At 47.7% G+C, this 72,089-nt stretch overlaps 2 protein-coding genes across 6 annotated transcripts; both read left to right on the forward strand.

Annotated features, from left to right (window-relative positions):
- Positions 1–13,031: 13,031 nt before the first annotated feature.
- On the forward strand, positions 13,032–24,865 carry WAS (WASP actin nucleation promoting factor). The gene is made up of 13 exons (XM_029241195.1): positions 13,032–13,052; positions 18,078–18,243; positions 18,613–18,753; positions 19,726–19,812; positions 19,915–20,017; positions 20,130–20,171; positions 20,265–20,318; positions 20,978–21,152; positions 22,151–22,193; positions 22,397–22,550; positions 22,760–23,166; positions 23,408–23,522; positions 24,563–24,865. Exons 2-13 carry the CDS (start codon positions 18,112–18,114, stop codon positions 24,616–24,618), a joined length of 1,509 nt encoding a protein of 502 aa, XP_029097028.1. The 5' UTR covers positions 13,032–13,052; positions 18,078–18,111; the 3' UTR covers positions 24,619–24,865.
- A 5,069-nt stretch (positions 24,866–29,934) lies between these two features.
- SUV39H1 (suppressor of variegation 3-9 homolog 1) lies at positions 29,935–41,969 on the forward strand. Of its 5 annotated transcripts, XM_029241091.1 has the most exons (6): positions 29,935–30,003; positions 32,128–32,273; positions 33,566–34,228; positions 39,320–39,466; positions 39,549–39,678; positions 40,420–41,969. In XM_029241091.1, exons 1-6 carry the CDS (start codon positions 29,985–29,987, stop codon positions 40,551–40,553), a joined length of 1,239 nt encoding a protein of 412 aa, XP_029096924.1. In that variant the 5' UTR covers positions 29,935–29,984; the 3' UTR covers positions 40,554–41,969. The 5 variants fall into 5 exon arrangements, with proteins under 5 accessions (XP_029096924.1, XP_029096922.1, XP_029096923.1 ...); XM_029241089.1 differs by having other exon boundaries at positions 29,974–30,003; positions 39,549–40,594; XM_029241090.1 differs by lacking the exon at positions 29,935–30,003 and having other exon boundaries at positions 31,523–32,273.
- Positions 41,970–72,089: the final 30,120 nt, after the last annotated feature.

A 72,089-nucleotide genomic window follows, 5' to 3' on the forward strand; every position in this document is an offset into this window, starting at 1 on the left:
GTAATGTGTGTTTAAGGTTCCTCCGTGTCTTTTCATGGCTTGATAACTCTTTTCCTTTGACCACTGAATAATGTTCCATTGTCTGGATGTATCACAGTTTACTTATTCACCCACTGAAGGACATTTTGGTTGCTTCCAAGTTTTGGCAATTATGAATAAAGCTGCTGTAAACATCCACGTGCAGGTTTTTGTGTGGACATAAGTTTTCAGCTCCTTTGGGTAAATACCAAGGAGCGCAATTGCTGGACTGTATGGTAAAAGTATGTTTACTTTTTTAAGAAACTGCCCAACTGTCTTTCAAAGTGGCTGTACCATTTTGCATTTCCACTAGCAATGAATGAGAGTTCCTGTTGCTCCACATCCTCACCAGCGTTTGGTGTCGTCAGTGTTCTGGATTTTGGCCATTCTAATAGGTCTGTAGTGGTATCTTATTGTCGTTTTAATTTGCATTTCCCTGATGATATATGGTGTGGAGCATCTTTTCATATGCTTATTTGCCATCTGTATATTTTCTTGGGTGAGGTGTCTGCTCAGGTCTTTGGCCCATTTTTTTAAAAAATAAATTTATTTATTTATTTTTGGCTGCCTTGGGTCTTCGTTGCTGTGTGCAGGCTTTCCCTAGTTGCAGCGAGCAGGGGCTACTCTTCGTTGCAGTGTGCGGGCTTCTCATTGTGGTGGCTTCTCTTGTTTGTTGCAGAGCATGGGCTCTAGGCTTTCAGGCTTCAGTAGTTGTGGCTCGCGGGCTCTAGAGCGCAGGCTCAGTAGTTGTGGCACTGATCTTCTCAGACCAGGGATCGAACCCATGTCCCCTGCATTGGCAGGCGGATTCTTAGCCACTGTGCCACCAGGGAAGTCCCTGGCCCATTTTTTGATCAGGTTGTTCGTTTCCTTTTTTTAAAAAATGTTTATTATTTTTAAATTGAGATATAATTAACATATACCTCTGTATTAGTTTTAGGTGTGCAACATAATGATTTGATATATGTGTATATTGTGAAATGATTACCACATTATCATGTTTTTTTTTTTGTCTGCTGCACTGTCACCTCTTTGCCTCAGATCCGAGGGGTAGAGATGGCTTCTCCTATTCTAGGCAACCCTTTCCCTGGGCTCTGACCCCCATTGCCTCCTACCTCCTCAGCAATCTTTCTCTCAGCTATCCTCTCTTGTGTTCCTACTAGACTTTTACCTTCTGCAAATAAAATGGCTCCCATGAAACCTGAAGCACTATATATATTTTTAAGGTTAATTGATTTAATTTTATTTAGTTATTTATTTTTTGGCCATGCCACATGGCTTGCAGGATCTTAGTTCCCTGACCAGGGATTGAACCCAGACCCTTGGCAGTGAAAGCATGGAGTCCTAACCACTGGACTGCCAGGGAATTCCCTTTTTACATTAAAAAAATTTTTATTGGAGTATAGTTAACTTACAATATTGTGTTAGTTTCTGCTGTACAACACCTTCTTACATTTATTATTTATACTTTTTTACATTCAATATGTATGTCTTTCACATTCCTTGCCTATAATTGTCACCAGCCTATATACACTAACCTGAGCATTTTAGAACTATTGACAGTAGGTACATAATATCTATAAATCCTAAGAATTTTATAACAACAGATGAAAAGGGAATTTTCTCCCTTTCTCTTGTAATTTGGTGCTCGAGTTGCAGTGTTGAAGCAATGTGCTCAAATTGCTTTTATTTTCCTTAATTAAAGGCACAATATTATCTATTCTTATCTGCAAAGAAAAAAAAGATGCATTACAGAAGGAAAAGTAAAACAAAAAAGCGATAGTCCTTTTCCTTTCAGGATGACAAAAAGAACATACAGAATAAATTCCAGGGACTTCCCTGGAGGTCCAGTAGTTAAGACTTCGCACTTCCAATGCAGGGGGTGCAGGCTCAATCCCTGGTCGGGGAACTAAGATCCCACATGCCGAGGGGCAACTAAGCCCATGCCGCAACTACTGAGCCCGTGCACTGCAACTAAGACCCGACCCAGCCAAATAAATAAATATTTTTTAAAAAAAGAATAAAGTCCACTCCCTCCGGCTCATCCAGCTGCCCTCAGGCTGGCCAGTGAATGATGAGAGGAGAGCTATTTGGCTTTGGGCTGAAATTAGCGTGTGCTTCAAGCAGAGGCAAACCTCTGATGCTTGCAGGAGTGAAATCACAAACTATTAGACCAGGAAACTCTGAATCACAGTCTGATAGACAGATTGCTCTAAACATTTTTAAGGAAGTAATAAATTCTCTATCACACACATATAGTGTACCTTTCTCTATCTTTCGGCCTGCTCTAACCCAGGCACTGTGGAGGGAACACAGGAATATGAGGCACGCACTATTCTTGTCCTCAGACTGCCATCAGCCTCAGAGCACAGCTCAGCCCAGGCCCGTGCTGCCCCAAAATGGAACCAGCAGAGCCGGCGTGGCTGAGCAAGGACTGGGTGAAGTCCAGAGGGAAGGCAACGCATGACCGTGACCAAGGAGGGCAGGTTCTATGGAAGACTAGGGCTTGAGAAGGTGAGAGCAGGGAGAAGGGGACAAGTGGCATGCAAAATGCCCCGGAATTACTGACAAATATTACATCACTTGTAATAATACCTACTTGTAGATAATACATCACTCACAGGTAAGAGTGCATTTAGCCTATCCATCCGCATCTGACTATGAAGGTATCAGGCTTGATTCCCCAGTTCATAATTTATATTCATGTGATTGTTCTCATATTTGGATCGAGAAACTAATTTGGATGAACCAAACTTTATTTGTCTCCTCGCCAATGACATCAGTTGATCTTCCTGCCTCAGTTGCTCTCCATCCACCGCACCCTCTCCTCTAGCTCAGAGGACACTGCATTACCAATCATTGTTTTCTGGATTGTCTCTTCAACTAGCAAAGAAACCACAAGGGCGGGACTCATTCATTTTTGTTCCCCACCCCAGAGGGCTCAGCGCTGGGCTTACTGTGGGTTATGGGAGACTATGAGGTTTTGTGGAAACCTGGGGAGTGCACCGTTCATGCATTCATTTATTTACTCATCCCAAAGCTATTTCTTGAACATCTCCTGCACGCTTGAAACTGTAAAGTCAAGCCACAAGTCTCTTGGCCACTTACGGGTTACAGAGGAGGGATGATGGGGCAAGTCCAGGGGCCACAGGAGCCCACAGGAGAGGCACAGAACCTGAGCTAGGGGTGTCAGGGAAGGAGTCCTGTGGAAAGAGGTGCCTCAGCTAAAATCCGAAGGATGAATAGGAGTTTGATAGATGAGTGAGGTGAGGGGATAGGGGAACAGGGGACCGAATTTTAGAAGACACCACTCAGCTTTATTTGTGCTGGTTGTGTGGCCTTGAACAAACAGGTCACCTAAATTCTCTGAATTTCAGTTTCCTCCTTAGTAAAATGCAGACAAAAGTAGCTACCTTGTGGACTGGTTGTGATGGTTAAAGGAGAGAATGTATGTAAAGCCTCTGGCAGAACACCTTGAACAGTAGATATTCAAGAGACCTCTCAGGGAGTAGAGATGCCTGAGTAATTCATCAGGTCAATCCCCTGTATTAAAGCAGGGACAGAGCTTTTGTCTGGGGGCAAGGATTCAGTTTGAGATCCAATTCACTTTGGCTCTGAAAACTCGAGTCAACTAAGGGTGAACCAAGAAGACGTCAAGAGTTCAGCTATCAATGACAACAGACCAAACCAGTAGGTGGTTACTACAGTTGCAGGCCATCAGACGCCAAATAATTTTGTTTTGAAAATGATGTATTAGGCCAAAAAGGAAATTGATCCTGAAAGTTCCAATTCATGGCTGCAGGGGCACACTCAAGAAATTTCTACACTGAGGCCGGGGAAAGGGCAGCTGATGGTGCTCTGGTTGGCTTAGTTGTCACCTCCCATCATTGGCAGCAGCTTCATGTTCTAATAAAAGGGCAGATTTGGTGTTTAGGGTCCTAAATTTCCCTGTGTGGAAGTGAGAAGATCAGATTTACTCAAGCAGGGAAATGTTCAGTTCTGTGTCCAAAATAGAACCAAGTTATTGAGACTGAGAAATCCCTCATTTTTGCTGAGTTAGCCGAGTTTGGGAAACATAGTTAACTGGATTTTAAAAGACACAATGCTGTAATGATGTCTTTAGAATGAGATAGTGGTTGCTAGGGGCTGGGGGGGGAGGGGGCATTGGGAAAAATGGGGAGATGTTGATCAAAGGGTACAAACATCCAGTTATGAGATGAATAAGTTCTAGAGATCTAATGTACAGTGTGGTGACTATAGTAACAATACTGTATTGTACACTTGAAATTTGCTAAGAGAGTAGATTTTAAGTGTTCTCACCACACACACATACACACAAACAGTAACTCTGTGAGGTGATGAGTGTGTTAACTAACTTGATCATGGTATAAAAACAGACACATAGATCGATGGAACAGAATAGAGAGCCCAGAAATAAACCCATGCATATATGGTCAATTAATTCATGACAAAGGAGCCAAGAATATATAATGGGGTAAGGACAGTCTTTTCAATACATTGTGTTGGGAAAACTGGACTGCCACATGTAAAAGATGAAACTAGACCAATATCTAACACCACACACAAAAATTAACTCAAAATGGATTGAAGACTTGAATGTAAGATCTGAAACCATAAAACTCCTAGAAGAAAACAAAGACAGTAAGTCCTTGATATCAGTCCTGGAGATGATTTTTTGGATCTGACTCCAAAAGCAAAAATAAACAAGTGGGACTACATCAAACTAAAAAGCTTCTGCACAATAAAGAAAACCATCAACAAATGAAAAATCAACCTATGGAATGGGAGAAAATATTTGCAAATTATATATCCAATAAAGGGTTAATATCCAAATATATAAAGAATTCATACAACTCCATAGCAAAATTCCAAACAATCCAATTAAAAAATGGGCAGAGGATCTGAATAGACATTTATTTTTATTTTTATTTATTTTTGGCTGCATTGGGTGTTTGTTGCTGTGCACTGGCTTTCTCTAGTTGTGGTGAGCGGGGGCTACTCCTCGTTGTAGTGCATGGGCTTCTCATTGCGGTGGCTTCTCTTGTTGCGGAGCATGGGCTCCAGGCATGCAGGCCTCAGCAGCTGTGGCACGTGGGCCCAGTAGTTGTGGCTTGCAGGCTCCAGAGAGCAGACTCAGTTGTGGTGCATGGGCTTAGCTGCTCCACGGCATGTGGGATCTTCCCGGACCAGGGTTCAAACCCGTGTCCCCTGCATTGGCTGGCGGATTCTTAACCACTGAGCCACCAGGGAAGCCCAACAGACATTTTTCTAAAGAAGACATACAGATGGCCAACAGGCACATGAAAAGACGCTCAACATCACTAATCATCAGGGAAATGCAAATCAAAACCACAATGAGATACCACCTCACTCACATCTGTCAGAATGGCCATCATCAAAAAGACAAGAAAGAGGGACTTCCCTGGCTGTCCAGTGGTTAAGACTCTGTGCTTCCACTGCAGGGTGCGGGGATTTGATCCCTGGTCGGGGAACTAAGATCCTGCATGCTGCATGGCCAGCCAAAAATAAATAAATAAATAATTAAAGAAAAAAAAATACGAGAAGAAAGAACACGTGTTGGTGAGGATGTGGAGAAAAGGGAACCCTTGTGCACTGTTGGTGGGAATGTAAATTGGTGCAGCCACTATGGAAAATAGTATAGAGGTTTCTCAAAAATTAAAAATAGAACTACCATGTGATCCAGCAGTTCCACTTTTGGGTATTTATCCAAAAAATTCGAAAACACTGATTTGAAAAGATATATGCACCCCTATGTTCACTGCAGCATTGTTTGCAATAGCCAAGACATGGAAACAATCTAGGTGTCCATCTATGGATGAATGGATAAAGAAGTTGTGGTATATATACACAATGGAATATTACTCAGCCATAAAAATGAATGAAATTTTGCCATTTGCAACAACATGGATGGACCTTAAGGGTATTATGCTAAGTGAAAAAAGTCAGACAGAGAAAGACAAATATTGTATGATTTCCCTTATATGTGGAATCTGAAAAACAAAACGAACAACCAAATCAAACTAAACTAAACTCACAGATACAGAGAACAGATTGGTGGTTGCCAGAGGGACTGGGGGTTGGGAAGGTGGATGAAGGAGGTCAAGAGGTATAAACTTCCAGTTATAAAATAAATAAGTCATGGGGATGTAATGTACAGAATGGTGACTAAAATCAATAATATTGTATTGCATATTTGAAAGTTGCTAGAAGTTAAATCTTAAAAGTTCTCATCACAAGAAAAAACATTTTGTAATTTTATGTGGTGACAGATGGTAACTAGACTTATTGTGGTTATCATTTTGCAATGTATACAAATAACCAATAATTATGTTGTACACCTGAAAATAATATCATGTTATATGTCAATTATACCTCAATAAAAATGTTTGTTGAGTAAATGAATTTTGATTAGGCAGATCTAATACATTCTATAAATTTTACAGGTGTTCCTCTCCTGCCTAAGATCGAATCCCAAACTCTTGTGTGAAAACCTCACTGAATTATTTTAAAAGAATAACTGGCTCTCTAGGGTGGGGTGTTGCCTACCAAATTACTTTGATCAGTCCACATAATTAGGCTTTTCACCTTGAGGCCCCTGACCAATCTGTGGTTTTAACAGTCCTCACAAGCACGCATGCACTTGTCTGTGTGAGTGTTCATATAAAGTATATACACATGTGTTTGTCTGAAGAAGGGCCATATAAAGGTCACATAGCTTGTCAGAAGCCTTTTCAGCTCATTAGCTGAGTTTCTGGAGATTTCTCAGCCTTGTGGTTAAGCTTTCCCTCTGCCAAGTGGGGATGTGTTTCAGTTTCCTATTTCAATGAAGGTTTAGAAGGATTGCTGTGATACCACTTTCCTGAATGAAAAATGTCACTTGACCACAGGGAATAACTTTGAGGAAACTAAAGGCTGGAAGTTGAGAGCTAATATCTCAAGGCAGTATTGTTAGCATGTAAGCCTTTATGTTGATCAAAAACAAACCTATTCAAAGCTTAATCAAAATATGAGATAGAGGGGACTTCCCTGGTGGCACAGTGATTAAGAATCCACTTGCCAATGCAGAGGACATGGGTTCGATCCCTGGTCTGGGAAGATTCCACATGCCACAGAGCAACTAAGCCAACGTGCCACAACTACTGAGCCTGTGCCCTAGAGCCCCTGATCTGCAACAAGAGAAGCCACCACAATGAGAAGCCCGCACACCGCAACGAAGAGTAGCCCCCGCTCAAGGAAGCCCGCGCATAGCAACGAAGACCAAACGCAGCCAAAAAATTTAAAAATAAATAAAATAAAATAAAAAGTGACATAAATATAGATATAAACCTTGCAGTGACACTTCTTTGGTTGAAGGCTCATAATTGCTTTAAAAAAAAACTTTTTCTTTTTTGAATTTCCAGTAGTTATTACCACAATTTCAAAGACAGCAAAGGCTACGGACTCTGAATCTGGGGAAAGAGAATTGAAGTGGACAAGTGTTGAGTGTCATAATGGGGCTCCCAGACATGGGGCTGGAGTGTCTTCTCTACCTCCGTGTGGGAGTTCCCTGGCTTATGGACAAGAATTGGTCCTTCGCGCAGACATAGAGAATGGACCTGAGGACACAGGACGTGAAGGGGAAGCTGGGATGAAGTGAGAGAGTAGCATTGACATATATACACTGCCAAATGTAAAATGGGTGGCTAGTGGGAAGCAGCCGCATAGCACAGGGAGATCAGCTCGGTGCTTTGTGACCACTTAGAGGGGTGGGATAGGGAGGGTGGGAGCGAGGCTCAAGAGGGAGTGGATATGGGGATATATGCATACATACAGCTGATTCACTTTGTTGTACAGCAGAAATTAACAAAACATTGTAAAGCAATTATACTCCAATAAAGATATTTTTTTAAAAAAAGAGGGCTTCCCTGGTGGCACAGTGGTTGAGAGTCCGCCTGCTGTTGCAGGGGACACGGGTTTGTGCCCTGGTCCGGGAGGATCCCACATGCCGCGGAGCGGCTAGGCCCGTGAGCCATGGTCGCTGAGCCTGCACGTCCCGAGCCTGTGCTCCGCAACGGGAGAGGCCACAACAGTAAGAGGCCCATGTACCGCAAAAAAAAAAAAGAAAGAAAGGAAAAGAATTGGTCCTTTGGCTGCCCAAAAAACGTTTTCCCTTTAGGAATATGTTCAGGTTCACTCAGCGCTAGGCAGGGAGAGAAGAATGCTGTGTCAGCTTAGTTACTGCTGCAAAGCAAAGGACTGCAAAACTTAGTGACTTAGAATTACAACAGTGTATTTGCCCACAATCCTGTAGGTAGGCAGTCTGAGCTGGGATCAGCTGGTGGTTCCACTCTTGGATATCTCTCTGCTCAATCATGTGGCTACAGTCAACTGAAGGATCGTCTGGGCTGGAAGTTCCAATGGCCTTGCTCACATGTGTGGCAGTTGGTGCCACTGTCAGCAGGGGTGCTTTGGTTCTCTTTCACACTCCCTCTCATCCTCCCGACCAGCTTCCTTGCATGGAGGGCTCAGGGCAGCACTGTACTAGGGCCCAGGCAGAAGCTGCAAGGTCTCTTGAGGCCTAGGCTCTAGATTTCACATAATGGGAGTTCTGTTGCATCCTGTTGGCCAAAGCAAGTCACAAAGCCAGCCCAGGTTCAAGGGGTGAGGAAATAGACTCCACCTCTGGATGGGGAGCTGCAAAGTCACATTGCCAGGGGACTCAGCTACAGACAGGGGAGGAACGTTTGCGGCCATCTGTATTAATCTGTTCGGGCTATCCTAATGGAGTACCACGGACTATTGGGCTTAAACAACAGAAATGTATTTTTTCAGTTGAGGTTGGAAGTCCAAGATTAAGATGTTGGCAGGTTTGGTTCCTGAGGCCCCCCTCCTTGGTTGAAAGTTGGTTGCCTCCTCATTGTGTCCTCATGTGGACTTTTCTCTGTGCGCATGCATCTCTGGTGTCTCTTCCTCTTCTTATAAAAACACCAGTTATATTGGATTAGGGTCCATCCTTATGACCTCATTTAACCTTAATTACCTCTTTAAAGGCCCCATCTCCAAATACAGTCACACTAGGGGTTAGGACTTCAATATATGAATTTTGGAGGGACACAATTGGGTCCATAACATCATCTTTGCAAACAATCTACGCAATGCATTTAGTTATAAACACATTACAAGATATTTTACTCCATTTACTTGTTTTGATTTGAGTACAAGGTTTATTTCTTTTGGGAGAATAAATCTTTGGGATGAGGCTCAGAAGCTGTCTAGCCACTAACTGCACTGTAGCCTGGCATCTACTGTTACCCTTTATGAAATCCAAACCATTAGGACCTTCAGGGATATCACAAGCAGGTATTCAGAGATTTGGGGAGGGAGGAGAGATTCTGTTTGGTAACTGGCCTCACTCATTGCCGAATACCCGGCACTGCTATAATTTTTTTATAATCAAAATTTTACATAAGGAGTTCATCTGTCCTTGATAAGACTGTTACTAATTATCAGGGGAAAAAAGCTTGGAAAGGATGAATATTTTTCTCTTTTTTTAATCCCTGCTCCCCAGAATGTCCTGGGCCTGCGTCTTGCTGCCCCATTCCATCGTGTAGCTTGCCCCCCCCAGCTGCCTAAATACTCTTAAACATTGACAAAATAACTTTCAGTCATAAATCAAAGAAAATCAAAAAGTTTCATTTCTTTAAAAGATTTTGTGGGAACTTCCCTGGCAGTCCAGTAGTTAAGACTCTGCGCTTCCACTGCAGGGGGGTACAGATTCGATCCCTGGTCGGGGAACTAAGATCTCGAACGACGTGCACAGCGGCCAAAAAAAAAAAAAAAAGATTTTACTTTGATTTCAAAAGACCATTGTTGGCAACAAAGAAGTTTTTACTATATATATATATATTTTTTAAAGATTTATTTTTGGCTGTGTCTGGTCTTAGTTGTGGCATGCGGGCTCTTCATGGTGGTGTGCAGGCTTCTTTCTAGTTGTGGCGTGAGGATTTTCTCTTCTCTAGTTGTGGCGCGCAGGCTCCAGGGCATGTGGGCTCTGTAGTTTGCAGCACGTGGGCTGTCGTCCAGGCGCTCGAGCTCAGTAGTTGTGGCGCGCGGGCTTAGTTGCCCCGCGGCATGTGGGATCTTAGTTCCCTGACCAGGGATGGAACCTGCGTCTCCTGCATTGTAAGGCGGATTCTTTACCACTGGATCACCAGGGAAGTCCCTCAAAGAAGTTTTTAAAGCTTCCTGTCCAACTTGTAGCACTCACACAAGCTATGCTAACACTATGCATATGTACATCTTTATCACCCAATTTTCTGAAAGCTCTAGTGATTATAAGATTATAAACACACACAGTGGGTTCTCCCATAATTGCCAAACTTAGCAGATTAAAAAAAATTCTTTTTCTCTTCAAGTTGCCTGTAATCAGGGTATAAACAAGTTGATGATGATGAAATCTGTATAATTTAAAGGGCTCCAGACATACAGTGCAAGCCATATTTTTGGAGGTTTTTTTAAAAAAGCATTTTATTTTATTCAATAGGCTCATCTTTTTATTCATAAGCTAAAGATCTTCTTCTGTTTCCCTCTGTCTTCTTTAATTGTATCACTTCGGGGTATATTTCTGTAATAGAGACTATATAGCTTATTGCATGTTGGGTTATACCATACTATAACCATTAGGGCAAGATCCCAAACAAAAACAATTCACCCCTCTCTATCTATGGCCCCTGAGTGGAGATACTAAATTGAAGTATGTATGTTACAAATACAGCCACCATCAGAAAGAAACATTCAGTAATGACCAAGGGCCTACACTTTAACCAACCCTTTGATTTGTTCTACCCAGCACCCCAAGTGCCCATGTACACACTTAAAATAACAATCTGCCTAGGATCACAGCTGATACAAAGGCCAGCTTGTGTTTTCAGCAGTGGAGGCAGTGCTGGGCATAGACTTGGAATTTCCAAGCGAATTAAGGGAAACTTGTCCTATCTGGTGAAAGCAGGGGACTCAGGGATCAGCCTTCCTAAAATTTGGGGCACTGTGTTAAATTATCAGCAGTCTCCTCCAGGGAATTCCCCGGCGGTCCAATGGTTAGGACTCCACACTTTCACTGCGGATGGCCCGGGTTCAATCCCTGGTCGGGCACTAAGATCCCACAAGTGCCGCGGCACGGCAAAAAATAATAATAAATTTAAAAAACCCCAAAAAACGGTCCCCTCCCTTTCAGCATGTGACCGACTCAGGGCAGTGAACAGGGGCCCCACTGCTCCATCTATATCATCTATATCTATATCCCTATGACTCATGTATTTATTCATATTTTTTATAATTCATGTAATCTATATTTGTATTTTAATTTACATATATAATGTAAAAGTTGCAGACTTTAAAATCGGTAACTGGCTATATTGCCTATGATGTATATTAAATAACACATGTCAATCATAGCAATCCTGTCCCATCTGAGCAGGCCTAATGCTCCAAAACCATCACTTTGCACATTGAATACTGGGTAAAGTGTTTATTCTCTTAAACACGTTTTGTCAAAGGCCTCGCCAGTTAGGGCTTTTAACTGCTGTAAGCTTTGTACCTGTTTTGTCAGTAAAATTAATAATTTTAGTACATCGTATTTGAAGACCACAAGATGTTCACTCTGCGATTTATGGTCTTGGGAGAGCCAGACACCCCACGGTGCCTGTCCTACTGTGGCAGGATTTAATTTTATTAAAGTAACTTCTGAGGGGCTTCCCTGGTGGCACAGTGGTTAAGAATCCGCCTGCCAATGCAGGGGATACGGGTTTGAGCCCTGGTCCAGGAAGATCCCACATATGACGGAGCAACTAAGCCCGTGCGCCACAACTACTGAGCCCGTGAGCCACAACTACTGAGCCCGTGAGCCACAACTACTGAGCCGGTGCACCTAGAGACCGTGCTCCGCAATAAGAGAAGCCACTGCAATGAGAAGCCCGTGCACTGCAACGAAGAGTAGCTCACTGCAACTAGAGAAAGCCTGCACGCGGCAACAAAGACCCAATGCAGCCAAAAACAAATAAATAAAATAAATTTATTTAAAAATTAAAAAAAATTTTAATTAAAAAAATAAAGTAACTTTTGAGAGTTTTCCTAAAACCCTAACTCAAAGAACGCTTTTTATTTTGAGTAAACTATAGAATAAATGAACGAAGAACCACGGCACAGGCATGAAAACCCTAGCGGGTGAGTTACAGAGTTTACGATTGTTAATGCCCAGTGCACGAGGCGCCTCGCCCTGATGTATGATCTTAGTAAACCCCAACAGCAAACTCCACCTTCTGCCCCTCCTACACTTGAACAATCTGAACTTCTGAGGCTGTATTCAAAACCACCACCCGAAATCCCCAAAGCCCGGCTTAATTGGCCCAGAACACTGGACTGGCATCTACTGCGCATGCCTCGAACCCATGACCAATGGGAGCCCGGAGCAAGGGAGCGGAGGCGGGACTATGTTATTCTCCAAACTCGCGTAGCTTCAAAGAACAACAAGGACGAGAACTCGGTCATCGACCAATCAGAGGCCACGGCGGTCTCCTGCTTTCCCCACCTGTGAGCCAATTGCCGGCTTCGGTGCGTCGCGAGCTGCTTCGAAATTAAGGAATCGAGGGGGTGGTGAAAGTGGTTAAGATGGCAGATGTGAGAAGGCTGAGGGTGAGACCACAGAGTGAGGCTCGCCCGAAGCAGGTGGGAATCATCTTGGGACAAGCAGAATTTGACACTCCCCTCTCCATTAGGGAATGAGGCAGCCGTCGTATCCCTCCCCCACAAACAAAATGGTATGTTGCAAGATGGCCACCCCCTCCGCAGTGGTATGATCCTGGGCGACAGTTCCATTTTGCGTTCCTCCCCACGCCCGGAGTGGTCCATTCCAGACTGCCCAGTTAACAGTCTTGGGCTCACACAGTCAAGGAAGTGGGCGGCCCTTGGGACCCACTGACCGGAAAGTTGAAACTCTTAGAGTCACACACATTCGGGTGTGTATCCTTCTGGTGTTACAGACTGGGAAGTAGACACTTGGGGTCACAGATCGGGGTAGGGGGTAGGGAGTACCCATTTAGGGAAAGTTGGTGATGACTTTGAGGTTGTGAGCAGTGTAGGGACCAGGAGGGGACCTTTAGCTCCCCGGCTGGTCCGAGGTTAGCAGCACAAACCTAGAAGGGAAGGAGAGAGCTGGCTGGCACAGTGTTTTCCCGTGCAGGTGGGAGGAGTAGGGCAGGAAACATGTGGTGGGTGGGACGTCCGAGGTTGGCAGGGAGGTCTCCAGGAACATGTCACGGCCCTGGAAGAGTCTAGCTGGGCCCACACAATGGATCTCTGAGATGGACTTTGCAGCAAGGAAAAGTAGAGAAAGGGCAGTGGGAAGGTGGCCGTGTTCAGTCTCTGACCATCCACCAATGGTGGTGGGACCTGAACGTCTGATGGAGGAGGGGGAGGAGAGGATTGGTGCAGGAGTGGGGAGAATGCTAGACTGAGGGAAGGATAGTTAATTCATCCAAGTTACTCAGCTATTCCATGAAAACAAACAACAATGCAAAATTATAACGTGTTAAGCTCTGCCCTCATCACATGAATTATCTCATTTAATCTTCCCAACAGTCACTACTATTATTATCTCCACTTTATGGGTGAGAGAACTGAGGCACTGAGGGGTTACAAGACTTTAAACAGCTGGTAAGTGCCAGAGCCAGAGCCAGGCTGTAGGGCTCCAGAATCTGGTTCTAGCCACTGAGCAATTCTTATCTCTACAGTCGTCTCTGCTTTTCTGTGCCCACCCTGTCCTCACTCCATCCTGACCAGGACTAGAAATCAGCCCCTCTCCTGAGGGCCCCTAAAGCACCCATTTGCCCATAGCATCAGTGAACAGTGTAGACATCTCTGTGGGAGGGGCTGGCCCCTGCACACTCTGAGCTGTTTTTCTTCCCTCTTTCCCCATGCAGGGAGCTGAAGAGAGGACAGGGGAGCCCAGTGGGAAGAGGGCAGTAAATCACAGCATAGATATCTAGACCGTACAACGATTATTCAACAAATATTGATTGAGCTTTTGCATGCAGGGTCTTATGCTAGGTGGTGGAGGTATGGCAATGAACAAGGCAGACGAGGGTCCAGTTCCTGCCTGCCCTGGAAGTGTGTTTGGGGAATTCCTGGTAGGCAGACTTTGGTTATCACAATGATGGAGGTGCTTTGGCATTGAATAGGCAGGGGCCTGAGTTGCTGGGGGACAGCTCCACACCACCAAGACTCGTAACATCCACGATTGTCATTCCTGGATGGTAAAAAGAGGCCTCCCAAAATGTTTCTTATGAAAAGGGAGCATTGGGTCCAAGGGTTGGGAACTGCTGTTTCCTTAGGCCTGTCCCCAGGAAGCACCCCTCAGTCAGGGGTAGGGAGGACCACGAGGGGCAGGAAGGAAGGGGGAGGAGAAGGATGGCATGGCAAAGGAAATTTTGCCACCTTGGCCTCAGTTTGGCCTTTGAGGACAGCGGTAGTGAAACAGGAGGGAAAGGAGCAGGACATAACTTTTAAAAGAATGGCATAGCCATAGGACATGACAAAAACTGAGTAGAACCGACTAGGTGCAAGATGGTGGAAGATTCAACTTCCAGTAGACCTTGAGCCTCATTATATGCTCATTGTAATACGTTAGCATACACTAAATGACACATCCATCAGCGCCATGACAGTTCCAAAGCTGACCATAAAAGGTCAAAAATGGGTGGTGGCCCAATTCCTGGAAATCCCCGCCCCTTCCCCCAAACAGTTGGAATAATCCTCCCACTCATTAGCCTATGAAATCACCCAGCCCATAAAAACTAACCACGCTGTATTTTGGGGCCTCTCGCCTTCTGAGATGGCCCACACTCTGTGGAGTGCTTCTCCTAAGGCCGTTCCTGCCTTTTGAGATGGACCGCATTCTGTCTGTGGAGTGTGTTTCTCTCTAAATAAATCCACTTCTTACCTATCACTTTGTCTCTCACTGAATTCTTTCTGTAAGGAGACATCAAGAACCTAAGCTTCATTAAGTTCTGAGACCAGGTGTGTGATCTCAATTAAAAGACAGTGGGTTCAAGTCCCAATCTGGGTTTTGGCTGGGTTCGAGTCCCAGCCTGTGGGTTCAAGTCCCAATCTCAGTTGTGCGCAATTTCAGCAGGACCCTGCCCATTCCTATATCTCCTCCGTGGGTTCAATCGCGTGGCAGTGACTGGGGTGTGGAAGACATGTCTTATAACCGACAATGTCTTATTACCTACTCAGGACTTGAGGCATGGCAGTCAGAATCTTGTAAGCAATATCCCCTCAAAATAAAGCAAAATAAGCACAAGATATAAACAGGAAATGACTCTCTGTCTGGTGATCCCTGGGGGTTGGCAGAGAGAGGTGATGGGGGAGCATCAGGTGGGTGTAAGTTATTAGGCATATCCTGGTTCTTGGGGGTTCCTGGGTATTCACTGGATTACTAAGAAGTACGTTAAAACTTTTGCTCCCCTCTGTGGTGGGCTGACTTGTAAGTATTCAATCCACTCTCCTGCTGAGAACAACCGGAAAAGCTAGATTAGGGTTTTTGTTCTTTTTTAATCTATTTGAAGGCCCAGGAGAGCAAATTACCTTTGAGGTCATCACCTCACCAAATACTGTCATCCAGTACAGAAAAGCAAGAGTTGATGGGAACAAATAAAAGTAAAATAAACCAGCTCCAAATTATTAGTGCAGGTCACCAGAGCAATTCAATAATCTGCATAAGATGAAAAATGATTGTAAAATGATGAATAAATCACTGTTTTCCAGGGTGGGGAAACTCATTCTATTAGGGACTAAAATAATAAAAATCTACTTTAGGTTTTTCATTTGGAGAAAAATATAAGTTTTAAACCTGTCTGCTCCTTAGAAGTAAGAACAGGAAATATACAACTTTTAAATGTTAATTTACAAAATAACCAGCAAATGTAGCAGAGGTTTAAAGCCCCCTGATGTAGACTTAAAGGGGACAGATCTAGGAGCGGAGAAAGAAGGAGAACAAAAGACAGAAAAGGAGCAGAAGAATTTTATCTGGGGCCCCATGTGGCATTTAACAGTTTAGGAACCATTTCTCACATAATTGGCCTCAGTTCCACCACTCACAAGCTGTGTGACCTCAGGCAAGTTAGCTAAGCTTCTCTGGGCCTCAGCTTCCCTATCAGTAAAATGTAGATAGCTGGAGTGCTTACCTCAGGGGGTCGTCTGTGCCCATGAAATGAGTACATAAGTGTGAGGCACTTAGATAAAGATCAGAAAACACTAAATCAAATTAGACATTAATCCCTCATTCATTCCTTCAAGAAACATTTATTGAGTGTCTAGTTAGTGCCAGATACTGGAGAGACACCTGGCACACAGTGAGAGCTCAATGAACAGTGTCAACGTGAATGAATGCAGTGGCTTCTTAAGGAAAAAGCAGGACCTTGCCCTAATGAACAGGCTAGAAGGGGCTCCAGGCCGGGAGGTATGAAATCACCTGGTAAGTTGGGAGCACCATTCGCTGGGTTGTGAACAGAGGAAGGAGGGAGGGAGGTTGGAATTGCCACACCAGAAGGAGCCTTGAGCCTAGGCTTAGGAGAGAAGCTTGGCACCTGCAGGTGTGGGAGCCATACAGGTTTCCAGGTAGGACTGTGGGTCCTGCCTTGAGATGTACTGTTTCCCTTCAGGTACCTGGGAATGCCAGGCACACCCCAGACATGCTCAGCTCCCCCAAGCTGCTGTATGTGTACCTGAGAACTTCACGTCTCCAAACAGGCAACAGGCCCAGAGAGGAGTGGGGACCGAGCTGGCATTCACTTGGGGAAACAGTCTGTCAAAGTTAGAAATACGCAAACCCTACAACGCCCCAATTCCCCTCCTGAGTGTGCATGCCTACGTGGACCAGGAGATGCATACAGGAGGGAACACAGCAGCCTTGCTGCCAACCACAAAAGCCAGAAACAGCTCAGATGTCTGTTAACAGGAGAATATGAACAAATTGTACAGTAACACAATAGAATACTATATAGCAGTAACAGGAAAATATGAATCTTAGTAACAGAGCAGGCGTGGAGCATCCTGACGAAAAGTGCACACTCTGTACCCAGCCTGCCTGGCATGCAATCTGGGCTCTACCACTTGCTAGCTAGGAGCTACTGGGGAAATCATTTAACCACTCTGTGCCTCAGTTTCCCTCCATCAAATGGGCACAGTAAAAATTGTGTGTGTCCCCCGGGCTGATGTGAGGATTTCAATGAGTCAGTATTTAAATGAGTCAGTATTTCAGAACAGTGCCTGGCACACACGTTCAGTGCTACATGAATGTTTGTTAGATAAAAATAGAATGTTGAGTGGGGAGAAAGACAAGTCTCCAAATATCACATACTTTCAAAAGTTCAAAGGCAACAGCAACTAAACAAAATGTTGTTTAGGCATTTATATATGCTATAAAATCCGTTTCTTACAAAAAGGGGATGATAAGCAGCAAGTAATTTGGGAGCTGCAGGGAGGCAGGGGTAGGGATGGGGAAGATGAGCTGGGTGCGAGCAAGTTGTTGGGGTCTCAGGAGAGGGGTGGGATCCCAGGCGCTCGCTGTGTAATTAAAGGAAAAGCTTTAGCACAGCAACCCTTTAGCGCTAGGGGCCTTGGACCTCGGGCCCAGACTAACTAGATGCTTTGGGGAGGAAGGAGGCCGCCCAGCCCATGACTGCTCCCCGCCACACTGCAAAAATGCTGCAGTGGCCTAGCTCTTGCTGCCAGCCAACCAGGGGGAGGAGGGCCCGAGCTAGTTAGAGGGAGATGGGCCCCAGACAGTAAGAAAAAAGGAGGACATGAGCTGGTCCAAAACATGGGTCTAACCAGTCAAATGGAGGAGGGCCCCAGTCTAAGGGAGGAGGAGGAGGCCAGGCCCACCGAGGGGCCCCTGGAGGACTTGTTTCCCTTGTGGTTTTTTGCACTTCCTGTTCCCCTGCTCGCTGCGAAAGTTCCTCTTCTTACCCTGCACTCAGAGCCTAGCCGGAGAGGACAAGGGCAGGAGGCACCATGAGTGGGGGCCCTTCGGGAGGCAGGCCTGGGGGCCGTGGAGGACCCGGGGTTCAGCAGAACATACCCTCCACCCTCCTCCAGGACCATGAGAACCAGCGACTCTTTGAGATGCTCGGACGGAAATGCTGGGTGAGCTTGGGATCTCCTGGCCCTCCCTGTCTCCCTTTCCTCTTCTTCCTCTCCTCCTCCTCTTCCGCCTCTTCATCTTCCCCATCCTCCCCCCTCCTCCTTTCCCCTCCTTCCTCTCTCCTCATCTTCCCCATCCTCCTCTCTTTCTCTTTCTTCCCCTCCTCCTCTTCCTCTCCATCATCTCTCCTAGAATCCACTTACCCCCATTCACCAATCCCAGGAAGATCTTGATGTTCATTCAGTTTCCCTCTGGCTGCAGCTCTTCCTTCAGAGCCATGACAGCCATGGGCAAGGAAGGACCAGGTCTGGTTCCCAGACCCTCTGGCTGCCCCTGACCAGATTCCACTGAGTCCTGCTCTCCCCTCCCAGACGCTGGCCACCGCGGTTGTTCAGCTGTACCTGGCACTGCCCCGTGGAGCCGAGCACTGGACCAAGGAACATTGTGGGGCTGTGTGCTTCGTGAAGGATAACCCCCAGAAGTCTTACTTCATTCGCCTTTACAGCCTTCAGGTGACCCCCGCCCCCCACTGGACAGACAACCCAGTTTTCAGCCGACAAACCCGGAGCTGTGTCCATAGCCCTGAGCCCTCAGGCAGATCAATGAACCCCTGAGCCCCAGAACCAAAGACTTCATCCAAATGTCAACCTCTGGTTTCTCTTTCTAAGTCCGCGATGACTGACCCCAGAGTCTTCATGTCAAGATCTATAACCCCCAATATTAGTATACCTCCTAAGTCTGATCTGTTCCACAAACTCCAAAAAAATGAGTACTGTATTTTTACCTGAACCTCCAATCTGTTCGAAACTCAACATTTTGGGTCTCAGAAATCGCCCATCAAAACTCCTGAACTCCAGAATTCTGCCTAGCTCCTAAGTCATAAATCTGTTCCACAACTCCTCAACCTAAACTCTCTAAGCATAAACCCCAAATTCATCCTTCTAAACCATAAAGGTAGATCCAGTAGGACCACATCAAGATCCCAGGGCCATAAAATATTGACCAAACCCCTAAGCCATAACTCTGCTCCACAAACCTCAAATTGCACATACGTTGGCTAAACCCGCCTCCAAAAAAACCTCCCAAGTCTATATGTCTGAACCTCAAATCTCAACCCCAACTCCTAATACTGGAGCCCTACCTGCCCAAATGAAGGCCCCCATAAAAGGGGGGATTTGGGATGATTCTACGAATGGGCTCAGTTTCCTAGGACTAGAGTCCAAAATCCTCAAATTCAAGCCCCCAAGTTCCACATCTAGGGCCCTGGACCCCAAATCCAAATCTCTCACTGAAGTGTCTGATTCCCATACTGTACCCCAACCCTCCACATCTGACACCTAGACCCCCAACTCTCCGATGCAGAGCTGGAAATCTCCAAATCAGACCCCTGGGCCCCAAGTTTGTATACCATGTTCCCTGTCCAGAAAACAGAGGCCTGCCACCCAGGGCACGCCTCAGTGCCAGTGTGTTCCCCACTTCTCCAGGCTGGCCGGCTGCTCTGGGAACAGGAGCTGTACTCACAGCTGGTCTACTCCACTCCCACCCCCTTTTTCCACACCTTCGCTGGAGATGTAAGTGACCACCTAACCCCTGGGCCTCAGTTGGGGTGCAGGGAGGAGATGGGAAATGTGTGGGGGGCCTGGAAGGCCTCTGACCCCCCCACACACGTGCAGGACTGCCAAGCGGGGCTGAACTTCGCAGATGAGGGTGAGGCCCAGGCCTTCCGGACCCTGGTGCAGGAGAAGATACAAAAACGAAATCAGAGGCAAAGTGGAGGTGAGGAGGCCTTGGGGGAGGAAAAGAGGTTGAGCAGAAGAGAGCGCAAGAGTAGGGAGCTGGAAAAGCCCCTCTCATGGTTCTGGTTCCAAGTCCACCTGTCTCTCCACAGACAGGCGCCAGCTCCCCCCTCCACCAGTGCCAGCCAATGAAGGTGAGTCCTCTAGTGCAAGGAAGAGTAAGAAGGGGCTAGCCCAGGAGCCTGTGGCAGGGTTGCGATAGCTCTCTACCCATTCCGTCTTCCCAGAGAGAAGAGGAGGGCTCCCACCCCTGCCCCCACACCCAGGTGGAGACCAAGGGGGTGAGTGCTATTCTTTCCTGTGTCTCTACATGGGCAGGTGGTGGTGGGGTGAATGGATACACAGGTGGGGAGTGGGTGGATGGATGAGTAGGTGGGTGGGTGCAGCGATAAGTGGGTGAATGTGTGGGTGGATGGATTGGTGGTGGAAAGATGGTTGAACGGGGGCATGAATTGATGGAAGGATGAAAATATAGATAGATGTATAAGTGGGTGTAGAGATGTATAGGTGAGTGGGTATGTGGATAAATGGATGAATAGGTGGATGGATGATTGAGTAAATTAATTAATGAATGAGTGATTGAATGAATTCGGCAGTGAATAAATGAATAAGTGACATAACATTTCAATCGGTGAAGAAAGTAACTATTGAATGAGTGAACAAATAATTTAACAAATTAGTCAATGAGCCAGTGAATAAATGAGTCAGTACTTAAGTGATAAGCATGAGTAAATAAATTAATTAATTAATCAGTGAATGTATGGATGGTTTGTGGCACCCACCCAGCCGCTTCTCCATAAACCCTATCTGGACCCCTCATCCACTCCCTCCATGACCATCAAACACACAGATTCCCTCAACCATCTTCCTGTCTCTTGCTCCTATGCTCTGGTTGGTAGGTAAATGGGTCAGTGGCCCAGTCACCCATTTTTCCCCACAGGCCCAGCAGCTGGCTCACTGTCCCTGGGGCTGGTGACAGTGGACATCCAGAACCCAGACATCACGAATTCACGATACCGTGGGCTCCCTGCACCTGGGCCTGGTCCAGGTGATAAGAAACGCTCAGGGAAGAAAAAGATCAGCAAGGCTGATATTGGTGCACCCAGTGGATTCAAGTGAGAGTCTCTCCCCAGTGGGCCCACGGATCCTGGGGGTGGGGGAGCAGATGAGCAGGTGGATAGGAGGATAGTTGAGTGGATGGAAGGATGGGAAAATGGATGGATGGGTGGGGGAGTAGGTAGATGAGTGGATGGGTAGGTGGGTGGGTTCAAAGCCGGGGACTAGGGAGAGGCACCAAAGGCACCAAGGTTCCCAACTTTTACAGAGGCAGTCACTCTCCGGGCCATGCAACTACAATTCATGACTCAGAGAGTGAGTGCCTCCTGAAATTTTGCTCCTCACTCACCTCAAGCTAGTCCCACCCTAGTCCCACCCTGGGTGGGCTGGTGGGTGAGTGGATCGGTGGGTAGATGGATAATTGGATGAATGAATGAATGGGTGGATTGGAGAATGAATGGATGGGTAAATGGGAAATGGGTAGGTAGATGGATGGGTGAGTGGATGAGTATGTGGTCTGATGGGTATATAGGCTGATTTGTTCACAGACAAGGTGGATGGGGATGGATAGGTGGCCAGATATGTGGATGAATGGACAGTTCAATGGGTAAATGGACAGAAGTGTGTGGTCGAATGGGTAGTCAAGTGAGTGAATGGATGGAAAGATGGGCACATGGGTAGATGGATGGGTGGATGAACAAGTGTGGGTTAGGACAGATTGGTGGACAAATGGGTAAATAGATGTGTGTGGACAGATGAGTGGGGAGACAAATGTATATAGATCAATGGTCCAACAGGTGAATGTGAATGGCTACGTGGGCAAATAGATGGGTGGATGGATGGTGGAAAGAGGGCTGGGCGGACAGATGGGTACCACAAACTATGGACCCCTTCTAGTTCCATAACTACTGCTCTCACTCCTTCATTCACTTAAGACTCATACATTAATTCTGGCCCCTCAGAGTCCCTCTGGGCAGGAGAGGGCAAGAGGGCTTCACTAGGAAGAGAGGGAAGGAAGGGCCGTGGGGCTTCACTGGGGTCTCCTCACCTCCCCCAGACATGTCAGCCACGTGGGGTGGGACCCCCAGAATGGATTTGACGTGAGTAACTCCAAAGTCCCCTGGACCCCACTCAACTCCCACCTACCTTTCCATAGTCCACTGCTCCAGACCTACTCCCCAGACCCCACCCTTCCCACACCCCTCTTAGATCCCTCTCTGGGGTGGACCCCATGATAATCTGTGCCCCTTCCCTCTCCACCTTATTCTCACACCCCTGCCCCGGCCTTTTACCTCCTGGGCAGGTGAACAATCTGGACCCAGATCTGCGGAGCCTGTTCTCCAGGGCTGGAATCAGTGAGGCCCAGCTCACTGACGCGGAGACCTCCAAATTTATCTATGACTTCATTGAGAACCAGGGTGGGCTGGAGGCTGTGCGGAAGGAGATGAGGCGCCAGGGTGAGCCCCCTTCTTTCTGGACACCCCCTTCTTCTCCAACCCTGGTAGCTGATCTCTAAGAGATACATTGCAGGCACTCAGTCCTCATGGAAACCCCTATACCGCTCAAATTGGGAGTTGGTCGGTTAGGGTACCCATTTTACAAATGAGCAAAACTGAGGCTCTAAAGAAAACTATAATAATAGCTCTGTGTTATCTTTCCCCCTCAGAGCCGCTTCCACCGCCCCCACCGCCATCCCGAGGAGGGAACCAGCCCCCCCGGCCCCCAGCTGTGGGGAGTAACAAGGGTCGCTCTGGCCCACTACCCCCTGTACCTTCGGGAGGTGCTCCTCCCCCGCCAACTCCCCGGGGACCCCCACCCCCGGGCCGAGGGGGCCCTCCGCCACCACCCCCTCCAGCCACTGGACGCTCTGTACCACCGCCCCCTCCCCCCCCTGGAGCTGGGGGGCCGCCCCTGCCTCCGCCACCACCACCACCACCGCCACCACCCAGCTCTGGGGTCGGACCGATCGCTCCCCCACCCCCTCCTTCTCTGGGGCTTGTGGGGGGCCTGGCCCCTGGTGGGGGTCGGGGGGCGCTTTTGGATCAAATCCGGCAGGGAATTCAGCTGAACAAGGTGAGGGCCGGCGTGATGGAGGATTGGGGGACTGGGACTCTGGGGTGTGCTGCACAAGTCAGGATATTAGGGGGCCAGGGCCGAGACTGATGGGGGTCCCAGGATTTGGGGGTTGAGTGATAGGGTTGGGAGGTTGGTGGGGAGACTGGAGTGTGTGGGAGGAGAAAGGATGATGAGGGGCGGGGAGAAGCGCTTCTCTCACAGGCCCTGAGCCTTGTGTGCTGGACCCTGCTTGCTGCAGACCCCTGGGGCCCCAGAGAGCTCAGCGCTGCAACCGCCACCTCAGAGCTCCGAGGGGCTGGTGGGGGCCCTGATGCACGTGATGCAGAAAAGAAGCAGAGCCATCCACTCCTCGGGTGAGAGCCCCCCCTCCCCTGCGAGCCTGCCATTCGGAGCCCATCCTGCCAGGACCCCGACCCTGGTTCCCAGCTAGTGTCAGCCTAAAAACACCCCTAACAGCCACCATCAATAGTAACATTAGCCCATATGTTGATGAGAGCATGAACATGAATCTTTTATCAGTCTCTTTTTCTACAATGTTAACTGTCATTATGTAACAGTAATATGATTAACTCTATCTATCTTTGACAATAGTATTAACATTAATCCCATATGTTCAATAGTATTAACATTAGCCGCTATGTGATGATAATAAGGAGCCCCCATCTTTGACCATCATATTGACTCTAACTCCATGTGTCAACAGATTAACCTTAACACATTATGTGATAATATTATAACCAACCCAATCTTTTACAATAATGTTGACATTAATCCCTTAATGTGTCAACAATATTGTCATTATATGACAATTATATGAGGATAATATTAACCTCAACCTATTATGTGACAATAATATAATTAACTCCAACTTTGACAATAATACTAACATCAACCCCAGAGTCTGTTCACAAGATAAACATGAATCCATTACATGACAATATCATAACGAACCTCATCTTTTGACCATGACATCATCATTAACCCCATTCCGTGTCAACAGGGTTAACCTTAACCCATTATGAAACCATAATACTGTAATTTCCTCCACCTTTGCTAATATTTAAATCCACCCCATTAAGTGATAAGTCTGTTAAAATCAACCCTTTGTATGACAATAATATCCCAACTAACCACACATTTTTGACAATAATATTAACCTCGACTCCAACTAGAACCCAGACCCCAGCTATAGTCCCTACCTTGCCCCTAAATCTCCCTCCTCTGAGGGGGTCCCTTCTTCATCCAACACACAGGCCCCAGATCTAATTTCCAAGCATGAGATCTCAGTCCCCCAGGGTCCTGAGCCCCAACCTCCCAGGCCCTAGTAACCCCCCTCCCTAGGGCTTTTGAACCCTCCTGCCCATCCTGAGTTCCACTCTCTCTCTCCCTCTAGACGAAGGGGAGGACCAGGCTGGCGATGACGATGAGGATGATGAATGGGACGACTGAGTCACCACCACCCCCACTGTTCTGTGCTCGCTCCCTTGGCAGCCCTGCTCGCCACCCTCCACTCTCAGCTTCCAGGCCCCTAAGCCCTGTTTCTTCTCCACCCACCCCTTCAATGCTGTTATCTCTGACTGCCCCCCCCAACACTCACCCTAGCAATAGTAGGGGACCTTTTTATACAAAATTTCTCAGTTCTCCTCACTCAAGGATTTTTAAACAAAAATAAAATAACTGTCATTTTGTTTCTTTAAATCTTACTTCCTTTATATTCCAAATGTGGGAATTTGGGGTCCTTTTTCCCCAAAGTCCCTTTTATTCCCATTTCATTTATTTAACCTTATAGGTATACATTCATTTATTCCCTCGGTCATTTAGCCTGTACTTCTTTGTTTCCTTCTGCCCTTCTTTCTTTCCACAGATACTTATTGCCAGGAACTACTTTAGGGGCTAGGGATAGGGCAGTGGGGAAAAAACAACAAAAATTCTTGGTCTTGTGAGGTCAACATTCTAGGGCAGAAGACACACAAGAAACAAGGAATTAAATCGAAACAAAAGATAATTATAGGACTTCCCTGGTGGTGCAGTGGTTAAGAATCCGCCGGCCAATGCAGGGGACACGGGTTCGAGCCCTGGTCCAGGAAGATCCCACATGCCGCGGAGCAACTAAACCCGTGCTCCACAACTATTGGGCCTGCACTCTAGAGCCCACGAGCCACAACTACTGAGCCCACGTGCCACAACTACTGAGCCCGCGTGCCACAACTACTGAAGCCCGCGCACCTAGAGCCCGTGCTCCTCAACAAGAGAAGCCACCACAATGAGAAGTCTGCGCATGGCAACGAAGAGTAGCCCCCACTCGCCCCAACAAGAGAAAGCCTGCATGCAGCAACAAAGACCCAACACAGCCAAAAAATAAAATTAATTAATTTTTTAAAAAGATAGTTATAGATCATGATAAGTGCTATGATGTGCTGAGGGGAAGTGACATTAAGATGGAATGTTCAAGGAAAGCCACTTGAAGGAGGTGACCGTTATTCTGGATCTAAAGAGAGAGGAATCAACCATGTGAATATTTGGGGAGAAGGGCATTCCAGGCAGAGGGAACAGCCAGTGCAAAGGCCCTGAGGTGGGAAAAAGCTTGGTGTGAGGCTGAGTGTGGTGAATGAGTGAGAGAGTTATTTGTTCAATCACTTACTTATTTTTTAAAAAAAAAAGTTCAATCAACATAATATTAGATCAAGAGAGTACTCAATGGTCAGACTTCCCCATTCTCCATGCACACAACTCACACACTACGATCCTGATGGGCAGGATCTCCCTCTCAATTTTAAAATTTGGTTCTGCCCAGTTCCCAGTGCAAACCAAGTCCTGGCCAATGGCAATGGAAGAAGCAAAGACTTAATAATCAGATAGATCTGCTCTAGAACCCGGGCAAGATGTCTCACCTCTGAGCCTCAGTTTCCTCATCTATACAATGGGGGCAACAATATGTAACCTTTTCCAACTGGGATCCCACTGGGTCACCCTCGTCCTCTAGAACTTTCTCTCCAGGAAAAAAAAAAAAAAAAGCACAACTCAAAACTGTCCGTGGTGTTTAAAGCTGTTTCCAAGGGAGTAATTAGAAACTCTTGTACATCAAAGCCTAGAATAGAGGTGCCTACTCCTTCCCATTTCTGAAACCTGGTGGATTCAAGATCTCAGATTTCCTACCTTTAGAGGAAGAAGAAAGCAGGGAGGAAGATAAAGGTGAGGAGGAATTCAAAGAGGGCAGACTTCTTCCATCTGCAAGACTAGTGGAAGAATTTCTGAACCATCCAAGGGCAGCTTGAGGGTTTAGGGGAGGGCAGAGGTGTGGGGAGTGGAGCTGGCTTTGCCCCTTAAGAATTCTCCCGCAGCCGTGGAAGCTGGAGAAGGGGGAGCCTCAGGTTCCCTTTAATTCTTTCATTACTCTTCATCCCCTACTCCACTACCCACCCAACCCTGGTCGGTTCCCGTGGCGAGCACTGAGTCTAGGAAGGGCCTATCATATCACTTCTCCCCCACCTCCCCTCGCCAAACCCAGAGTTCTGTAACCCCTTGGGCGGGCTTTGTCCTGGAAAAGACCTTACATCACACAACCTCTGAAGCCCCAGGAGCACAGGCTAGAGCAAGCACAGACCTGTGGTAAAAGAGTTGACTGTGGGTGAGTTGCTTGACCTCCCTGGGACTCAGTTTCCTCAGCCCTTAAAATGAAAAATTAAAGTAGATGGTGTCTGCAAAGTTCCTGCCTCCTTGTAGGCATCTATAAGCATCAGATGCTGCTACTGCTGTTGTTACTGTTGTTATTACTGGGTGTCCCTGATCTTGAGTCACCATTGATTACAAAATGCATCGTTATTCTATGTATCGCTAAGAAAGACAAAAAAGTACTGCCAATTAAATTATGACCCATCAGCGCTTGTAAGACACAGCCTGATTCCAGAGATGTTAAAAAATTAAATGCTTCTGGAGCCCTGGCTGGTGATGTTGTTCCTTAACCTGCATTCTGGCTCCACATGTATGTTCACTTGTGAAACTCATGACATGGGTCACCCATGGTCTATGAGCTTTTCTGTATGTGTGGTACAGTCCATATGAGGTTTACATTAAAAGCAGGTCAAACTTGTGCAGCTTGGAATGGATAAAACCTTGTATTGGCCTCACACTGGGAGATGAAGTATACACAGTTAGGCACTAAATTAATCCTGAATGAACAGACCAGTGGCTGGGAGTAGGACACAGTAATAACAGGGTAGCCTCTTACTTTGAGGTCTCTTGAAAAGGTGCTAGTCCGAAAGATTCATTTTCTCTTTTTTTTATAAATTTGTTTATTGTATTTATTTTATTTTTGGCTGTGTTGGGTCTTTGTTGCTTTGCGTGGGCTTTCTCTAGTTGCGGCGAGCAGGGGCTACTCTTCATTGCAGTGCACAGGCTTCTCATTGCAGTGGCTTCTCTTGTTGCAGAGCACAGGCTCTAGGCACGCGGGCTTCAGTAGTTGTGGCACGTGGGCTCAGTAGTTGTGGCACGTGGGCTCAGTAGTTGTGGCTCACGGGCTCTAGAGCGCAGGCTCAGTAGTTGTGGGACACGGGTTTAGTTGCTCCACGGCATGTGGGATCTTCCCAGACCAGGGCTCAAACCTGTGTCCTCTGCACTGGCAGGCGGATTCTTAACCTCTGCGCCACCAGGGAAGCCCCAGAAAGATTCATTTTCTAGATGAGTAGGAGATGCCCACCCAAGGTCATTCATCCGAGGTTTTACAGATGCAGAAACTGCCTAAGGTCACACACTTTAGTAAATGGTGGAGCTGGGATTGAACCCAGGTACTTGGGCTCTAGAATCCAAGCCTTTACCCACTACACTGTACTGTTTGGGGAAGACCAAGGGATGCTTCCCAATACCCATAAACCTCTACATTTTCCCCCAGATTCAGGCAGAAAGAGGTCGTGCCTTAAACCACTTTCATGGGTTGGACAAGCCTCCTGGACTCCTGGGATTGGGAGGGTCCTGCCTGCCGGGGGAGACTGGGGGCATGTGAGGACCAGCATCGGACTCTGTTCTAGAAGGAATAAGGGAGGGAAGGGGAATCTATGGTGGGACTTCACTGTTAACTGTTCCACTCACGGCAAGCAGGGACTAATGGAACCTCAGCCTGACCAGCCATTTCTCCAACCGGTGCACAGCTGGACTGGCAGGCACAGAATAACCGTTTGGTTAACTGTATAACCGTTTGGTTGACTACATAACTCATGGACTGACAGGGAGAGGGGCAATTTGAGGAAATGACAGTGCAGTTTCCTGACACTGTGAGCTACTGAAAATCGAACTGAATTACAGCCCGCCTGGGACAGGCTGGGGCTGGTGACCTGATGGTGCAAAAGATGGGCAGCCTCCTGAGGGACTTACAGGCTGGCTGACTGATGATCCACGCTGTTGCTGCCTGCCTCGGTGGCGGGATGTTGCAAATGGCTGACTTGCTAGGAATCACACCCAGCCCGAGGGGCTGTCTGGATGTTACACTGTCTGGCGATGTGTAAAGGAGATCTACCCTGAGGGAATTTCAGGCTGACTGATGGACAGATCTGTGGCCGCCTGATAGGCAACTGTATCTGGTGACTGACTGTCTATCCTGACCAAATCACAGCATGCTCGACAGACCGTGTGGCCAGTCGGATGCTGAGAATGGCTACCTGGCTGACTGATATGAGGGGCAGACTGAACGAGTCACAGACCAGCTGACCCACTGAAAGATGAGTATAGCTGCCTGACCCCATGGCTTTCCACGGATAGAATCACAGCCACCCCAAGAGGGCCCCGGGGTCAGAGGCTGCTGACTGACCGACCAATGGGGGGCATGCCTTGCCTGAGAAATGACAGATTGTTGACGACTGACAGGTTGCCTGGAGGCTTTAGCTGCTGTGACTACGTGCTCTGAGGGAATAAAGTGCCTGATCATGGTGTGAATGAGGAGGAACCTGAGGGAATTACAGAGTGACCAACTGACAGTGGAGAGCCTGACTGCCAGGGCTACATTAGATGCTGACAATGACAGCCTGTCCTGACATAATCACAGCCAGCCCGAGGGCCCGGCTGGTTGCTGTGGCTTCCTGGGCGGTGGTGAGATGATTCTCCCCAGGGGATTCGGAGCTACTCCCAGAGCCAGGGTAGCTAGAGAGCCCGGCTGCTGGACCGACTGTCGGTGCGATGAAGGGACAGTCTAAGGGAATGACAGGCTGGCTGACGAGCAGCGAGTAGCGTAGCTGTTGTCAGAGCCGTGTGTCTGCCTTGAGGGCCTCGCAGCTGGCCCGAGGGCACGAATGGATGCTGCTATTGACAGACTGACAGCGTGAATGGGGGGCGGAGGTCTGTTGAGACAGTGGTCGTGGTGATTGTCTGATTTGAGTCGGGCGACTGACTGAGCAAGCTGTATGTAGAGGTAATCCACCTGGGGAGTCACGGCCTGCTTGGGGTTAAAATGTGGTGACGGACTGACGGCGGTAATTGGGGGTCTGACAGGACGGAGAATCCCCCAGTGCAGCTGGCTGACAACGTGATTGGCTGACAGTGTGACAGACAGACCGGCTTACGGGCAGGACCTCCGGCAACCTCAGCTACCGCTGCCGCCGCCGCCGCCTCCGCCTCCCAGACGCACTCTGGGAAAGCGCCGGCGAGCACCCGCCTTCTGGACCGAGCCGGGAGGCGGGGAGGGATCCGGTCACGGCTCGCCGGTTGGTCCGCGCGGGCGCTGCTCGCGGCGCGGCGCGGCCAATAGGCTGCGCGTTCTCGGCCACGCCCGCGCGAGCTCTCCTCTCGCGAGGCCGGTTAGGCCCGAATGTAGTTAGCCGTGGGGAAAGATGGCGGAAAATTTAAAAGGTGAAGCAGTGGCGGCAGCGACGCGGGCCCGCTGGCCGGGCCGGGTGGGCTGGAGGGGTGGCGTCGCTGGCTCGGGGCCCCGGCGTCCGAGGCCACGGGGTCGGGAGCCGGAAGCTCGGCGCCGAAAGGCTGGAGCTCGGGGCGCGCGGGCCTGGCGCGCGGGGCTGGGCGGGGCTGAGGGGAGGGGGCGCGTGCCTCGGAACGCGGCGGGCAAGGGGCTAAGTGGGGACACGGGAGGGGCGCGCGCGCCGCAGGTCGCGACCGGACGGCGCGCGCACGCACGGGGGTTTGTCTGGGAGGCCGCGCCCGCGCGCGGGAAAATTGGTCGCCGGTGACCGTTACCCTCTTGGTGTCCACGCGAGACGCCGGAAGGGGAGGGGGGGGAAGGGGACGGACCTCCTTTTCAGAGTTAGGGGACGGGGGACTCTTCTGGGGGAGGGTATCTCCTCGCAGCGTGGTGGGGGAGGGGTTTGCGGCAGAGAGGGCTCGCCCAGGAAGAGGGGAAGGGGGCTTCCCTAATGGGAGAGCTGGACTCCCCCATGCGCGGGGAAGGAGGGGTGACTCAGTGTGTTGGGGAAGGTGGGCCCCTCTGGGTGAGGGAAGCTGCGGGGAGGATGGGTTCCACAGGTGTGAGGGGGAGCTCTGAGGGTAGGAGAGTCCATCTGTGGTCAGTGCGGAGACAGCAGCTGATGTGAGTTGGGACCACGTTAGCGGGGCTTCAAAAGCAAGTTAAGGGTTTGAAAGGGAGAGGCATCACAGGGAAAGGAAGGCGTGGGTACAGGCCGAGTCTCCACTAGGCCTGCCTAAGTGGAGGGGGGGAAATGCACACGTAATAATTTTGCAAAGCTCTTGTACATTTGTAGGTTGACATCTAGAGTATTTCATCATGAGTTTAAATGTTTGGTTTTTGTAATGGAAGGTAGAAAATATTAAACATTTTTAAAAGATGAAATAGGATAAGGACTGACTGATTATATTTGGAATAAGGGTTTTGTGAAATGATTTGATAAAATGGCTTCTAAAGCACAGTAATTAAGAATATGCCTTGAACCGAAAGAAGCCTTTTTAAGTAAAAAAATCTGTGTGTCCTGAAAACTTTTGGTAGCCCCCCAAAACATTCCAGGTATATTTAAAATAATTGCTGTCACTAACCTATATTGTTCTGTCTGTTCTTGAATTCAGAGCACACCCCTTTGGGCCAGCTTTACCCTTCACAGAAATGTGGATGAGACAGAGAAAATCAAAATGCAGTGTGAAAAAATATACCTTGTGGGTTTAAGGCACCTGCACTAACCATTTGGGGAAGCTTCCTGTAATCTAATACCACTCCACAATCTCTTATTCATAATTCTGAAATCCAAAAAGCCCTGAAAACTTAAATTTGGTATCATTCAGTGGTAAAACTAGGCTAGATGGAGGGACTGTTCAGTGCCACTATCTTGCAGCTTTATTTCTCCTATGTTTGTGACAATTCAGACTTTTGCTACAGAACTATTAATGTATTTGATTATGTCTTGATGTCCTGACCACACTAGGGGTGTGTTAGGGAATGTATGGGATATACCTAGAACTGCACTTGTAAAATCTAAAAAAGAAATTTGGATTCCAAAACATCTGGCCCCAGGAGCTTCAGATAAAGGATTATGGACCAGTCTTTCTAGTTACGCCTTTGTTTGGTGCCCTGGAGGTTTTAATCCCATCCCTACCCACACACCTTGGAGAAATGCACCCTACTGAGATGGAGGGGGTTGTTCTCTTTCTTTTGCAAAGTGGGGAGAAGGATGATTAGGTCTTGAACTCCAGGCAGGTTTGCAGGCAGTTTAAGGAATGGTATAGAGGGAGCTGGAAGCTCTCGGAATAGATTCCTTTAGGACAATCCATGCAGCAGATCCCACTTGGAAGTCTGCTGCTCCAGGGAAAGCCTTGGACAGTGAGCATTGGGGTAGATGGGAGTGGCACATTCTTGTTGTAGAAGGATCTTAGCATTGGGAAGGCCTGTGGATTAAATTTCACTGACTCTGAGGTAGTCCTTTGGAAGTCCCAGGGAAGATTTGGGGTCCTCTTTGACCCCTGGCCTTGCCAGGATGCCCAGCAATAGTTCCTTCATGGCCCCCTTTGTTCTAGGCTGCAGTGTGTGTTGCAAGTCTTCTTGGAATCAGCTACAGGACCTGTGCCGCCTGGCCAAACTCTCCTGCCCTGCCCTTGGCATCTCCAAGAGGAATCTCTATGACTTTGAAGTCGAGTACCTGTGCGATTACAAAAAGATCCGCGTGAGTCTGGGGTGACCATGGCCGGGGCAGGGGTGACTCAAGGAAGCTGGCTTCCTGCCCCCTTACCCCCAATTACCCACATCTGTTTCCAAAAGTAATTTTCTCCTCTGATCTTAAAAAAATAGGATTAGTAGGCCCTCTTATCATCTCCATTTTACAGGTGGGAAAACTAAGTGGCTTTCCGAGAGGGGCAGGAGCCAGAATGAATCCCCAGATAAATCTCTCCTCCCACCTCCCTAGGAATACAAACCAATTGCAAAGATTGAGATGTTGAGCCCAGTAGTGGAGATAATGACAGCTAATGGTTTTGAGCACTTTGCCTGCCAGGCACTTCCTTTCAGAAACTCATTTAATCCTGCCAGCAACATTGCAAAATGGGAACTGTTTATTGTTGCCAGAGGAGGTAATGGCAGGATGGTTAAGAGAGCAGCCTGGAGCCAGCATGCTTGGGTTCAGATCCTGGCTCTGTAACCCTGGGATACTTACCCAAATTCTCTGTACTTAATTTTCCTCATCTATAAAATGGGTATAATTAGTAGTATCTACCTCATATAGAGTTGTGAGGGTTAGATTAGTTAATACATGTAAGTTGCTTAGAACAGTACCTGCTACATAACGAATGCTAGAAAAATGTCAGCTTTTTTTTTCTTATTTACAGATGAAGAAACAGGCCCAGCAAGGTTAAATAACTGCCTAAGTTTACACTGCTAGGGAGCGGCAGTTTCAGGATTTGTCTAGTTGTAGAATCTGTGTAGTTAAACTCTATCCTATAGCTGCCGCTCAGCAAGAAAAGATCCCTCTGGCTGCTGTGTGGAGAACAGACTGTAGGGGCAAGGGTGGAAGCAGGGGGACAGGTGAGGAGGCTGCTGCTGCACTCCAGGCGAGCGATGACGGTGGTGACGGTGACAGAGGTGTGAAGTGTAGGATTCTGGATGTAGCTTGAAGGCAGGGCTGACAGGATTTCCTGAGAGTGGATGTGGCGAGTGTGAGAAAAAGGAGTCAAGGATGACTTGGAGAGCTGGGCTGAACAGCTAGCAGGAGGGAGTATGTTTGGGAGATTAAATTAAAAGTTGGGATTTAGACAGATAGTAAGCGGGAGCGAGGGATTTGAACCCAGTGAACCTCACTCTAGAGCCCATGCTTTTTAACCACTGCACAGAGTCATTCCAGGAAACGGGGGGAACAGTTTGGGTGTTGTCCACAGGCGTTGGGATGGAAGTCCCATGAGGGCTGGCCCAAGGGTCTCGTCTGTCACTTACAGTGACCTCATCCCTCCCCACCCCACCCCCCAGGAACAGGAGTATTACCTGGTAAAATGGCGTGGGTACCCAGACTCAGAGAGCACCTGGGAGCCACGGCAGAATCTCAAGTGTGTGCGCATTCTCAAGCAGTTTCACAAGGACTTGGAAAGGGAGCTGCTCCGGCGGCACCACCGGTCAAAGCCACCCCGGCACCTGGACCCAAGCCTGGCCAACTACCTGGTGCAGAAGGCCAAGCAGAGGCGGGCGCTCCGGCGCTGGGAGCAGGAGCTCAACGCCAAGCGCAGCCACCTGGGACGCATCACCGTGGAGAACGAGGTGGACCTGGATGGCCCCCCACGGGCCTTCGTGTACATCAACGAGTACCGTGTCGGTGAGGGCATCACCCTCAACCAGGTGGCTGTGGGCTGCGAGTGCCAAGACTGTTTGTGGGCACCTGCTGGAGGCTGTTGCCCTGGGGCATCGCTGCACAAGTTTGCCTACAATGACCAGGGCCAGGTGCGCCTGCGAGCCGGGCTGCCCATCTACGAGTGCAACTCCCGCTGCCGCTGTGGCTATGACTGCCCCAACCGCGTGGTACAGAAGGGCATCCGCTATGACCTCTGCATCTTCCGCACGGATGATGGACGTGGCTGGGGTGTCCGCACGCTGGAGAAGATCCGCAAGAACAGCTTCGTCATGGAGTACGTGGGAGAGGTAGGGAGACGGGGCTGTGCGCAGCTCTCCCCACGTGTGTTCCCACCGTGCGCGCCCAGCTCTCCCCACTGTGTGCCTGCAGCTTCCCTGCTTTCCCTGTGGGAAAGGTGTTGAAGGGGTTAACCTGAGTGTGAGAGGGACATCCTGGCAGGGGCGAGTATTCCAAATTGGTAAAGGCACGTTGAAATACCTCCAGACTGGGTTGACTTCATAAGGGTACCTAGCAAAGAGGAAAGCGGGAACTGAAATCCAGGCAGCGTTCCTTTTAACAGGCCGTGTGGTCTGCACAGGATTGCGTCACCTGAAAAGGCACTTCCTCTTCTCATTTCACGAGGGTCCAGCTTATCACCAAGCTGTGTCTACCCAGAAGGAGCACCTTTTACTTATCTGCACAAAAGGAACACAGTCTGGAGTAGGACATAGACATGCCTTGGGGAGGTTGGCTACCTCCTCTTTTAGCCGCGCAGGACACTGGGGAAAGGCGGGCTGTGTCCAGCAGGCTAGCCGCTGGACCAGACGAGCCCCACATCTTAATGGCTTTGCATGCTGTAAGTCCGTTTGCTCTACCAGTGTGGGCATTTGGGTCGTATCCTTCCACACGATGGCGTGGCCACCTAGGTTCTTTCCCTCTTGTGCCTGTGCCATGCCTTAGAGTCGCCTCTGATCCTCAGCATTGCCTGGCAAGTAGGCTGGGGGTTGCAGAAGGGGAGATTTCTAAGAGGCCAGGCCTGGACGTGGTGCATATCATGTCTGCCCGCACCTACTGGCTGGAACCGAGTCAGTGGCCTTACCTCAGTGCAAAGCAGCTGTGAAGTGTGATTCAGCCATATGCCCAAGTGGAAAACGAAAAGGGATTTGGGTGAATAACTAGCAAGTATCTGCAACAGCAAGTGTCATCTTCTAAGATGGGACGTGGTGGGCATTTGGAGTGGGGCAGTTCTTTGTTACGTAGGACCGTCTCATGCATTGGGGAACATTTAACATCCCTGGACCTTGACCATTTAAATCCATGAGTGTGCCTTGTCACGATGACAACCCCAAACACCTCCGTATTTCTGTGGGTCTCTTAGGGGTATGACATGGCTGGGAAGTGACAGAATTGGCCTAAGGGACGCACACCTGAGGATGTCTACACTGTAGTGATAACACTGATGAAGAGGAGAGGCTCCTGCTCTGAGGAACTGTAAAGTAGAGAGGGTCATAGCCCCCGGGGCTGGGAGCGGGGCAGAGACCGTCTAGAAGCAGAGCAGTCCACACTGCAGAGGACCCTGACAGTCTGGACAAGGAGATGTCCACACCCCAGATAATCCCAGTGGTCGGGTGGAGGAAATGTCCACATGTTGAAGGACCTGACAGTCTAGAGGAAGGAGGAGGTGACCACAGCCCAGAGGGTTCCTGACAGTCTAGAGAAGGGGGGCGGGTCCTGACAATCTGTAGGAAGAGGTGTCCATGTCCCAGAACGACCTGAGGAAGAGAGCAGGCTCTCCAGAGGACCCTGGCGGTCTGACTTAGGAAGTGTCCACACCCACACTGCCCTGACACTCAGGAAAGTGAAGTGTCCTCACTCCAGAGGGATAGTGACAGTCTGAAGGAGCTCAGGTCTACACCTAAGAGACTCTGACAGCCTGGAGGAAGTGTCCACACCCTCAGCGCCCTGACACTCTGGTGGAGATGTCCAGACCTTAGAGGGACAGTGACAGTGTGGAAGAGATGTCACACCCCAGAGCTATGTTAGCAGTGCAGGGGATGAGGTGTCGATACCCACAGGAGTCAACAGTCGTAGAGGAAGTCCAGAGCAGTGGGTATCCCTAGCTTCACTGCACTGACAGTCTTTGGAGGAGCTGTCAACAGCACAGGAGAATCCTGACAGGCAAGGAGGAGGAAGAGTCTTCATCTCACTGGCACCCCAAGGTCCCCTGGGCCCAATACTTTTCCCACCATTCTTCCTTAGTGTCCTTACTCCTCCACGCTGTAAACATGGCGGTTTCTGGGGACCCTGCAGTGCTGTCCTACCGGGTGTTATCAAGGGCATATCCCCGACCCGTTCACCACACTGTCCTCCTCCAATCTGGACCTCCGTTCACTCTCCACCTCTGCACTGACAGCCCCTCCACGTGAGCTGCCCTTCCACGTTCTGTCAGAACATCTCCACCCTCACCCAGCAGAGAACATAGCCTGTTTTATCAATTCTGAAACACGCACTTCATATTTTAACAACTCTGAAATGAAAGTGAGTCTCGCTTTAGTTTAATTAAATGATGGCATATCATCATTTAATTAGCAGCAGTTTTTCCTTTCTTGGGAAAGGGCGCACAAAATCAGGGAGCCTGTTAGATTTTGACAAGCTACGGTACTCATAACCACTCCTAACACAAAAACAAACAGAAATCCCTCTCACATCTCTGATCTTGTTGGATTTTGACAACACCCCTATCAGGTTGGGATGATTGTCACTGTCATCTCCATTCGACAGATGAGAAAACTGAGGCCCAGAGAGGTATAGTAAAGTGCTCAGTCACCAAGCTAGTAAAGTGGGTAAAAAAGGCCCAAATGTCTAAAACTGGTGTGCTGCCAAACCTGGTGGAGTGTTGTTTTTTGGATTTGGGAGGGGGGTTTGGCTGAGGAAACGGGCAGGGAGAGAACATTCAGGATCCCATATCCGGGACAGGGCAGAGCAGCAACTGGACTCTGAGTCTTCTGGTTCCCATTCCCATCAAAACCCTTTCCCGGCTGCCAGCTTCTAGCCCATCTGTCTTCCCCAGTCACTCCAGAGAATTGCTGGGGAGCAGGGGAATGGACTGATTTGTTCTCAAGTTTTCAGGGTGGACCACCCCTTACAGAGTGGGAATGAAAAGAAGACAGAGAGAAGGAACCGTTTGTGCCCTGCAGGGTTTGCAGTGTGACTCACTCCTGGGGAGACTGGGGGAGCAGGTAGGGGCAGAACAGGCAGGAAGATGGAGACTGGGGAGGAGGTGGGCATTCCCTCTGGTTGGGGAGGGGCCCAAAGGGAAAAGCTGGCCCAGACACCATCCAGTATGCTCATGAGCCCAGGAGAGGCTGTCCTTTGATCCCAGGCTTCTGAAGGCAGCGGTGGGTGGGGATTGGGAGCTTCAGGAAGGCTGCACAGAGAAGTGACATCTTTGGGAGCTGATGTCACAAGGAAGAGTATGTGTTCTCTGGGAGGTGGAGGGAAACTGACCTTGATGTACTCTTCCTCAAAATGCTTCTGTGGCTCCTGTTTTGTCCCTCAGGAGAGTCCCCACTTTTCAATCTGGTCAAAGCCCTTGTGTGATCTGCAGTTTGCTTTGATGGTGTATCTTTTTTCCACTGCCCCTTAAACTCTAAGCACTGTGGGTGTCTGAGTCCATCTATGTTACCAGACTGTGACCCACGAGGGCCAGACTGGACCTGGTCCCTGTGACTTCCCCACCAAATTGACCCCTGAGGGCCAGGACCAAGCCTGGTTCCTGTGTCTCCCCCACCCAACTGTAATCCCTGAGTACTGGGACCAGGCACAGGGTAGGCCTCATGAAAATCCACTGAATGAATGAGTGAACAAACAAAAATTGAGGGTATGGGGGAACCAGGTTCCTCAAGGAATGGAGCTGGAGTATGGGGCAGTGAGCAGTGCGGCCTGAGGGATAGGCCTTGGTCTTCTAAGGGGGTTGTTGATTGGCATTCAGCACGGAGCAGAGGCTGGAGGTGATGGTGGAGGAGGCAGGGAGGAGGCTAGAGAAAACGGAGGCTGGTCAAGACCAGAAGTAGGAAGAGCAAGGTCACTGGCTGGCTTGAGGATGAGCAAGGAAGGAGGCCCGGGTGGGTCTTGGGCTTATGCCCAGTGTGGCAGGAGGGTGGTGGTGGGCAGTGGGTCTCTGATGAAGGGAGAAGGAAGGAATAAGGGGTGTGGCGAGAAGAGAGTGCCTGAGTTGCCTATAGGACCACTGCTGGACAGAGGTCAGGTCTCCGAGCTAGAAAGCAGGATACAAATAACGGGCATCTGCTGTGTGTCTGCTGTGTACTGTACTGGCACTTGTGTCTGAGGGCCGGGCAGAAACCTGGGAGTGGAGAACGAGGCCGGCCCTGGTCTAGGGGCACCCAGGCTGAGGAGGGGGCAATCTTGGCTACCGTGGGACTTCACCCAGAGGCATGGGCCCAGAAGAGGGGACATGAGGGATGGAGAGGAGGCATGGGGTGTGGCAGGGGCTGGGGTGAGGAATCCGTCACCAGCATTTGGGAGGCATGGACAGGCTGGGCTAGGATAATGGTCCAGTTACTAGGACAGATGGGGACCCATCTGGGGAGGAGGAAATGCCTACTGCTGTCTTAAATACCAGTTGTTGGCAGTGTGCGGTGTCAGGGCTGAGCGAGGTGCTCTACTCTGTGCTCTGGTCCCCTTTCTTTCCTCTTCCATCTCTTGAGTTTTTGGCCTTGGTCTCTTTTTTGTGATCTCAGACTCCTTGGGGTCTTGGGCCTTTTTACTGGACCTGGATCTTTTGCATTAAGATTCTGTCTGTTTCTAACTCTCTGCCTCTAGCTCTCTCTTCTGAGTCCCTTTCTCATTCACTCAGTCTCCCTTTTCCCAGGCCTCTCTCTTCAGCTTACTCTCCATGTTCCTTTTGCTGTCTGCACCGCCCTGCACTGGCTCGGTTCTCTAGAGCTGGATCCTGCAGCGCCTCAGGCTCTCTCGCCCTGGATCAGTCAGCGTCTCTCACCCCCACTCTCCCCACCCCTCTCTGTTGAGTACTGGGTCTTTTTCTTTCTCACCCTTGATCTGGGTCCCCTCACTATGTCCTACTATGGGTCTCTCACTATGGGGACCTCTGTCTGTCACTCCTGGACCTTGTGGCCGCCCTCCGCCTACCGTTGAGACTCCCAGTGCCCTCCAGAGGCCTGAGAAGGGCTGACACACCCTGTGCGTCACTGCCTCGCATGTGTACACACCGCCCAGCCCCGCTGAGCCAGCCGCAGGGTGCGGGTGCCTCCTTGCTCCCTTGTTCTCCTCCAGGGGGGCCATGCTAGGGGGTCGGGAGCTGTGCTGGCTTTCCTGAACCTTCTTGGCCAACCTCCCCTCCCCTGTGGCCTTCTCCTCAGATCATTACCTCAGAGGAGGCAGAGCGGCGGGGCCAGATCTACGACCGCCAGGGCGCCACCTACCTCTTCGACCTGGACTACGTGGAGGATGTGTACACCGTGGACGCCGCCTATTACGGCAACATCTCCCATTTTGTCAACCACAGTGTGGGTACCCCGAAGGCGGGCGGGGGGTCGGGAGGAGCAGGCTGGGCCCCTCCTCACCCTCCCACTGTTCTTTTTTGCCCAGTGTGACCCCAACCTCCAGGTGTACAACGTCTTCATAGACAACCTTGATGAGCGGCTGCCCCGCATTGCTTTCTTTGCCACAAGAACCATCCGGGCAGGCGAGGAGCTTACCTTCGATTACAACATGCAAGGTGGGGGTGGCAGGGGACCGCGGGCAGGGACACACGATGACGTGGGGCACAAGGACCCTTCCCCAAGGAACTTTAAGATGCTCTTACTCCCAGTCTCATATCTGGACTCCTGGACCCCTGCCTACCCTTTGGGGGGTCCCTTCATTCCCAGCCACTGGACCCCAATTCTGATACACTCATGCCACCTTCTCCCAGGGCTCCCGGGGGAGGATGTTTGGCTCAACAGTTATGACACTCCTCCTGACTCCAATCTTGTCTGAATTTCCCCAGTCCCCCAACCCTCCCCGCTCCTAACCCCCTTTGGCCTTCCTCATTCTAAGCCTCTGGACACCCTTGTGGCCTCCAACCAGTCCCCTTCTTGACCAACTAGCCACCTCTGAGACACTCGAGGGGGGATCTTTGGCAGGAGAGTTCAGATGCCCCTCTGGATGCCCAGGTGACCCTCCATTCCTAACCCCTGCCTGACACAACCCTCTTGGTTGCCCCTGACAGCTCCCTGACACCCCTCCTCCAAGAACCCCCAATCCCTGGCCATCTTCCTAATACCTGAACACCCATCTAGTGCTAAGCCCTGGCCCTTGCCTGAAACCACCAACCCCATGACCCCTTCCTGACCCAGACCTCAGACCTGCTCCCAGCCCCTAAGATCCCTGGGTCCCGTGGTAAAAAGGGCAGTGGGACTACTTCATCTAGGCCTTCTATCTAACAAGTACCCCCCCACCCCCGGCTATGACTCCACAGTGGACCCCGTGGACATGGAGAGCACCCGCATGGACTCCAACTTTGGCCTGGCCGGGCTCCCCGGCTCCCCCAAGAAGCGGGTCCGTATTGAATGCAAGTGTGGGACTGAATCCTGCCGCAAATACCTCTTCTAGCCCTTTGAAGTCTGAGGCCAGACTGACCATGGGGGCCTAAATATGCGTACCCCACCCACCCACTGCTGCCCTCCTGTTGAGGAACGACTGCCAGGGCCTCCTGCCTGCCTCTGCCTGCCCCCACCTGCCCCATGCTCGGCGCTGCGGGGCCATGGAGAGGACAGACTACAGGAGTTCCCTCTCCCTGTCCCAGCCCCATCCGTGGGTTGCACTTACCCCTGCCCACCTTCGGAAGTGATTTTTCAGCACCAGGACTTTCTGCAGTTGGGATTTCATCGCCTAGCAAGGAGGTCCAAGGGCTGAGCCCCAGCCCAGACCCAGAATAGAAAGACGTTTGTTTTTGCACCTGCTTCTGCCTGGAGCTTGAGGGGTCTGTTGCAGGCCCTCTCCCCACTGCCCCAAGGGTGTGGGGAAGCGGCCCCAGGACAGGCTGATACCAGAGCCCAGGGTTCCCAGCCCACTCGTCTCCCCTACCACAGAAACGTTGTGCTAGTGAAAGAAAGGGGGTCTCCAAGGCTGGGGTCTGAGGCTGGTTCCTGCTTATGCTTGCATGCTCCTAGTGTCGGCCTAAGAGCCGTAGGGTCTCTTTTTCAGGGCTGTGCGTCTGAGAAGTGGACACCCACGTGCCACTGGAAGGACAGTGGATGCCCATGGCCTGTTGGCCAGTGAAAGGCAGTCCAGACTTTCCCAGCCCTTAAGGTGGGCTGGGACTGAGCTTTGCCTTTGGGAGTACATAGAAGGTGCCCAGGGCTCTCAGGAGCTCAAAGGGTGCTGGGAGCTCTAAACCCGGGGTGCGACGACTGCTGGGAGTACCCAGAGCTGGAACTGAGACCTGGCTAGGCTGTAGATAGCACTTAGGACAAAATGTGCATTGATGGGGTGCTGATGAGGTGCCAGGCACTGGGCAGAGCACCTGGTCCATGTGGATTGTCTCAGGGAAGCCTTGGAAACAATGGAGGTGGATCCCAGGAACGGGCCCATGTGGCAGAAGGCAAAGCGCAGGCCAAGAATGGGGGTGGGGATGGTTTACCCACGAGGGTGTGGTGAGGCGAGGGGAGCCTCTGCTGCCTCCCAGCCCTGGCCCTTTGTGCTCACCTTGGGTCCACTGGTCTCAAAAGTTACCTGCCCACAAATGTACAAAAGGTGAAGGCTCTGATGGCTGCCTCGCCCCTTGCTTCCCCTGTGAGGTCTTCTCTAGGAAGCCTTCCCTGACTACCTGTGTGTAGTGTCCCTACGTGACATTGTGTGCCCTGCCACCAGATCTGTGTGTCCGTTTGTATGTCTGTCTGTGTGTCCGTGCTCCCCACCCCAGACTGACCTTCAGGCATGGACTGAATCTGATTCTTCTCTTGTATATCCCTCAGCCCTACCCAGCCTGGGATGGGCATCAATAAAACAAATTATTGACTGAACAAACCAAGGTGTGGGGATTAAAGACCTTGTGTAGGTGGGGGTTGGGGAGATGAGAGGCTGGGAGCTGGGGGCGCCCAGGAACGCGGTCCTCCAACCTCAGCCATTTGACTAACACTCCCCACAGTGCACCACTTGCACCGTCGTCTACATAACATCCTGACCTAAAATAAGCTTGCTTTATACTTAAATTTTATAATGCACTGAAAAAGCAAACTAAATCCATTGCTGTTTAAATGGACAAACCATTATCACTGGCCATAAAAAAAACCCAGAGAAATACAGTGGAGATAGATACAGAAATATGACACAATTCTAGCTGGGTCCTCCCTGCTCTTCAAAGTTTTGAGCCCAAAGCCTGCCTACTGCATTCAAAGAGAAAAGTTTGTGTGTGCTGGGGGAAGGTTTTTCTGCAAATATTTATTGAGCACCTATACGTGCCAGGGTATAGAGCAGATAACAACGAGATGGCGTTTCAAGTATATGTACTTGTTTTTATCACCCCTCAACCTGAACGTGAGCCAGTGCCCTTTGGTTTTGCTCAGAGACTGCACATGCTGTGGCACATACCCAAATATTTCAAAGACCTCACACACAGGTGACAGAATCCTCAACAGCTCAGAGACCTCAGGGCACCTAGGGCATGAGCCTCCAAACAGCTCATAGACCTTATACATTGGATATTGACCCCAAACCTCAGGGACCTCACACCCTGGGACATACATCTCCCTACAGCTCAGCAATCTCATACCTAGACACAAACCCCACATCACTGAGGCTGCACTGAAGCCAGGGGACACAGACCTCCAAAGAACTCCGAGACCTCAGATGCTGCCTCATACACTGCATTGGATTCATGGGCTAGAGATGCACAAACATCTCAAATACCTCACAATCTGGAATACTGCTCCCCAAGCTATTTGGAGCCTTCACACCCTGATCATCGAGTCCCAAACTGCCCAGAGGCCTCACAGCCTCAGATAACCCCCCCAAAACAGCTGAGATGTGACACCCCAGACATGGACCACCCAAACACCCGAGAGACTTCATACTCTGAACACAGATCCCTAAGTTATTCCAAAACCTCATACCTTAGACATGGACCCCCCAAGTTGCTGAGACACCCTGGAACACAGAGCACTAAACACCCCAGAGCCCTTGCTCCCTAGAACACAGTGCCGCAAACAACTCAGACTCAAGTCTTGAACACAGACCCCAAAGAGCTTAGAGATCTCAGAGCCCAGAAACAGACGCAGTTCAGAGAATTCCGACTCTGGGAAACAGATCTATACATGGTTCAGAGACCTCACACCTTCTGACACAGACCCCTAAACAGTTCAGAGTCAGGGCATCCTAGGAAAGACTACCAAGCATTTCAGAGACCTCACGCTTTGCAACCCACATACATACCCAAAGAGTTCAGAGACCTGAAATTCTGACTACAGGCCCCCACAAAGGTCAGAGACTTCACAGCTGGTGATAAAGACCCACCAACTTCTTGAAGAACTTACAAACTTGGGTAAAGCTGGAGAAATGGTTCAGAGACCTCAAACCCTCTTCTCAGACCACCAGACAGCTGAGAGACCTCACAAGACGAACATGATGCTAGACAGCACCAAAATCACATCCGCTGGGACACGGGACCTAACCCAGCTCAGCAACGTCACACTCTCGACAGATTCCTGTTCAGAGATGTCACGTACCGAACACAGATTTCCCCCAAATAGAGCCTTCAAACACTCAGACCCCCAAACAGCTCAAAGGCCTCATATTCTAGTTCACAGAAGAGCTCAGAGATCCGAAGATCTGGACATGGATCCTTTACACAGCTTCTAGACTTCAGGTCCTGTGATACAGACCCCAGATAACTCTGAGGTCACACGTCCTGGACACAGACCCCAAACAGCTTAGAAACCTCACATCCTAGGCTAACATCCCCAGCAAAAATCACAGACCCGCAAACGACTGAGAAATAGCACACCTTGGACTCAGACCTCAAAACCACTCAGGGAATTTGCACTTTGTACTCATATCCAGAAAGATTTCAGATACCTGACCTTTATGGACACAGATCACCAAACAGCCCAGAAACCTCACAAACCTAGGCAAAGTCTGCCACAAGTGGCAGAGAGACCTCATAACTGGGACACAGACCCACAACAGCTTGGGGACCTCGCATCATGGAGGCACAAAAACGGCTCAGACACAGCACATCCTGGCTACGTGTACCCACACACAAGCACCTCACATTCTGGGACAGAAACCCCCATAGAGTTCATTAACCTCACAGCCTGGAAAGTAGACCCACAAACAGGCCAGAGACCTCACATGTCAGACATACAACACCAAAATACTCAGAGTTGACAAACCTTACACCCTAGGAGACAGACCCCTACACAGCTCAGAAACATAATAACCTGGACACGGACCCCCAAACACCCAAGAGACATCATAAACTGGTGACAGAACCCCAAACTGCTCAGAGACCTCAAACCCTGAAAACAGACCCCCTAGTAAGTCAGAGGCCTCACATCCTGGGACAGAGACTCCCCCAACAGGAGCTACCTCACCCTTGGAAACATACCCCAACGGTTAGGGACCTCAATATCAAGGGATACAGAGATCAGAGATCTCACACTCTGGCACACAGAGGTCTGAACCAGTAGAAAGACCTCAGCAGAAAGACCTGAAACTCTGGAAGCAGATCCTGAAACTGCCCCGAAAAATCACACCCAAAGACAAAACCCCCAGCATCAGAGAGAGCTCACTCCCTGGGACATGGGCTCAAAACGGATCAGAGGGGTGACACCCAAACAGCTGAGCCACCTCTCCCCTGGAAAGAGAGACTTCTAAGTAGTTCAGAGACATCATACTCTGCACAGAGACCACTACAGAGTTGAGAGATTTCACACACCGAATAAAGACCTCCAAATAGCTCAGAAAACTCACTAACCGGCACCCACCCACCCCCATCCCCCCATTAAAAGCTCAGAGAACTTGACCCTGGAACAAACCTCGAATGAGTCAGATAGCTCACACCCTGGGACTGAGGCTTCCTGAAAAGAAGACTTCACACCTGAAAATATGTCCCAAACGGGACCACAGACTCTAGGACAGTCACCCAAACAGCTCAGTGAACTCACCCCTGGAATGTAGACCAGAGGAAGCTCAGAACCCCCAAATCCAGGATTCAGAAATCCTTCTGAGACTTAGGATATAGACTCTAAAGTATAATTCAAAGAAAATATGCTGGATGCAGAACACTGAACAACTCAAGAGACCTCAAATTGTGAGACATACACACCCAAACAGATCAGGAAACTCACGCCCTGGGACACACACACACACACACACACACACACACACACATACAAACAGCTCAGAGAATTCAAATTCTAGGAAATCATGCCCCGAAAGAACAGACCTCACATCCTGTGACATACTCACATAAAGATCAAAAACCACACAGGCTGAGATATACACCCACAAACATTTCAGAGAAACAGCATCCAGGGACATATAACCACAAACAGATCACAGACCTCAATCCCTGCAACATTTGCACATAAAAATACAGACACGTCGCATGCCGGGATACATGCTAACAAACAGATCAGAGCATTCATATCCTGGGAAATACACCAAAGAATGGACGGACCGGGTACTCACACCCACAAAGAGACCAGAGACTCAAATCCTGGGACACAAACCCAAAACACCTCTGACACTATGGAGAACAGTATGGAGGTTCCTTAAAAAACTACATATAGAACTACCATATGACCCAGCAATCCCACTACTGGGCATATACCCTGAGAAAACCATAATTCTAAAAGAGTCATGTACCACAATGTTCACTGCAGCTCTATTTACAATAGCCAGGTCATGGAAGCAACCTAAGTGTCCATCAACAGATGAATGGATAAAGAAGATGTGGCACCTATATACGATGGAATATTACTCAGCCATAAAAAGAAATGAAATTGAGCTATTTGTAATGAGGTGGATGGACCTAGATAGAGTCTGTCATACAGAGTGAAGTCAGAAAGAGAAAAACAAATAATGTATGCTAACACATATATATGGAATTTAAGAAAAAAAAAAGGTCATGAAGAACCTAGGGGTAAGACGGGAATAAAGACACAGACCTACTAGAGCATGGACTTGAGGATATGGGGAGGGGGAAGGGTAAGCTGTGACAAGGTGAGAGAGTAGCATGGACATATATACACTACCAAACGTAAAATAGACAGCTAGTGGGAAGCAGCCGCATAGCACTGGGAGATCAGCTTGTTGCTTTGTGACCACCTAGAGGGGTGGGATAGGGAGGATGGGAGGGAGGGAGACGCAAGAGGGAAGAGATATGGGAACATATGTATATGTATAACTGATTCACTTTGTTATAAAGCAGAAACTAACACACCATTGTAAAGCAATTATACTCCAATAAAGATGTTAAAAAAAAAAAAACACCTCTGAGACCTCACATGCTGGGACAAAGAAAGACAGGTCAAAACCGTGTGACCTGGGACACAGAGTCCCAAACAGGTGAGACACCATACACTGTTGACGGACATACAAAAACAGACCCTCACATCCTGAGACACAACACCACTAGGGATCAGGTATCTCACGTCTTGAAGTACACCCACAAACAAATGTGACAGCCGGGGACAGGGACCCCCACATGGATCAGAGACTTCACACCCTTGGACATACACCCACAGACAGGTAATAGACCTTGCAAGCTGGAAATACACACAGAACTAGATGAAATACCTCTCATGCTGGGACATAGACCCTAAAAGAGGTCAGAGAACTTATGTCTTGGGACAGATGCCCACAATCACAACAGAGACCTCAGACCCTGAGACACAAAACATCAGACAGAGAGCATACACCACGGAATGTACACCCACAAAGGGAACAGATACTGCCCACCCTGGGACATACATCAAAAAAGACCAGAGAGAGGCACATTCCAGGAGATATACTTTAAAATCCTGGGAAACAGCAAAATGTACACGCAAAGTGGAGAGAGACACACATTCTGGAATACTCACCCACAAAGAGATTAGAGACCTCAAACACTGGGACATTCGCCCACAAGCAGATCAGAGACCACACAACCTGGGACACATACCAACAAACAGTTTGGGATTTCACATCCTGGAATGAACAGCAAGAAACAAATCAGAGACCTCAAAAGCTTGACAATACACATGAAGATATCAGGGCTATCACATACTGGGACATATAGCGACAAAATGTTCACTGACCTCACATGCTGGGAAATACACACAGAAACAGATCAGAGGGAATCCCCTGGTGGTCCAGTGGTTAGGACTCGGCACTTTCACTGCCCGGGCCCAGGTTCAATCCCCGGTTGGGGAACTAAGATCCTGCAAGCTGCGTAGCGTGGCCAAAAAAAATAAAAATGAAACAAAGAAAGAAAGAAAGAAACAGATCAGAAACCTCGCATCCTAGGACACACACCCTCAAATAGATCACAGACATGAAATCCTGCAAAACACCCACAAACCATTTACAAACCTTGCATCCTGGAACATACAACAAATCAGAGACCTCACACCTGGCGACTACACCCAAAGAGAATACAGATAACACATCCTCAGACAGACACCCAGAAGCATATCAGTGACCTGAGGTTCTGGGAAGAAAACAGCAAACAGATCAGAGACCTCGCATCAGCAAAATAAACACGCAAAGTGGAGAGAGACACACATTCTGGAATACTCATCCACAAACAGCTCCCCCAAAAATCACATATTGGGAAATACACCCACAAACACCTCAGAGACTTCACATCCTTGGACATTCACCAACAGACCAGACACATCAAAACCTACAAATCAGGCTTCCCTGGTGACGCAGTGGTTGAGAGTCCGCCTGCCGATGCAGGAGACGCGGGTTCGTGCCCCGGTCCGGGAAGATCCCACATGCCGCGGAGCGGCTGGGCCCGTGAGCCATGGCCGCTGAGCCTGCACGTCCGGAGCCCCTGCTCCGCAACGTGAGAGGCCACAACAGTGAGAGGCCCGCGTACCGCAAAAAAAAAAAAAAACAAAAAACCCTACAAGTCACACATGGAAATCAGTCCTCATATATAGGGGGATACACCCACAAATAGATCAGAGGGCTCAAGTCCTGGGATGTAAATTGACAAAAAGATTACAGACCTCACAGCCTGGATACAAAACAAACAAACAAAGACTTCAAAGCCTGCAACATCCATCCACAATCAAGTTAGATACTCCATGAGCTGAAAAATACACCCAGAAAATACACCGGATGGCAGACGGGACATCTTGTGGCATAGCCCACAAACAGGTCAGAGGATCCAAGCATTGTAACTTCAAATCTCTCTCTCTGACCTCACAACATGTGCCATCACATCACCTTTTGTGACTTTACTTATGTCACCACATAGTCCTCCCTGTCTCGACACGCACAGTCACTTGGTCTTCTCTGATCCTGAAGGTTCTGCCTCTCTCATATAAAGATTATACTGTGACCATACTGGACCCTCCTAAGTACTCCAGGATAACTGCCCCAATCTCAGGTTGCTTACTAATACATATCTGCCAAGTCCCCTTTTCCAGGTAAGACAACACATTAACAAGTTCCAGGAATGGGGTGAGGACATATTTGATGATCCATTATTTGAGCAAACAGAATATACATGCACAAACAAAAAGAAACCTCACATCCTGGGACATACATCCATGAAGTGCTCAAAAAATTCACATCTGGAACCACTCACCTCCAAAGAAATCAGAGACCTTCCACCCAGGGACATACATGCAAAAGATGAGAGAGCCACACATTCTGGAACGTTCACCAAATAATGCTTAGAGTCCTCACACCCTGAGAATTAAACTCACAAAGGCATAAGAGAACGCACTCTCTGGGACACACCCCCCGAAGAGAAGAGGGACCCGACATGCTGGGATATACACCCACAAAGAGATCAAGGATCCACATTCTAGGACCCCCAAATACACTAGACCTCTGACTCTGGGGCATACACACACAAAGAGCAGAAAGAAAGCCCACATTCTCTGACATATACACACAAACAGATCAGGGACCTCACAAACTGGGACATATAACCCCAAATAGAACAGACCTCATATACCCTTTTACAAACACACCCAAGGACATGATACACTCACATGTGACATACACGCACAAACAGATCAAAGACCCGATCTGAGAAATACAACCCAAACCACACCAGAGACCTCCAATCTTGCAACATGAACTGACAAACAGGTTACAGACCTCATGTGCTGGTAAATGCACCCAGATAAATACAGACACCGGAAATCTTGGGGCACACAGACTCAAGGAGATCGGAGAACTCAGATCCTGGGATACACACCCACAAACAGAGATCCTCCCAGAAACAAGTGCACGGAAATAAACCCAGAAGCACACCGGAGAGCTGTCAACATGGGACATGCACCCACAAACAGATCAGAGGCCCACATCCTGAAATACGCACCCAGAACGAGCTTAGAAATCTCACATCCTGGAATATATCTATCTCTATCTCTATCGATCTATCTATATCTATATCAATACTGATATACATAGACTTTAAAAGGTAAGAATTTCACTTCACAGCATATATGCCAACAGACAAGTAAAAAATGCTTAAAATATCCCCGTAAGACATCAGACATCTTACAACCTGGAATAAACACCCACAAACAGCTCAGAGACCTCACACTCTGGGATGTACATTCACAAAACATCAGAGACCTCACATCCTGTGACATGCATTGAGAAACAGATCAGAGAACTCACCTCCTGGGAAAACACCCTCAGACACATCAGAGACCTCATACCCTTGTTCATTCCCCAGTGAAAAGATCAGACACTTCAGGGACTTCCTTGGTGGCGCAGTGGTTAAGAATCCACCTGCCAGTGCAGGGGACACAGGTTCGAGCCCTGGTCCAGGAAGATCCCACATGCCGCGGAGAAACTAAGCCCGTGCACCACAACTACTGAGCCTGTGCTCTAGAGCCCGCGAGCCGCAACTACTGAAGCCCGCGCACCTAGAGCCCGTGCTCCGCAACAAGAGAAACCACCGCAATGAGAAGCCCACACATCACAACAAAGAGTAGTGCCCGCTCACCACAATGAGTGAAAGCCCATGCACAGCAACGAAGACCCAGCACAGCCAAACAAAACAACAAAAAAAAAGATCAGATACTTCACACTATCAGACAAGAGACAAGTACCCACAAACAGATGAGGGAATTCCCATCATGGCATATACACCTGGCTTCACTCACCAGCAAACATACCAGAGGCCTCACATCATGAGACTGAGACAAACAGATCAGGAAGCCTCATATAATGGGACCTAGACCTAGAAACAGATCTGGGGTTTCAAGCGAAGGGAAATGTACCCACAAAGAGCTCAGAATCCTTACACCCTGAGCATGCACACCTCAACAGTTCAGAGAACTCACATCTTGGGACCTGTACACAAACTCAGGTCAAACTCAGATCAGAGACCTTCTCTCCTAGGACATATGCCCCAAAACAGCTGTGCCCACAAATTCTGGGACACACAACATCAAAGAGATCAGAGACCTCACATCCTGGTTCAAACACCTGCACACAAATCAGAGACCTCCCAACCAGCAGACACAAACCCACAGATGGTGGAGTTCACATCCTGGAATGTGCACTGACAACCAGATAGAGACATCACAACCTGGGACATTGTGTTCGTCTCCTTCCTTCCTCCCTCCCTTCCTCCCTTCCCTCTTTCTTTCCCTCTTTCTCTCTCTCTCTCTCTCCTCCCTTCCTTCCCTTCCTTCCTTTCTTCTTTCTGAAAAGAAGGCCACATTTATTCCACTTCTTTTTTTTTCAATTTTTTTTTGGCTGCACTATGAGGCTTGTGGGATCTTAGTTCCCCGACCAGGGATTGAGCCCAGGCCCTCGACAGTGAAAGCGCGGAGTCCTAACCACTGGACCACCAGAAAATTCCCTATTCCATTTCTTTTGCTTTCTTTTTTTTTTTTTTTTTTTTGCGGTACGCGGGCCTCTCACTGTCATGGCCTCTCCCGTTGCGGAGCACAGGCTCCGGACGCGCAGGCTCAGTGGCCATGGCTCACGGGCCCAGCCGCTCCGCGGCATGTGGGATCTTCCCGGACCGGAGCACGAACCCGTGTCCCCTGCACTGGCAGGCGGACTCTCAACCACTGCACCACCAGGGAAGCCTTCTATTCCATTTCTTGAAGGTGCAGGCCTTTTATCTCCTCAGGACTTGGTGCTGTAACAAATCACCATAATCTTGTTGTCATAAAACAACACAAATATGTTATCTTACATTTCTGCAGATCAGAAGACTGGCAAGGAGTCTTACAAAGTAAAAGTCAAGGTATCAGCAGAGCTGGCCTCCTTCTAGAGTTCCTAAGCGAGAATCCAGTTCCTATAGGCCGCCTGCATTCCCGAGCTCATGGCCCCTTCCTCCATCTTCAAAGTCAGCAGTGTTTCATCTTCAAATGTCTCTCTCTTTGTATTCATCTATCTCTATCTCCATCTCTCTTTGATCTCTGCTTATGTCATCACGTCACCTTTTCTGACTCCACTTCTGTCATGACATTGTGTTCTCTGACTCTTGCCTTCATGCTTCCCTCATATAAGGACACTTGTGATTACACTGGGCCTACCCAGGTAATCTGGGATAACCTCCTCATCTCAGGATGCCTAAATTAATCATACCTGCAAAGTCCCCTTTTCCATGTAAATTAACATAATCATAGTTTCCAGGGCTTAGGAAGTGGACCTCTTGGTGGGGGGCTGTTATTCAGACACCAAAGACATACATGCACAAACAGCTCACAGAGCTCACGCTCTGAGTCATACACTTCCAAATAGATGAGACACCTCCCACCCTGTCATATTCCTCCAAAAAGAACAGAGAGACATACATTTTGGAACACATACCCCAAAAGTGCTCAGAGTCCTCAATCACTTGGAATTAAACTCACCATCTGGGACATACACACACAAATTGCAGAGAGAAACACATTCTTAGACATAAACCCACAAAGAGCAGCAAACTGAACAGACCTCACACCTTGGATAAACCCACACAAAGAGATCAGGCACTCACATACTGTGATAAACACTCACAAACAGATCAGGGACCTCACAACCTGAGATAGATACCAACAACCAAATCAGAGATCTCAAATCCTGCAATATACACCCGCCATCAAGTCAGAGACCTCATATGCTAGGAAGAAAAGAACCAGAAACCAATCATAGACCTGAGATCTTACAACATATGCCCATTAAAAGGTCAGAGAGCTTGTATTTTGGGACATCCTCCCAAACAGGTCAGAGGTTTCAAAACAAGGGAAATGACTCACCGAGAGCTCAGTAACCTCACAGCCTGGACATACACACCTTCAGATCAGGTAAGTATACAGATATAGACATAGATATAGATATATAGACACAGATTCACACATATATCAGCAAACAAACCAGAAATCTCATAAGCTTGGAAGTATCCTCCCCAAATTTCAGAGATCTGACAACCTGGAACGTGCACACCCCCAAGAGCTCAGAGAACTCACATCCTTGGGATGAACATTCATAAAGAGTTCAGAGACCGAACACTTCCTAGGACAAGCCAAAAGCAAATGGACTAGAGAACTCAGATCCTGGGAGAACACCCTCCTACAGGTTGGAGACTTCACACTCTGGTTCACTGGCCAGTGAACACATCAGACATTTCACACCATCAGATGCTACCCACAAACAGATCAGGGCATTCACATCCTGGGACACAGACCAACAAAGGGATTACAGACCTCACCACCCGGACATGTAGCCACAAACAGATCAGAGGCCTCAAACAAATAGTTCAGAGGCCTCACACCATGTGATATACACCATCAAACAGATCAGGGAGCTGAAATCCTGGGATATGCATCCACACACAGATTAGAGACCTCACAACCTGCACATGAAGTCACAAAAAGACCACAGACTTCAAACTCTGCAACACATACCCACAAATAGATCAGAAACCTCAAGCCCTGGGTCATATATAAGAAACAAATCAGAAAGTTCACATCCTGGGATATATTCCACAATGTTGAGGTCATAGATACCTGAGACCCACAAATGGATCAGAGACCTCAAGTCCTGCAACCCACAATCACAATCAAGTCAGAGATCTTTCAGGGTAAGAAAACACCAGAAACAGATCAGAGACCTCACATACTGGAATGTGCTCCCCAGAGCAGCTCAGACACCTCACATCCTAGGACACGCACACACAAAGAATGTGTGGAGACCTCACATTCTGAGACGTATCCCCACAAACAGCTACAAGACCACAAGTTCTGGGACACACATCCTCAAACATTCAAAGACCTTTCAACATGGTTCATACACCCGCACACAGATCAGAGACCTCCCACCATCAGACACACACTCACAAACAGACCATGGAGTTCACATCCTGGCATGTGCACCGACAACCAGATAGAGACGTCACAACCCGGCACACTGTTCATTTCCTATCGCTGTTGTAACAAGTCACAATCTTAGTATCATAAAACAACACCAGTTCATTACCTTACGTTTCCACAGGTCAGAAGCCAAAAAATGGGTTTCAGTGGGCTAAACTCAAGTTGTGGGCAGAGCTTCATTGCTCCTGGAGGCTCTCGGGGAGAAGCTGTTTCCTTGCCTTTTCCAGTACCTGAAGCTGCCTGCGTTTCTTAGCTCGTGGCCCCTTCCTCCAACTTTCAAGCCAGCAGCGTTTTCATCTTCAAATCTCTCTCTCTGATTTCTATTTCTGTCATCACATCTGCTTCTCTGACTGACCGCTCTGTCTCTCTCCTATAAGCACCCTTGTGATGACACTGTGCTCACCTGGAAAATTCAGGATAATCTCCTCCATCTCAAGATGATTACTTAATCACATCTACAAAGGACTTTTTAACTTGTTCCAGAGATTAGGACATGGACAGCTTTCAGGGACCTTTATTCCACCAACCCCAGATATACTTCCACAAGCAATTAAAAACACCCCATCCTGAGATGTATGCGCATAAGTAGATCAAAGACCTCACATTCCATGCCATACAATTCCAAGTAGGTCAGACACCTCCCAACCTTGGCCATACATCCAAAAAAGAAGTGAGGCACACGTTCTGTGTCATCTACCCACAAACAGGGTAGGGACCTCACAAACTGGTACATATAACCACAAATAGAAGACATCTCACATCCTTGACAAACACACACAAAGAGATCAGAAACAAATACTGAGATAGAAAGGCAAAAAGAGAACAGAGACCTCATCTGAGAAATGCGCCCACACACAGAAGAGAGACCTTGTATCCCAAGGCATACACCCACAAACAGATCAGAGATCTCAAGTCCTGCAACACACACCCACAATCAAAGAAGAGACCTCACATTCTAGGAAAAACACCTCGAGGCTGACTGTATACCTGACATCTTCACAGAACACCCACAAAGAGTTCCAAGGGTTCATGTCTTGGGACACAGACCCACAGAAAGATCAGAGACCTCAAGCCCTATGAAATACAGCCATAATGAGCTTCAAACCTCACACCTGGATATACACACCGAAACAGATCAGAGACCGCTCATCCTGGTATGTATATATGCATATACATATGTATTTATATATATGTATATGTATATATGTGTATCTATATATGTATATACATACATCACCAAATGAATCAGAAATCTCCTATTTCAGAAATACCTGTGAAACATCCAAGACCTACCAACCTAGACATAACTCACAGACATCTCAGAGACCTCATACACGTACACACAAAAACAGTGCAGACAGACTTAGAGAGCAAACTTATGGTTACCAGGGGGGAAGGGTGGGGGGGTGGGATAGTTAGTGAGTGTGGGATTGACATGTACACACTACTATATTTAAAATGGATAACCAACAAAGACCTACTGTATAGCACAGGGAACTCTGCTCAATATTATGGAACAACCTAAATGGGAAAAGAATTTGGAAAATAATAGGTACATATATATGTATAACTGAGTCACTTTGCTGTACATCTGAAACTAACACAACACTGTTCATCAACTATACTCCAATATAAAAGAAAAAGTTAAAAAATAATCAGTGCAGAGACCTCATATCCTGGGACATGCACTCACAAACAGACCAGAGCCCGCATGTCCTGGGATGTACACCCACAGAAACCTCAGAGCCCACAATTTTAGGGGGACACACACTCTCAAACAGGTCAGAGATCTCTCGCCCTGGTTCACACAGCCACACACAGTTCAGAGACCCCCACCATCAGACACACACTCACAAACACTGTGGAGTTCACATCCTCGGACAGCCAGATAGAGACACTGCAACCCGGGACACCGTATTCGTTTCTTATTGCTGTTCTAACAAATCACCACAATCTTAGTATCATGAAAAAACACAAATTTACTTATTATATTACATTTGTGTAGGTCAGAAACCCCAAAATGGGTCTTACAGTCCTAAAGTAAGGTGCAAACACAGCTGTCTTCCTTCTGGAGACTCTAGGGAGAATCCATTTTCTTGCCTTTTCCAGTTTCCAGAACTGCCTGCATTCTTGGTCCCTGGGCCCTTCCTACACCTGCAAAGCCATAATCACTTCATCTTCAAATCTCACTGATCTCTGACTCTGCTTCCATCATCATATCTCCTCCCCGATTAGGGCTCCCTGGTCACATGCCCTTTGCTGGGACCTATTATTTGCCCAACCACAGACATATATGCACAAACAATTAGAAATGTCACATCCTAGAATATACTCCCAACAACAGCTCAAGGACTTCACAAGCTGGGACACATACCCACAAACATCTCCATCATAAGATCACTGTATCTGACCTGGCCCATGTCATTACATTGTGTTCCTGACAATAACCATCCTGTCGCCCTCATTTCATTGGATTACATTGGACCCACCTAGAAAACCTAAGAAAATCTCCCCATCTCAACATGCTTAATTTAATCACATCTGCAAAGTACCTTTTAACACGTAAGGTCACATCTTCACAGTTTCCAAGGGTGAGAACATGAGACAAGGATTACGACATCTTTAGGAGGCCTTAAGTCGGCAGAGCAGAGACATACACACACAATTAGAGACCTCACATCACAAAACACACACCTCCAAAAAGCTCGAAAAGCTAAAATCCTGGGGCATGCACCAGAAATAGCTCACATCCCTCATCCGGAGTCACACATCTAGAAAGTAATCAGAGACCTTCTACCCTCAGACATATATCTAAAGAGAGCAGAGAGATGTACATTGTGGGACACATACCCACAAACAGACAGACCTCACACCCTTGACTAACACACAAAAGAGACCAGAAAAAAAAAACTTTACATACTGTGATACACACACAAATGGATCAAAGACCTCATCTGAGAAATACAACCAAAAATGGCTCAGAGACCTCAAACCCAGCAATAAGAACCTACAACATGTTAGAGAGCTCATATAAAGTAATGAGCTCATATAAGTAATTAAAGATACTTGACATCTTGGAGAATATACTGACAAGGAGATGAGAGAGCTCAAATCCTAGGGCACATACCTGCAAACAGATCAGAGACCTCAACCCTGAGATATACATCCAAAAAGAGCTTGGAAACCTCATACCTTGGATATGCACACTTTAACACATAATAAACCTCTCATCCTGTTATATGTTTGAGCATATAAATCAGAAATCTCATACGCTTGCAAATAACACCAAAAGCATCAGAGATCTAACACCCTGCGGTATACAACCTCCAACAGCTCAGGGAACTCACGCCTGGGATGTACATCCACAAAGGGCTCTGAGACCTCACGTCCTAGGACCTGTATTCAGAAACAGATCAGAGAACTCACATCCTGGGAAAACATCCTCAAACACATCAGAGTCGTTCTAACCTGGTTCATTTACCAGAAAACAGATCTGAATCTTCACACCATTAGACATATACCACCCCACCCCCTCCTGACACACACACAAAGATCAGAGAGTTCACATCCTGGGATACACCTCAACAAACAGATTAGAAACCTCACAACCTGGACATGTAACACAAAGAGACCACAGACCTGAAACCCTGCAACCTATGCCTTCAAAAAGATCAGAGAGGGGCTTCCCTGGTGGCACAGTGGTTGAGAGTCCGCCTGCCGATGCAGGGGACACGGGTTCGTGCCCCGGTCCGGGAAGATCCCACGTGCCGCGGAGCGGCTGGGCCCGTAAGCCATGGCCGCTGAGCCTGCGCGTCCGGAGGCTGTGCTCCGCAGCGGGAGAGGCCACAACAGTGAGAGGCCCGCGTACCGCCAAAAAAAAAAAAAAAAAACCAGAGATTTCACACTCTGAGAAATATACCAACAAACAGAACAGGGGACATCACGGGATATACTCCAGAACACATCAGAGACCGTATACAACCAGACACCCACAACTAGATCACAGATCTCAAATCCTGCAACGTACACTCACACAAGTACGTCAGAGACCAGACATGCTATGAAAAAGAGCCAGAAATAGATCACAGAACGAATATCTTGTGACATATACCTGCAAAGAGATCAGAGAGCTCATAGACAAGGACAAGTATTCACAAGAGATCAGAGGATTCGGGCCAAGGGACGTACACTCACAGCGAGCTCTTTGAAACCTCACAACTTGGATATTCATAACTAAACAGATTAGAGACCTCATATTCTGGTAGATGTACCACCAAGGAAAGCAGAAAGTTCACTATCATCAGAAATACCTCCAAAACACACCAGAGACCTAATAACCTGGAATGCAAACCACAGACATCTTAAAGACCTCATATACTATGGGAGTTCCCCAGCAGTCCAGTGGTTAGGTCTCAGTGCTTTCACTGCCATGGACCTGGGTTCAATCCCTGATCTGGGGAACTAAGATCCCACAAGCCACAAGGCCAAAAAAAGACCTCATATACTGGACATACACCCTGAATCAGCTCAGAGACCTAGCATCCTAGGACACATACAGATTAGAGACCTCACATTCTGAGACATAAACCAACAAACAGCTCAGAGACCACAAATTTGGGGACACACACCCTCACACCATCAGACGCACATTCACAGATGATGGAGTTATCATCCTGGGATGTGCACTTACAACCAGATAGAGACATCACAACCCGGGACACTGTGCTCATTTCCTATCAGTGCTGTAACAAATTACTACAATCTTAGTGTTGTAAAACAACACTAATTTATTATCTTACATCTCTATAGGTCAGAGACCCAAAACTGAGTCTTACAGAGATAAAATCAAGTTGTTGGCAGAGCTACCTTCCTCCAGGAGGCTCCAAGAGAGAATGCACTTCCTTGCATTTTCCAGTTTTAGAGGCTGTCTGCAGTCTTTGGCTCATGGCCCCTTCCTCCATCTTCAAAGCCAGCAGTGTTTCATCTTCAAATGTCTCTCTTATCTCTTTGCTCTCTGCTTCAGGTGTCATATCTCCTTCTCTGACTCTGCTTCCATCATGACATCACCTTCTTTGACAGCTTGCATTGTCACAGTGTTATTTCTGACTCTCACCATCCTGCCTCCCACACGTAAGGACCTTAGTGATTACACTGGGCCCACCTGGATAATCCAGGATAAACTCCCAGCATTAAAGTGATTAACGTAACTGCATCTGCAAAGTCCCTTCTGCCAGAAAGTTAGCATAGTCACAGGCTCCAGGGATTGAGACATGGATATCGCTGAGGGCCAGTCTTCAACTGAACAGAGACATACATGCATAGACACATACCTTGGGATACACACATCCACAAACTAATCAGGGAGCTCACACCTGAAATACACACCCACAAACAGATCAGGGACCTAAAAACCTGGAAAATATAGGCATAAAGAAATTACAGGGACTTCCCTGGTGGCGCAGTGGTTAAGAATCCGCCTGCCAATGCAGGGGACACGGGTTCGAGCCCTGGTCCGGGAAGATCCCACGTGCCGTGGAACAAGTAAGCCTGTGCACCGCAACTACTGAGCCTGCGCTCTAGAGCCCATGCGCCGCAACTACTGAGCCCACGTGCTGCAACTACTGAAGCCCATGCACTACAGCCCATGCTCTGCAACAAGAGAAGCCACCGCAATGAGAAACCCACACACCACAACGAAGAGTAGCCCCTGCTCGCTGCAACTAGAGAAAGCCCACGTGCAGCAACGAAGACCCAATGCAGCCAAAAATAATAAATAAATAAATAAATAAGAAATCACAGACCTCAAATCCTGCAACATAAGCCTAAAAACAGTTCAGAGACCTCACGTGCGGGGTAGTACACCCAGAAATAGATTAGCGTTCTCACACCAGCACATATACTAACAAACATGTGAGAGTCCTCAAAGCCTGGTACATACACTCATAAAGAGTTCAGATATATCACTTGCTGGAATTCACTTCTAAACAGATCAGAAACTTCACAATATATACCCACAAACCCATCATGGCCCTCCCTCCCTGGGACATACACACACAAAGAGCTCAGACACCTCACTCTGGGACATTCATCACCAAGCAGATGAGAGACTTCAAATCCTGGAATATAAAACAAACAGACCAGAACACCCACAACCCCGAAAAACTTCGTGAGCAGACATCACATACTGGAACATAGGAATGAACAGAGAAGGGACTTCATACCATGAAACACAACCACAGAGAGGTCACAAACCTTACATTCTCTGGACGTACACACCCTAAGAGATCTAAGACTTCATATGCTATGGTATGTACCCAAAAACAAATCAGAAATCTCAAATCTTGGGAAATAATCCTCCTACCAGATCAGAGAACTCACAGCGTGAGATGTACACCCATTAAAAAGTAGAGAGGGCTTCCCTGGTGGCGCAGTGGTTGAGAGTCCGCCTGCCAATGCAGGGGACATGGGTTCATGCCCCGGTCCGGGAAGATCCCACATGCCGCGGAGCGGCTGGGCCCGTGAGCCATTGACGCTGAGCCTGCGCGTCCGGAGCCTGTGCTCCGCAACAGGAGAGGCCACAACAGTGAGAGGCCCGCGTACCGCAAAAAAAAAAAAAAAAAAAAGTAGAGAAACACACAAATGATCAGAGACCTTAAATCCTGGGAATTAGGCCCACAATGAGATCTGAGACCTTACATCCTGGGATATGTACCCTAAAACAGATTAGAAATCTCACCCCTGGACAAACATACTCAAACAGATCAGAGACCTCACATCCTGGGACAAATGCCTACAAACAGCTGGGGTTCTTACATCCTGGGACATAAATGCACAATCAGATCAGGCCTTACACCCTTGATAAACACACACAAACAATCAGAGACCCCCATTCTGTGATGTACACCCACAAAGAGATTAGGAACCTCACAACCTGGGACATACATACATAATATACCAGAGAACTCAAATCCTGCAGTATCCACCAAAAACAGATCAGAGACCCCACATACTGGGGAAAACATTCAGAAACGAAGCAGAGTCCTCTCAAATTGGAATATATCACTCAAAAGAGAGGAGACAGCTCATATCCTGGGAATACACCTACAAATAAATTAGGGGCCTCACATCACAGGACATACACCCTTACACAGGTGAGAGACCTTACCTCTCTCATTGGGGAAATACATTGAGGAATAGATGACAGCCTCACGTCAAGGGATATACACCCCTGAAAAGATAAGAGACATCACATGATGGGACATATACTTGCGAACAAGTTGGCAATGTCAAACTCTAGGAATTAACCCATAAATCAGCAACCTTACACCCAAGGACTCACAAGCACAAATAGGTCAAAGACAACATTTTTTTACACACACCCACGTAAGAGACCTCACATATAGGAACATACAATGACAAACAGTCACAGACCTCACATCCTGGAACATACAATGACAAAAAAGGTCATAACCATCAGAAGGTCATAAACCAGTAAATAATCCCCCAAACTGATCAGAGACCTCACACCATGGGACCTATACCCAAAAAGACCTCATAAGCCTCACACACTGAGACATAACCCACAAGAAAAAGAAACCTTACAACCAGGTTCATTCAACCCACAAACATATCAGAGGACTTACATTTTTGACATACACCCATGAACAATACCTCACATACTGGTAATTATAGTGACAAGAAGATCACAGATCTCAGATCCCGGGACCTATATGCACAAACAAATCAGTGACCTCTCACTCTGCGACAGACATCCACAAACATATCAGAGCTCTCCCATTCTGGTGAATATACCCACAAATAGATCAGGACCTCACAACTGAGACCTACACACACAAAGAGATTGGAGACCTCACATCCTGGGATATTGCAGAAACAACACAGATACCTAAAATTCCAAGACATAAAGCCACAAGCACAACACAGACATCACACCTCGGAATTATAACCGTAAGAGATGAAAGACTTCAAACTATTGATATGGCTATGAAAAGATCAGAGACCTTACATACAGAGACTTATATGGACAAACAGATCAGGGACTTTCTTACTGTGGGACATACACCCAGAAACAGATCAGAGTCCTCATGCTCTGGGAAATACACCCACCAACAGACCTTGACATACACCAAGGAAGACAGACTTACATAGTAGTGTACAGCAACAAAACAGATCAGAGACCTTACATTCTAGGAAATATACCACCCAACAGACCAGAGACCTCACACCTTGGGATATATACCAACAAGGAGCTCAGAGACTTTTCACCATGGGACACACATGCCCAAAGAGGTCAGACACCTACATCATAGGTCATACAGCCACAGACATACTTGAGAACTCACATTATGCAACCCCCCCCAAAAAAAAACACAGGTCAGAGACCTCATTCCCTGGGACATATGAACACAAAAGTATCAGAGAGCTCATATCCTTGACATATACCCATGAAGAGAGACCTCACATACTGAGACATATACAGGGACAGAGAGATCTGAGACCTCATTCGGGGACATATACCCAGAAATAGATGACAGATTTCACATTGTGGGACATACACCCACAAAGAGTTCAAGGAACTTACATACGGGGAACTATACCCACAAACACTTTAGAGACCTCACACCCACACCCACAAACACAGCAGAGACCTCACACTCTGGGACATACACCCTCAGATAGAATAGTCCTCATATCCTGCAACACACACTTAACCAACAGATCAGAGTACTTATACCCCCAGAAAACCACAACCAAAAAAGCTCAGAAATATAACAACCAGGGAAATATATCCACAAAGAGCTCAGAGACCTCATATCTTGGGACATATACCACAAACAGATCAGAGAGCTCACACACAGGCACATATACCCACAAAGAGATCAGAGCTCTAACATCCAAGGGCATAAACCCCAAAAACAGATCAGAGACTTTATACATTTGACATACACCCAAGAAGAGAGATCTCACATCCTGTGACATACAATGACAAACAGATCAGAGGTCTCATACCCTGAGATATATACCCTCAAGCAGATCAGAAACCTTATACCATTGGACATACACCCACAACAGAGCAAAAACCTCATGCCCTGGACATATACATCCAAATAGATCAGAGAACTCACATCCTGGAATATACACCCACAACCAAATCAGAAATCTCTCATCCTGGGAAACAAACACCCAAACAGATCAGAGAGACATCATAACCTGAGACACACACTCAAAGAGCTCAGATACCTCACACCCTGGTATATATGCCCATGAACAGAGACGTCATATACTGCAACATTCAGTCACAGTCATGTCCGGGATCCCACACATTTGGGACGTACATCCACAAACAGCATAGGAACCTTATAACACCCATAAACCGTTTAGAGAGCTGAAGCCCTAGGACACAGATTCCCCCTGCCCTCAAAATCAGTAATATCAATATCTGGACACAGACCCTCAAACACCACAGAAACTTCATATCCAGGAACTCAGTGGCCCAAACAGCTCTGACACCCAGTGCCCTGGATGCAGCCTCTAGTCACCTTGGTGATATCGCTTTCTAGGACATAAAAATCCATATAACTCAAAGAAGAAACAAAACCTGTACACAGTCCTTCAAAGAGTTCAAGGCTGTGAAACCTGAGACACAGACTCCCAAACACCTCAGTGCCCTCATATCCAGAACAGACTGCTAGAGGGCTCAGAGACTTCAAATCCTGGACCCAAGTACAAAGTATTTTAGAGACGTCATACCCTGGGATTAAGGATCCCAAATAGTTATGATCACATTCTAGACATGAACAGAAAAACAGCCCAGAACTCCCTTAATTTTGGACGTAGATCCTCAAATAGTTCAGAGATCTAAAACACAGAGAGAGAACCCAAAGAGATCAGAGACCTAAAAATGTGAAACACAGAATGCTTAAAACATGCAGATATGGATACAGGTTACAAAAAACTCAGGAAACTGGAACCCTGAACAGAGACTCTCAAAGAGCTCAGAAACACCACAAATTACCCCAAAATTTAGCAGCTTAAAACAATGGTAAACATTAATTATCTCACACAGTTTTGGGGAGTCAGGAACTCAGAGCAGCTTAGCTGCATCATTCTGGCTTTGGTCTCTTGGGCTACAGTCATCTGAAGGCTGGAGTGGGGCCAGAAGCTCCACTTCCATGTTGGATCACTCACATGGCTGGTGAGTTAGTGCTGGCTTTTGGCTGAGGTGCTTCAGTTCTGTGGTACAGGTGTCTCCCCAAGGGGCTGCTTGAGTGTCCTCACAACATGGTGGCTGGCTTCCACTAGAGCAAGAGATCCAAGAAAGAGCAAGGCAGAAGCCAAGATGCCTTTTAAACTTCCCTCTAAGTAAACACTGCTTTGCTGCATCCACAAATTGGTAAATTTTATTATCATTTTCATTTCATTCAAACTATTTTTAAAATTTCTCTTCAGGCTTCTTTGACTCACTGAGCCTCTGCACCCTCCCCCTCAGCCCCTGCCTCTTGAATAAATGCACAAACCTGTCTCTCTTATAACCAGACTTACAGTTTTCACAAAAGGAACAATGTTTTTTCCTCACTGTGTACCCTTGCCTCATGGTATACAGCCTATTATGTCTGTTCTCAAGAGAACAGCTGAAGTAAAATTGTGGATTTCGTAGAGATGGAGACACAATTCTGGAGAGTGTCTACTCTTTCTTGAACCCAACATACATTTATAGTAAATGATATGTGCACGTTACTCCTACATTCCAACTGAGACAATCTCAGACCCACACTGGCCCCCGGCCAGAGATGGCACTTACCTGGATTGCATCCGTCCCCTGACCCCTGAATTCTGCTTTCAGAAGTCAGGGGACTGTAGGTGCGTGGATTGTACATTGTCCTATTGACTCAGAGAAGTCTTGTAAAACCTCAGCAAATTAAGGTTTAGAAAGATGATCAAAAAATTAGACTCTCCTACCATCCAACCAGGACTTGGGGGTTCCAGACTCTGAAATAAGGTCTACCAGGCTCCAAAACCTATGTGTACTGGGTGTGAACTGGTAGTACTAGGTGTGAACAAGGCCTGAGGGGAGATGGACCCCAACATCCATATGAGCAATGTCCGTCCTGAGAGACAGGGGTCTCCACTCTGGGGCTGATGTCAGGAGACACAACAAATACCTCCCTATAATACGATCTCCACAAAGAGTGTCAAAGGAGACCCTGTGACCTCCAGAACAAAGGGCAAGACAGGTTCTGAAGGAAGCCGACCACCTATACTTCATGATCCAGACGAGGAAGCTGGGCTTGCTATGAATCCATGTGAAGGAGTTCACAACAAATCACGTGACCCCCACCTCTCACTGCCTTTATGAAATGGCCAGGGATGGTGGGGGTGCCACAAACACCTCATGTCTGGATTTTGGTACATGATGAGGTCACTCATTCCCGACACAGCACCCCAAAAAGCTCAGAGCTTTCAAACATTGGGGCAGAGACCCTGAGACAGACCAGAGACTTCCCATCCTGAGACACAGATCCAAACATCTCTGAGAGAACACAAACCTCAGAAAAAGACCCCTAACTGCTCAAACACATCACACCCTAGTCCCCGGGGAATATGTGGCAATATCTAGGCACAGTTTTGGTTGTCAAGGCTGGGAGGGCAGAGGTGCTATTGGCATCTAGTGAGTGGAGATCAGGGGTGATGCTTGTCAGTGCTCTTTAGCCAAAGACCCCCACCACCAGGAACATACCTGTAGTTAAACAAGTTGGGCTTATTACTCATTGCAGTGAAGAAGAACGTGGGGAACCATGGGACATCTTGGTAAGAGGGTGTTCGAAAGAACGGATCACAGAATCTGGGCTTCAGTTGAGTGGTTTGGGGGAGGGTCTAAGGAAGTGGGGGCTCACTCTAGATTGGAGGCTGTCAGAAAGTGAGGGAAATTTTTTTTTTTTTTTTGCGGTACGCGGGCCTCTCACTGTTGTGGCCTCTCCCGTTGCAGAGCACAGGCTCCGGACGCGCAGGCTCAGCGGCCATGGCTCACGGGCCTAGCCGCTCGGCGGCATGTGGGATCTTCCCAGACCGGGACACGAACCCGTGTCCCCTGCATCGTCAGGCGGACTCTCAACCACTGTGCCACCAGGGAAGCCCCTCTCTTTTTTTTTTTTTTTTTTTTGTGAGGGAAATTTTGATTGGGTATCTCAGTAAACCTTTAAATCTATGGGGAGGGAAGACTAGAGTAAGGATAAAGCTGAAATTGATAGAGGAGTAGCAGTCACTCATTTTAACCAAAAGAGGGGAATATTTGGTATCTTGTGGGTGGCAGAGCGAACTTGTTTTTGTCTGTGCTTAGATAACATTATAAAGTGGCTTTGCTTTGTCTCATTTTAGCATGGTCTCAGAATAACCTTGTCTGAGGTTAGTATTCTGTGAGATTGTTTATGTCTAATAAGAGAATAACATAGCTGTGAGTGCCAGGATAGCTTCTGAATGTTGGGGGCTGCTCCCTCTCTCTCTCCCTCCTTTCCTTTCTTTCTCATGCTAAACATCTGTTATGGGTTGAATTGTGTCCCCTCAAAATTCACACGTCGAAGTCCTAATCCCTAGGACCTCAGAACGTGATCTTATTTGGAAATAGGGTCATTGCAGATGTAAGAGGAGGTCATACCGGAGTGGGGTGAGCCCCTAATGCAGTATGACTGGTGTCTTTATAAAAAGGGAAATTTGGGCACAGAGACACACACAGGGAGAACGCCATGTGAAGATTAAGGCAGAGATCAGAGTGATGCAGCAAAAGCCAAGGAATATCAGACTGCCAGCAAACCACCAGAAGCTAGGAGAAAGGCATGGAACAGATTCTCAGCCCTCAGAAGGAACCAACGCGACTGACGCCTTGATCTCGGACTTCCAGCCTTCAGAACTTTGAGAAAATAAATTTCTGTTGTTTGAGATACCTAGTTTGCGGTACTATTTTTTACAGCAGCCCTAGCAAATGAATACAACATCCTACAATGCCCTCCGTAAAGAATTTTCCAATTCAAAATGTCAGTAGTGCGTGGTAATCATTTTGTAATGTATAGAAATATCAAATCATTACGCTGTACACCTGGAACTAACATAGTGTTGTAGGTCAATTATACTTCAATTTAAAAATGTATTATTTAACCGCTTATTCTTTTTTTTTTAGTGTATTCGTCCTTTTTTGTTGTTTTTAAGTTTAACGGTTGTTTTAATTCTGCTTTTAATAACAGAAATCTATTCACACTGGCTTAAAACACAGAGGTTTTTTCTTATTCTTTCACACATTTTAGTTAGTTTTTTAATTTAATTTTTTATTTTATATTGGAGTACAGTTGATTTACAATGTTGTGTTAGTTTCAGGTGTACAGCAAAGTGATTCAGTTATACATATACATATAACCATTCTTTTTCAGATTCTTTTCCCATATAGGTTATTACAGAATACTGAGAAGAGTTCCCTGTGCTATACATATCCACTTATTCTTGATTTGGGGAAAATTCATCTAGAATACCATAATCCAAACATTCATGGTCTGAGTTTTCACTTACATAATAAATTTCAGCAATATCCAAAAAAGAAAAACACAAAATTGTCAATAGTGCGGAGGTTGAGAAACCCTGCCTTAGATACAGAACCCGAAAGTACTTACTAACCTCAGAATCTCTGATAAAGACCAATAAAAAGTAACTGAGAGTACACACAGCTTTGGACATAGACCCCCAAAGTGCTCAAAGACCTCACACCCTGAATACAGAAGCCTAAACAGCTCAGAGAAGACATGCCCTCAAGAGACCCCTAACAAGTCAAAGACAACATTCTCTGAGGCAGAAACCACCAAGAAGATGAAAAACCTAGCATCTAGAAACAGACACCAAATGCTCAGAGATATCATAGCATGGGACACAGATCCCAAGAGAGCTCTGGGTCTAAAGAGCTCAGATATTTCACACCTTGGACACACACCAAATAGGTGAACAACACCTCATGAACAATAGTATCATTCATTTCCTGCTTTTAAAATTGTATTATGGTTATGTAAGTTCTTTACATTAGGGGAAGCTGGGCAAAGGGTATACAAGAACTCTGCACTATTTCTGCAATTTTTCTCTAAGTCTAAAATGATTTTAAAATAAATTTTTAAAGAAAAAAAATCAAAGAACATAAAAGGGAATTTATAAAACTTAAATACATCGTTCCACAAGCTCAGAAAACAATATTAAGCCCCTTTAGTAGTCAGAGAAATGCCAAAAACAAAAATGAAATTCAACTTTAAGGAAAAAAAAAAACCCGGCATACCCAAGGACAAAGACCCTCAAAGAGCTTAGAGACCTCACACCCTGGGACAGAGATCCACAAACGTCTGGAAGACCTAAACCCCTGTGACGCAGACCCCCAAAACAGCTGAGAGAAATTTCGCAGTCTGCTCATAGATGTCATGCCCTGAACTGAGATTCCAAAAAATGAGATTTCACATTCTGGACACGGTCCTCCAAACTGCACACAGCATATAATAACCACCTTATGAGTTGACTGAATTGAGAACCACTCTCCTCCTATCCACACTCAGCCAAACACCTCCCCTGCCTGATGCTTAAAATCCCATCATTAAAAAGTTTACTCCTTTGACTTAAGACTTGCCTCCCTTCAAAATTCTCCTTTAACTGCCACACACCCCTCTATCCTAGAGCATGAAATCATGCATTGCTCTCTAGTCATTTATGGCCCAACCCCTCACCCTACTCCTACACACACACCACCATCACACACCCCCAGTCAGGCCTGGTCCAGAGGGGGCAGGAAACCTCCAAGTCATCCTCTCTGCGGGGAGGAGGGGATGGCTTGAAGAAGGATCATGAGATCGCCTTGAACCTTCGCTGAAGGGCTCAGACCTACAGAGGCAGCCTGATACAACGATGTCATGAACCCTGGAGAAGAATTTTTCTCAGTGCTGTTGTGAATGGTGAATGGATCCTCTAATCAATATAATGGGACGTAATAAGCATTGTTTTAAAAAGAGAAAGAACAGGTAGAAGAGAATAGAAAAGATTACCCGACACATTCTGTGCCAGCCAATAATGCCAGCTTCTTTTACAGGTGCGCAAACTGAAGTTCCTAGATAGGATTCGAACCTATAGTCTCCAGTAGCCAAAGCCCTGCCTCAGCAACCCCGAACTCCAACCCGGGAACCATAGCGCCTGCGCCGAATCAGCAGCCAATGGCAGCCCGGAGCCGGAGGACCCAGCTCGCAGCCTATACGTGATTCCGGAAAACCTCGGTACCCTGGAAGAGCTTGGGTAAGCAATCTAGCGGCGGCCAGTCAGAGCCTCAGAGCAGGATTTGATCCCGCCCTACTCATCCAGGAGCCAATCACAGCTCCGCACCCTTCCACCCACTCCACACCCCCGCTGTTGATTAGAATCGGTAGAGCCAACGCAGGCGGGACCAGACGGCGGCTTCCAGATAGGTGGGGGCTCTATGCTGAGGGTGGGGTTACCCCCACCCTGGCCCCCGGGGCCAAAGCCAGTCAGGGCATCGCCATTCTCTCCGTCTGGGGTAAGGGCCGATCCACGCGTGGGGTCTTTCGTGTCCCCAAACATACAGTGGTTCCTTCCAAAATACACGACCCCTCACCCCCGTGGTACCTCCCAGAGCAGACTGTTCCATCTTCGCATCACGCAATAGTGTGTCCCGGAGCTGCAAAGTCTCATCCTTAACTTTTCATTCCCAACCCTCATGCTCTTCGTGTATGCGATCTCAGAAGGGCTGTTTCATGTCAATGTCCTGAGGGTCATTCAAACTTCAGTTCATGCCAAAACAACTAGACTCTCTCTCTTTTTCATATCTTCCTCCCCCGGCCCATGTTCCATCCCCGTCTCCCTCTTACATATCCCTCGATAGATTGTTCCAGCCCCATAATCTGATGATCTTGTTGAGAGCCATGCCAAGGGATCCGACCCCTTGCTGCAGAGCAGTGGCCTGTAAGAAGGCATTCGTTCCCCTGATGCCACTGATGGAAGTGTGAATTTGTGTGCCAGTATCTATCAAAATAAAAAAATGACACCCCCTTCCCACTAGAATGGCAGTACCAGCAGGGTGTATATGGATTTCTAGTTCCCCTGTGTCTCCGCAGCACCTAAAACTGTGCCCTGTACACAGTAGGTGCTCAAAGGGGGGGTTGTTGAATAACTTTGACCCGGCAGTTGTCAAAGGAGTTGTGACTCCTTTGACCCGGCAGTTCCACTTCTAAATATGTGTTCTAAGGAAATACACATGCACAGGTCTGTGTGGGAGGAGCACACAACTGGCGGGGAAGGGTGATTCATCTTATACCATGGAGTACAGGCTGGCTGTGAGACAGAATAAGACCCCAACACTGGAAACATACCCCAAATCGCTCAGGGTTGTCACATCTTAGAACACAGAGCACAGAAGAGCTTGGAGAACTCACACAATGAGGCATAGATAACCAGTTAGTTCATAGATCTTATCCTCCAGTCACAGACTCCTACAAACATCTCAGAGACTTCACTCCCTGGGACACCAAAACACCTCAGGGACCCTCCACACCGGGACGTGAACCCCAAATAGTTCACATACCTCATACCACGGACACAGGCCCCAAAACAGCTCAGACACCTTGCCACCTGAGATTTACATTAAAAATCTGGACAGGACTTCCCTGGTGGCGCAGTGGTTTAAGAATCCGTCTGCCAATGCAGGGGACACGGGTTCGATCCCTGGTCTGTGAAGATCCCACATGCTGCGGAGCAACTAAGCCCACAAGCCACAACTACTGAGCCTGCGTGCCACAACTACTGAAGCCCGCGTGCCTAGAGCCCGTGCTCCACAACAATAGAAGCCACTGCAATAAGAAGCCAGCGCACTGCAACGAAGAGTAGTCCCACTCGCTGCAACTAGAGAAAGCCCACGTGCAGCAGTAAAGACCCAACACAGCCAAAAATAAATAAATAATAAATAAATAAATTCTTTTTAAGAATCTGGACAAAGACCTCACGCTCTTGACATACACCACAAAACAATGCAGAGGCCTGGACACAAACAGAATGAGGGTGCCACACATGTACCTGCAGGAAGGACTGTCTAAAGGACATAATGTTAATGGGCGAGCAAGTGGGAAAAAAACGCTCAAAGATATAAGATGAGCACGGCCCTGCAAAGTGCTCTGAGACCTCACACCCAAACAGCTCAGAGAGCCGTGACACAAACTTTGTGCCCCAAATCATAATCACTTCAGTGATCCCACTTGCTGTGATATTGACCCCAAACATCTCAGAAAGGTGACATCCTTCACATAAGTTCCTAAGCAACTCAGGAACCTCACACCCTGGGACAAGACACAGAACCAAAAATAGTACAGCAACCTGAGACTCTGGAAACAGAGCTCTAAACAGCTAATGAGACTTTATACTCAGGAACACAGACATCCAAACACTCAGAGACCCCACACCCTGGAAGAAAGTTTCCAAAACAGTGCAGAGACTTAATACCCTCTAACAAAGGCCCCTAAACATCTCAGATACCCCAAAACCCTGAGACACAAAGTTTACAACAATGTAAAGACCTCATACCTTGGACGCAGACCTGGAAACATTTCAGAGACCTTACAACTTGACACACAAGTTAGATAAGTAAATAGATCAAAGATTTCAGACCCTAGAAACAAACCCCAAATAGCCTATGAGACTTTATACTTAAGAACTCAGACACTCAAAAAGCACAGACACCTCACACCTGGGAAAAAGAACACTGATACAACTCAGTGACCTCACTGCCTGGACACAGACCCTAATAGATCAGACATATCACTCTCTGCAACCGAGACCACCAAAAAGTTCAGAAACCTCATGCCTGGAAACAAAACCCAAATTACTCAAAAACGCAACATCATGGAACTCAGGATGCACATGAGCTTGGAAAACTTGCACACGAAGACCAAGAATCCCAAACCACTCACAGATCTCCAGACACAGGTGCCCAGAACCTGATAGACTTTATACACTAGACACAGGCCTCTAAAACATTTCCGAGATCACACACTCTGGGAAAAAGACCTGCTGAGAGAATAGAGATGTCCTACCTAGCATGACACATCCCCATAAATAATTTTGGAAACTAACCCCAAATAGGGCAGGGACATCACAATCAAGAAAGTAATCCCTACCCTCCTACACTGTTGGTGGGAATGCAAATTGGTGCAGCCACCATGGAAAACAGTATGGAGGTTCCTCCAAAAACTAAAAGTAGAGTTGCCATATGATCCAGCAATCCCATTCCTGGGCATATATCTGGATAAAACTCTAATTCGAAAAGATACATACACTCTGTGTTCATAGCAGCACTATTTACAATAGCCAAGACATAGAAACAACCTAAATGTCCACTGACACGTGAATGGATAAAGAAGATGTGGAGGGAGACGCAAGAGGGAGGAGATATGAGGATATATGTATATGTATAGCTGATTCACTTTGTTATAAAGCAGAAACTAACACACCATTGTAAAGCAATTGTACTCCAATAAAGATGTTAAAAAAAAAAGATGTGGTATAT

This window comes from Monodon monoceros, unplaced genomic scaffold (assembly GCF_005190385.1).
Source record: "Monodon monoceros isolate NGI ecotype Baffin Bay Population unplaced genomic scaffold, NGI_Narwhal_1 Super_Scaffold_22, whole genome shotgun sequence".
Taxonomy (NCBI): Eukaryota; Metazoa; Chordata; class Mammalia; order Artiodactyla; family Monodontidae; genus Monodon; species Monodon monoceros.

Bases quoted from the DNA above. Each gene is read 5' to 3' on its own strand.
- WAS (XM_029241195.1), top strand. From the start codon at position 18,112: ATGAGTGGGGGCCCTTCGGGAGGCAGGCCTGGGGGCCGTGGAGGACCC. The intron at 18,754-19,725 runs GTGACCCCCGCC...CCACTTCTCCAG, and splicing joins TTCGCCTTTACAGCCTTCAG to GCTGGCCGGCTGCTCTGGGA. The intron at 21,153-22,150 runs GTGAGAGTCTCT...CACCTCCCCCAG, and splicing joins GGTGCACCCAGTGGATTCAA to ACATGTCAGCCACGTGGGGT.
- SUV39H1 (XM_029241088.1), top strand. From the start codon at position 32,088: ATGCCCAGCAATAGTTCCTTCATGGCCCCCTTTGTTCTAGGCTGCAGT. The intron at 34,229-39,319 runs GTAGGGAGACGG...CCTTCTCCTCAG, and splicing joins TCATGGAGTACGTGGGAGAG to ATCATTACCTCAGAGGAGGC. The intron at 39,467-39,548 runs GTGGGTACCCCG...TTTTTTGCCCAG, and splicing joins CCCATTTTGTCAACCACAGT to TGTGACCCCAACCTCCAGGT.